This window comes from Salvelinus alpinus, chromosome 1 (genome assembly GCF_045679555.1).
Source record: "Salvelinus alpinus chromosome 1, SLU_Salpinus.1, whole genome shotgun sequence".
NCBI classification, from domain to species: Eukaryota; Metazoa; Chordata; class Actinopteri; order Salmoniformes; family Salmonidae; genus Salvelinus; species Salvelinus alpinus.
This window is the reverse complement of record NC_092086.1, coordinates 27,327,197-27,399,285: the sequence shown is the minus strand read 5'-3', so window position 1 is coordinate 27,399,285 and position 72,089 is coordinate 27,327,197. Positions and strand designations below refer to the sequence as shown.

Sequence of the window (72,089 nt, the reverse complement as noted above, 5' to 3'; positions counted from 1 at the left end):
ACTGAGGTACTTGGCACAGGGAGAATTGCTGCATTGTTCATTAGGTCAGAATCATAACCACTGTGATGTAATGACCCTTGACCTTTGAGTGCCTTTCTGACCACTACAACTACAAGAAGTCTGGAACCAATCCTGCCATCTGACACACACACACACACACACACACACACACACACACACACACACACACACACACACACACACACACACACACACACACACACACACACACACACACACACACACACACACACACACACACACACACACACACACATTGTTACTACTGTGTTTTGACAGGTCTTGGACAGGGCTCCCCTCAAATAGAGGACAGGTCTAATCTAATCTAGGCCATCAGATCAGGTTGGAGCTCAGTCAGCCAGCTCGAAAAAAAAGACCCAGGTAATCAGATCTCAGCGGGTATAGGATGGAGTCACCCTTAGACACAGATCTAAGGTCAATTTATATGTCTCCCCCTAATAGTGGAGGTTATGATTTGGGGAAGATACACTGACCCTAGATCTGTGACTAAAGGCAATCAGATGTTATACATCGGCTTCTCTGGTTGCTACAGCGAGAGAATGCTGACCCACATTCAAATACCAGCACACTGTGACAGCAGGGTACTGTGCAGATAGCAGATAGCAGTATTGGTTTAGCTACCCTTGAGCTAACCTTGAACTCGATCTTACCTGGAACCCACAGGGTGAAAGCAAGAGAGGAAGACCCAAGAACACGTGGAGGGGTGACACAGAACAAGACATGAAGAAAGTGGGGTTGACTTAGCAACACCTTGAAGGAATGGTGCAGGACAGAAGAGTTTGGAAGAGATTGGAAGCGTGTAATTCCATAAGGAATTCAAAGGCCTAAGTAAGTACTGTATGTTCTCTTGAACATCCCCTAACTGTAGCCATAATCCCCGAAATACCATCCCCTGATCCAGGAGCCTTCAGTCCATATCTGATGTGCAGATATGAGTGCAGGATTTTGTTCCAGCCCTGCACTAAGTCAAGAACACAGCCCTACTCCAGTGTAAAAAGCATTTATCTATGTCAGCTGGTGTGTGTTTGTGCATGTGGAAGCTTTTGTTCCAGCGCACCACTAACCCACCACCACAACAGCCCTACAGAGTAAACATCCATTGAGTCTCAACCGAGGGGGTACGCACCTTCTTGGCGGCCCGCGACGGAGACCTTCGCGTGGGCTTGGGTACCTCCCTGGTCAGGGTGGCGGGCAGCTTGGACACGGAGCCGTTCTCTCTCTTGGCCGGGGGCGAGGAGGGGGGCGGTGAGGCTGGGGGTGAGGCAGGGGACACAGAGGTGGGTCCCCCCAGACGGACAGCCATCTCCTCGGTGCAGACGAGGCGCAGGCTGCGGAGGTACTCGTCCGTCTCCCGGTCTACCACCAGCAGCCTGGTCTCATGCTCCACTGCCTTGATCCTCTGCACCACCTGTGGGGAGAGGGAGATCATTATTGCACATCATTATAACACTGTACATAGCCATAATATGACATTTGAAATGTGTATATTCCTTTGAAACTTGTGAGTGTTACTGTTCATTTTTTTTATTGTATATATTACTCTGTTGTTTATTATCTAGTTCACTTGCTTTGGCAATATAAACATATGTTTCCCATGCCAATAAAGCCCTTTGAATGGAACAGAGGATGAAAGCGTAGGATAGGGAGAGAAAGAGAATGAGAGTAATAACATGATAATTGACATGATAAGGGAATAGGGGGTGATGGGAGACAGAAACACAACACTCTCTACAGTATCTGGACCCTACATCATGTCAGCCTCTTTATTGAAGTGTCTAAAGTGGGTCTCCCTTGTCCCAGACATCCCAGTAGACGTCTGTCTCCGCCAGTGATGACTTACTGCTGAGTGGCATGGGGTAAGGGACTAGGGAGGAAGGGTTTGGGATGTAAACACAACGAGGACGTCTGGAACTCTGGTGATTTATAGAACAGTTGGTTATGAGGTCCAGATTGATTGCATACCCATTGGAGTACACGTGACTAACCAGGTTTTGATCCCAGGTCTCCTGCATGGGCGCCACAAGACTGTGTTAGCCCACTGAGCTAAAGTCTATAAGTATTAGGTCTTATAAAGGTCTCAGGCTAGGTTCCTCATCATGCGAGTGTGGCTCACCGAACCAACGTGTTACACATTTACAGTGCAGGGCTTACTATATGTCTCATCCTGGGTCACAATGTCAGAGGTGATACACGCTGACATGCAACTAACATGATGACAGCCATTTCAGACATCCTACATCACTGGAATAGATTGGCTCCACTTCAATCTCATGCACACTATGTCTGCTTTAGGTGTGTTTGTCTCATCTTCAGGCTGCCATTGCCCATCAGAGATACAACACAGCCATTCACTAAGAACTCAGATCACTATCAACACAGCAGTGTGAGTGTGTGTATGTGTGGTGTGTGTGACCAGGCAGTCTCAGCAGCTGATGATAGGGATGTGATGTCTTCCAGTAACTTCTGAAAGGCTGTCTAGACTGTCTGCTTATTCTCACAGACCATAGAACATTCTAGACTAAACAACTTGGTTAGAGTGCCATGTAACCATGCACTGTGTCTTACAGTGCCTAGTCGTAAAAAAAGTGGATATTTTAACCTGGAAAAGTTGTTAGGGGTTTTGGTATGATTTATATTATGCCACTCCATGGGGTAATACTGAGTTTTTTAGGGGAGCTAAAGTAATGGTGTATTTTGGTATTGTCCATTGTTGTATACTATGATTATTTTATACAGGTATAATAAGCTTATAAAACCATATTAATGGTGCAGTGAATAAGTATCAAATCAAATGTCAAGTGCTCCTTCAACGTTTTGAACGCCAATGGATGATACAGTAGCTGACCCCTCCGTGTCCTTCTCTGTCTGTCTGTCACTTTCATGACAATATCATTACTGAAACACTAGGCTTATAACATATTTATTTAACCCTTATTTTACCAGGTAAGTTGACTGAGAACATATTCTCATTTACAGCAACGACCTGGGGAATAGTTACAGGGGAGAGGAGGGGGGATGAATGAGCCAATTGGAAGCTGGGGATGATTAGGTGGCCATGATGGTATGAGGACTAGGAATTGAGGAATTTATCAAGGACACTAGGGTAAACACCCCTACTCTTACAATACGTGTCATGGGATCTTTAGTGACCACAGAGAGTCAGGACACCTGTTTAACGTCCCATCCGAAAGACAGCACCCTACACAGGGCAATGTCCCCAATTACTGCCCTGTGGCATTTTCTTTAGACCAGAGGAAAGGGTGCCTCCTACTGGCCCTCCAACACCACTTCCAGCAGCATCTGGTCTCCCATCCAGGGACTGACCAGGACCAACACTGCTTAGCTTCAGAAGCAAGCCAGCAGTGGTATACTGCTGGCGCATATTAAACATGTCGATGTAGTCCACTGACAGAGAAAATCGGATGGAGTTGGACAGTTCGTGATGTGCTATACTCACTTGATGGTGCGTATCTTTCTCCACATTTCCCCTGTTCACCTCAATGACACGGTCCCCCGGGCGCAGACCCGAAGCTTCGGCTGACGACGCGGGCTCAACTTTGCGAATGTACTGGCCGTTCTTCCCCTTCTCACCGTGCAAGTGAAACCCATACCCGTTCTCACTCTTTGTCATGATACAAAGCCGTGGTTTCAGTTCGCTGGCCATTTCTCCTGCAGTCCAGGACTTTAAACCTGTTTCGTTCTTGAATATGGTTAGCAAAGCAGAAAAATAAAAAAAATGTAATACAATAATGACCCAACAGAGCGCAGAGCGAAACTTTCACTCTACATGTAAAACACCATCCTCTTCATATGCGTAATTTGTTCCAAAGGTTGCTCTGCAGGTTCTTCATACACAAAAACGCTCCAAACACAAGAAAACACTCCGTATTAAAAATTACATTCCAGCATTGAACTTCACGTGTAATAAAGGCAAACTCCTCCTAAAAATAGCGTAAATTATCGACCCAGGCGAACGTATTGCTTGGTGGAGCCAAGATATCTGCTAGCCGTATCGTCTCTCCAAAAACGAGTGAATTATTCTTGTTGGCGGCGCAGCGTCCTCAATCCCTCCAACTGCCCATCCTGAGGACTGATGAAGCGAGAGACCCCCCGTGCAACATGCTGCACCAGGAAAGAGCAACAGGCACTAACTAACCCCTCTCTCGACCTCCATCCATAACAACCGGTTGGGGAATAAGGATTCAATTACAACACAAACCGCATTTCCAGATAATTGGATAGGGCACTCGTTTGGTGCGTAATGGCACCTCCCTCGCTAGAAATCAACGAGTTTTGCCTGGGGCTGTCATTACCAGAGCGCAGCTCTTGAAGAGTGGTCTAAGAAGGGGTCCTTTCTCACTGAGTAGCCCAATCAAGCGAATGCTGTGGAAATGCTGCCGTTTAGCACGGGATGGTGATCCAGGTACGAGGACTCCGCATGTAATCGACCAATCAGTGTGCTCGCTGGGTGTCTCAAGTATCCAAAATGGCGACTTCACCAAAAATAGTTGGGAGGTTGTTTTGTTGTGTCGGAAAGGACTCAATTGTATCATGTTGACAACACAATGATTTATTGTCATTACATTCAGGTAAATAACGATTTATTTGTAACATGACCCCTCTAGCACCATTACGCATGGCATACAATTACGCATACCGTTCATGTTACAATGGTGCCCCTAAGTGGTCAAATTACGAAATACATGTAAAAAGGGTATGAAAAGTGATAGTAGTATCATTTTTTTTGTGTGTGGTGGTTGTGGGGGGGATTTGTGGGAACTAGTGAACAAGTGTACACTTCAGGAGAAGGGAGATGTTATTGGAACGCACCCTATCACACACTCACTACGGAGTAGCACAAGCTGAACTGCAACAGAAGGGGGAGCCCGTCTGGCCTGCATGGTCACAGTCAAACTAGTGAGAGGAGCACTAATACATGAAGACAGAGGGGGGCAGCAGAGGAGTGTCTTTACAGCTCTGGGGTGAAGTTTCCCCTAGACACTGATCTTGGGTCAGTTTTGCATTTTCCCCACTATGGTTAGGATTGGGGTAGGGTCAGCTGATACCCTAAGGCCAAGGAGGTTGTATATACGGATATATTATGCTGTTGCTGTCTATACATAGAAACAGCAGGTGGCAGCAGAGGAATGTATTTGCAGAGGCCATGAAGACTGTACATGTACCTACCTTATGTTACTCTACAATACAGGTATGATACATGATCAAGAGATATAAATAGAATTCCTGATTCTATGTCCAGTCCACCAGTATGTCTCATTGACTTGAATGGGGATGCCGGTTCTAGCAATTCTATTTATATTTAGCCTACTTTTTTTTGTTTGTGTTTGATTTACATTTACATTTAACATTTAAGTCATTTAGCAGACGCTCTTATCCAGAGCGACTTACAAATTGGAAAGTTCATACATATTCATCCTGGTCCCCCCGTGGGGAATGAACCCACAACCCTGGCGTTGCAAGCGCCATGCTCTACCAACTGAGCCACACGGGACCACGTGAGAGCCTGGATGGATGGATTGTGCGTGCAGATGCAGATTTATTTGACAATTCAAAAACACAATACAACCACAAATGTGGATACAATGCATTTAAAAACTGTTGAGAGTAACACAAAAAATAAAATAAAAACATTCTGATACAGTATATTCACATACTGTATTTACAGTATATGGTTACGTTGTTGTCTCTTTGTAACTTGCAAATAAAGAGCGTCGCACACTCCATATATAAACTCCCAGTAATTGATTGGGTAAATCACCAACGTTTCGGCATTAGTGTCATCCCAGGATATTAGTGTCTCTTCTTGGAGGATCTGTACGTCAGTCAGGGAACCAGATCACTTTCTGCAAGACTCTGACAGAAAGAACACAATCCATCCATCCAGGCTCTACAGTCGTGGCCAAACGTTTTGAGAATGACACAAATATTCATTTTCACAAAGTCTGCTGCCTCAGTTTGTATGGTGGCAATTTGCATATACTCCAGAATGTTATGAAGAGTGATCAGATAAATTGCAATTAATTGCAAAGTCCCTCTTTGCCATGCAAATGAACTGAATCCCCCAAAAACATCCCCACTGCATTTCAGCCCTGCCACAAAAGGACCAGCTGACATCATGTCAGTGATTCTCTCGTTAACACAGGTGTGAGTGTTGACGAGGACAAGGGTGGAGATCACTCTGTCATGCTGATTGAGTTCGAACAACAGACTGGAAGCTTCAAAAGGAGGGTGGTGCTTGGAATCATTGTTCTTCCTCTGTCAACCATGGTTGCCTGCAAGGAAACGCGTGCCGTCATCATTGCTTTGAACAAAAAGGGCTTCACAGGCAAGGATATTGCTGCCAGTAAGATTGCACCTAAATCAACCATTTATCAGATCATCAAGAACTTCCAGGAGAGCTGTTCAATTGTTGTGAAGAAGGCTTCAGGGCGCCCAAGAAAGTCCAGCAAGCGCCAGGACCTTCTCCTAAAGTTGATTCAGCTGCGGGATCGGAGCACAACCAGTACAGAGCTTGCTCAGGAATGGCAGCAGGCAGGTGTTAGTGCATCTGCACGCACAGTGAGGTGAAGACATTTGGAGGATGGCCTGTTGTCAAGAAGGGCAGCAAAGAAGCCACTTCTCTCCAGGAAAAACATCAGGGACAGACTGATATTCTGCAAAAGGTACAGGGATTGTACTGCTGAGGACTGGGGTAAAGCCATTTTCTCTGATGAATCCTTTAACGATTGTTTGGGGCATCCGGAAAAAAGCTTGTCCGGAGAAGACAAGGTGAGCGCTACCATCAGTCATGTGTCATGCCAACAGTAAAGCATCCTGAGACCATTCATGTGTGGGGTTGCTTCTCAGCCAAGGGAGTGGGCTCACTCACAATTTTGCCTAAGAACACAGCCATGAATAAAGAATGGTACCAACACATCCTCCAAGAGCAACTTCTCCCAACCATCCAGGAACAGTTTGGTGATGAACAATGCCTTTTCCAGCATGATGGAGCACCTTGCCATAAGGCAAAAGTGATAACTAAGTGGCTCGGGAAACAAAACATCTATATTTTGGGTCCATGGCCAGGAAACTCCCCAGACCTTAATCCCATTGAGAATTTGTGGTCAATCCTCAAGAGGCGGGTGGACAAACAAAACCCCACAAATTCTGACAAACTTCAAGCATTGATTATGCAAGAATGGGCTGCCATCAGTCAGGATGTGGCCCAGAAGTGAATTGACAGCATGCCATGCCGGATTGCAGAGGTCTTGAAAAAGAAGGGTCAACACTGCAAATATTGACTCTTTGCATCAACTTCATGTAATTGTCAATAAAAGCCTTTGACACTAACATCTGACAAACATATCTAAAGACACTGAAGCAGCAAACTTTGTGGAAATTAATATTTGTGTCATTCTCAAAACTTTTGGCCACGACTGTACAGTATGAATGGCTCTATGTCACTCCTCCTCTGCTCTTCTCCTACTCCTCTCTCTCTCTCTGTATCTGTCTGTGTCTATCTCTCTCTGTATCTGTCTGTCTTTCTCTCTCTGTATCTGTCTGTCTTTCTCTCTCTCTGTATCTGTCTGTCTTTCTCTCTCTCTGTATCTGTCTGTCTCTCTCTCTCTCTGTATCTGTCTCTCTCTCTCTCTCTCTATCTGTCTCTCTATCTGTCTCTCTCTCTATCTCTCTCTCTCTCTCTCTCTCTCTCTCTCTCTCTCTCTCTCTCTCTCTCTCTCTCTCTCTCTCTCTCTCTCTCTCTCTCTGTATCTGTCTGTCTCTATCTCTCTTTGTGTCACGGCCGTCAAAAGAAGAGGACCAAGGCGCAGCGTGGTGAGCGTACATTCTCTTTTTATTAGAAAAGACGCCAAACAAAACAATAAACACTACAAAACAAACCGTGAAGCTAAAGGCTATGTGCCATAAACAAAGTCAACTTCCCACAAAGACAGGTGGGAAAAAGGGCTACCTAAGTATGGTTCTCAATCAGAGACAACGATAGACAGCTGTCCCTGATTGAGAACCCTATCCGGCCAAAACATAGAAATACAAATAATAGAACATAGAATACCCACCCCAACTCACACCCTGACCAAACCAAAATAGAGACATAAAAAGGATCTCTAAGGTCAGGGCGTGACACTCTGTATCTGTCTGTCTGTCTCTCTCCCTCTCTCTCTGTATCTGTCTGTCTCTATCTCTGTGTATCTCTCTCTCTCTCTCTCTCTGTATCTGTCTGTCTCTCTCTTTCTCTCTCTGTATCTGTCTGTCTCTCTCTTTCTCTCTCTGTATCTGTCTGTCTCTCTTTCTCTCTGTATATGTCTGTCTCTCTTTCTCTCTCTCTATCTGTCTGTCTGTCTCTCTCTTTCTTTTTCTCTCTCTGTATCTGTCTGTCTCTCTTTCTCTCTCTGTATCTGTCTGTCTCTATCTCTCTCTGTGTCACGGCCGTCAAAAGAAGAGGACCAAGGCGCAGCGTGGTGAGCGTACATTCTCTTTTTATTAGAAAAGACGCCAAACAAAACAATAAACACTACAAAACAAACCGTGAAGCTAAAGGCTATGTGCCATAAACAAAGTCAACTTCCCACAAAGACAGGTGGGAAAAAGGGCTACCTAAGTATGGTTCTCAATCAGAGACAACGATAGACAGCTGTCCCTGATTGAGAACCCTATCCGGCCAAAACATAGAAATACATATAATAGAACATAGAATACCCACCCCAACTCACACCCTGACCAAACCAAAATAGAGACATAAAAAGGATCTCTAAGGTCAGGGCGTGACACTCTGTATCTGTCTGTCTGTCTCTCTCCCTCTCTCTCTGTATCTGTCTGTCTCTATCTCTCTGTGTATCTCTCTGTCTCTCTCTCTCTCTCTCTCTCTCTGTATCTGTCTGTCTCTCTCTTTCTCTCTCTGTATCTGTCTATCTCTCTCTTTCTCTGTCTGTCTCTCTTTCTCTCTGTATATGTCTGTCTCTCTTTCTCTCTCTCTATCTGTCTGTCTGTCTCTCTCTTTCTTTTTCTCTCTCTGTATCTGTCTGTCTCTCTTTCTCTCTCTGTATCTGTCTGTCCCTCTCTGTATCTGTCTGTCTCTCTCTGTCTCTCTCTGTATCTGTCTGTCTCTCTCTTTCTCTCTGTATCTATCTGTCTCCCTCTTTCTCTCTCTGTATCTGTCTGTCTCTCTCTTTCTCTGTATCTGTCTCTCTCTTTCTCTCTCTGTATCTATCTGTCTCCCTCTTTCTCTCTCTGTATCTGTCTGTCTCTCTCTTTCTCTGTATCTGTCTCTCTCTGTATCTGTCTGTCTCTCTCTTTCTCTGTATCTGTCTCTCTCTTTCTCTCTTTCTCTGTATCTAACTGTCTCCCTCTTTCTCTCTCTGTATCTGTCTGTCTCTATTTCTCTCTGTATCTGTCTGTCTCTCTCTCTCTATCTGTCTGTCTGTCTCTCTTTCTTTTTCTCTCTCTGTATCTGTCTGTCTCTCTTTCTCGCTCTGTATCTGTCTGTCTCTCTCTCTCTCTATCTGTCTGTCTCTCTTTCTCTCTCTGTATATGTCTGTCTCTCTCTTTCTCTGTATCTAACTGTCTCCCTCTTTCTCTCTCTGTATCTGTCTGTCTCTCTCTTTCTCTCTGTATCTGTCTGTCTCTCTCTGTATCTGTCTGTCTCTCTCTTTCTCTGTAGCTGTCTGTCTCTCTCATTCTCTCTCTCTCTCTGTATCTGTCTGTTTCTCTCTTTCTCTGTATCTGTCTGTCTCTCTCTCTTTCTCTGTATCTGTCAGTCTTTCTTTCTTTCTCTGTATCTGTCTGTCTCTCTCTTTCTCTCTCTGTATTTGTCTGTCTCTCTCTTTCTCTCTCTGTATTTGTCTGTCTTTCTCTTTCTCTCTCGGTATCTGTCTGTCTCTCTCTTTATCTTTCTGTCTCTCTCTTTCTCTCTCCGTATCTGTCTGTCTTTCTCTCTGTCTCTCCATCAATCATTTAAAATTTTTATCTAAACCCCATTTACTTTCTCAGAATTTTTCAGTTCCTCCAAAAAGATAGAGCGAGCGAGAGAAAAAGGAAGTAAGAAAGAAAGGAAAGAGAGGAGAGAAACAGGCCTTTCGGCGATGCATTGAGTTGTATATCTCTCCGTCTTTCATTTTCTCACTCCTCCTCTCATCTATCATTCCCTGTCGTTAGTTATTCTGCTTTAGTTGCAGTCCTGGAGGTGGATAAGGGAGAGAGAATGGAAGAAAGAGGAGAGGGGGAGTAAGGAGAGGTGAATCAAAGTTTTAAGCTAAGAAAACCTTTAATGAGTGCTGTCAGTGTTAAGTTGTAAGTAGCAGGAAGTTGTGAAGTGAAATGTAATGATGGTTGTTTCTGCCTTCCTTTGGATCTACTGGCTGCACATGAGATAATGATTCTAAAGGCCTGGTCCAAATCAAACCCCTTTCCCTGTGTACTGCACTAGTCCATGTGGACTTGAAGGTATACATAGATACCATATACACTGCGTTTGTAGTTGGTATAAAGTTGATATAAATCAGTTTTAACTAGCTAACTAAGTAACAAACTAAGTATCAAATGAACGAATGAACTAACTAACTGGTTTATCCACCTTTTCCTCAAATGGAATTATTCACTAAACAGGAAATGACCACTTCCTGTCCCAGTTTGCCACCTCATCCCTTTACCTACATGAACCATAATGGATGTCCCAGTTTGCCACCTCATCCCTCTTCCTACATTAACCATAATGGATGTCCCAGTTTGTCACCTCATCCCTCTTCCTACATGAACCATAATGGATGTCCCAATTTGCCACCTCATCCCTCTTCCTACATGAACCATAATGGATGTCCCAGTTTGCCACCTCATCCCTCTTCCTACATGAACCATAATGGATGTCCCAGTTTGCCACCTCATCCCTCTTCCTACATGAACCATAATGGATGTCCCAGTTTGCCACCTCATCCCTCTTCCTACATGAACCATAATGGATGTCCCAGTTTGCCACCTCATCCCTCTTCCTACATGAACCATAATGGATGTCCCAGTTTGCCACCTCATCCCTCTTCCTACATGAACCATAATGGATGTCCCAGTTTGCCACCTCATCCCTCTTCCTACATTAACCATAATGGATGTCCCAGTTTGCCACCTCATCCCTCTTCCTACATGAACCATAATGGATGTCCCAGTTTGTCACCTCATCCCTCTTCCTACATGAACCATAATGGATGTCCCAGTTTGTCACCTCATCCCTCTTCCTACATGAACCATAATGGATGTCCCAGTTTGTCACCTCATCCCTCTTCCTACATGAACCATAATGGATGTCCCAGTTTGCCACCTCATCCCTCTTCCTACATGAACCATAATGGATGTCCCAGTTTGCCACCTCATCCCTCTTCCTACATGAACCATAATGGATGTCCCAGTTTGCCACCTCATCCCTCTTCCTACATTAACCATAATGGATGTCCCAGTTTGCCACCTCATCCCTCTTCCTACATGAACCATAATGGATGTCCCAGTTTGCCACCTCATCCCTCTTCCTACATTAACCATAATGGATGTCCCAGTTTGCCACCTCATCCCTCTTCCTACATTAACCATAATGGATGTCCCAGTCTAAAAAGGGCACACAAATCAAATCCACTTTATTTCAATCTGGCCATCGGAACACAATAAACCATTAAACCCAGAGGATTGTTCCGGCAGACCTTTCAAATAAAATAGCAATTTCCAGGCAATTGCCACTCAGGCCAGCGTCGTGGTGGGGGCGTAAATAGATATGTCTGCAATACCACCATTGTTTTCCTTTCTGTCTTATTCATGATTAAATTACTTTTTTTGTCTTCTCACAATGCAAACACACCTTTGGCGAGAATCCTTCTGTTCTGTTCCGTTTTACATTTTGTACCAGCCATAATCATCATTTCCTCTGAGCTGAGGTCCTGCAAATTGTGTGTAACAGGTAGAGAGTTCTATGCCTAATGCACTAGACAGCTGATGACTAAGACCCTATAGACGAAGTGCAGAGCTCAAGGGCTGCAGACAAGACCAAAACACATTCATGAATTCAGCGGGGAAACACTGAGGATCCGTAGACACTGCAGCTTTAGAGGACTGGAGGGAGGAAGGGAGAGAGAGGAGGGAGGGAGAGAAAGTTGAGGGAGCCAAGGAGGATGAAAATGAGAGAAAGGTGAGAGAGAGAGAGAGGAAAAATGAAAAGGGAGAGTTATGAGTCGGCTTTAATCACCCTTTATTTATCTCTTAACCTTTTATCTGTCCCTTTCTCTTTTACTCTCCTTCTGTCTGTTCCTCTCCTTCTGTCTGTTCCTCTCCTTCTGTCTGTTCCTCTACCTTTCTCTTTTACTCTCCTTCTGTCTGTTCCTCTACCTTTCTCTTTTACTCTCCTTCTGTCTGTTCCTCTCCTTCTGTCTGTTCCTCTACCTTTCTCTTTTACTCTCCTTCTGTCTGTTCCTCTCCTTCTGTCTGTTCCTCTACCTTTCTCTTTTACTCTCCTTCTGTCTGTTCCTCTCCTTCTGTCTGTTCCTCTACCTTTCTCTTTTACTCTCCTTCTGTCTGTTCCTCTCCTTCTGTCTGTTCCTCTACCTTTCTCTTTTACTCTCCTTCTGTCTGTTCCTCTCCTTCTGTCTGTTCCTCTCCCTTTCTCTTTTACTCTCCTTCTGTCTCTTCCTCATACCTCACTTTCTGCTTTCTCTGTCTACATCTCCTCCACTCACCTTCTAATCTCTTGCTCTCTCTGTCTCTGTCTCACTCTCACTCTCCCTCTCTTGCTTTCTGCTTCTGTCTCAATTCAATTCAATATCTCTATATGAGGCGGTGTGATAGGAATACTCCAGCCACCCAATCCATAGGCTGTTCTCTCTGCTTCCTCACGACAAGCGGTGTCGCTGCATCAAGTCTGAAAGCCGTAAACCCTCTAATGAAAAATAAAGATTGAGTGAGCGAGCAACAATAAACCTTACTTTTATTATTAGTGGATATGAAATGGAGCTTTCAGTTTTACCATTGAAAATATGTTTTCCTGAAGACCTCTGTCTTTTTTAGTGACGTTGGTGGACTTTTATAGAGGCAAGCAGGTCGATAGGGATGGTAGAAGAGAAGTGATGGTGGGAGTAAGGCAGTCTGGGAATTGACAGGATAGGGATTACCATGTGGTGTAAATCACTGTCAGTCACTTGGCTAGTGGAGGATATTCGCCCCTCGCCACAATGTAGCAATTCCATTGAGTTAAAACCAATAGCAGCTGATATCCATATACTGTACCATGATTCTGGCCATGACTTTATCTTGACCACAAAAAAAAACAGCTGTGGTTTTCTCTGTAAAATATTCTCTGTGAACACATGGCAATTCCCTCTGGCTATACAGAGCCATCAGAGTATTGCTGCGTCATACACATTCACATTCATGCTGGAAACACTGCCTTCTCACTCTCCAAATGGAAAAGTGTAGGACTGGTATAGCTCTACTGGGGATGGTGAGAACAGCTTGTTGGACACGCACACACACACACACAGACACACAGACACACACACACACACACACACACACACACACACACACACACACACACACACACACACACACACACACACACACACACACACACACACACACACACACACACACACACACACACACACACACACACACACACACACACACACAATCATTTGCTCACACACACATAACATGCACACACATTTATAGTGAATCTACACACGAGCACACACACACTCATATTTACATATCTCCTTCTATCCCTCCAGTATCCCTGCACATTGTAAATATGCTGTTGGAACTGACCCTGTATATAGCGTCTTACTTTCTCGTGTTCTTCTTGTTTTCATTTCTTGTGTGTTTTTGTTCTACCTAATGTTATTTGTAGTGCTAAACTGTTATTGATTACTGCATTGTTGGGTTTGGAGCTTGCAAGACATTTCACTGTATTGTGCACGTGACATTCAAACTGAAAACTAGAAACATATGATAAGCAAAAAGTTTGTGAGTTTCAATCATATCTATCATTTCGTCTCAGTTGTCTTTTACCAACCTACAACCAAGACAGCTTGTCTAAGACAACTCAGAAATGCTTATTAATATTTTTTTTTTTTTTACATAATTCTGAAAGAAATAAACAATTATTCTTTGCAGTGGGGGCGGCAGGAACAGTCTATACACCTCTGCGTGACCAAGAAAAATCAGAGAGGCAGCTTGACATTCTGGAAAGCGACCTGTAATTCTGAAAGCAGGGCATCGGAACAATAAACCATTAAACCCAGAGGATTGTTCCAGCAGACCTTTCAAATAAAATAGCAATTTCCAGGCAATTGCCACTCAGGCCAGCGTCGTGGTGGGGGCGTAAATACACTGCTCAAAAAAATAAAGGGAACACTAAAATAACACATCCTAGATCTGAATGAATGAAATATTCTTATTAAATACTTTTTTCTTTACATAGTTGAATGTGCTGACAACAAAATCACACAAAAATTAAAGTGGAAAACGAAGATACTAAAAACGATTTAGTCCAATCAACGTAAGCTAAATATGATGTGGCTGTCCATGGTTTGGATTTCTGTATATATGTGTGTGTGTGTGTGTGTGTGTGTGTGTGTGTGTGTGTGTGTGTGTGTGTGTGTGTGTGTGTGTGTGTGTGTGTGTGTGTGTGTGTGTGTGTGTGTGTGTGTGTGTGTGTGTGTGTGTGTGTGTGTGTGTGTGTGTGTGTAAGTAGAAACAAAACATGTTAACTCACCCTACTTGTAGAGAAACACCATGCCATCCTCCTATGACTCTGTCATGTTGTCGTCCTAGGCTACCTGGCAAAAATGCTTGCTCACTCGCCTAATTACCTTTCATGGGCAACGAAGCGCCAGGCCAGCTAGTTAACATTAGCATACTACATCTAGCCACACTTCCATCCTCTCAGGCCAGGGGCACAATGTATGCATTTATGGTTGGATCAGAATGAATCATTGGCCAGTACGGAGGATTAAGTAAAACCACAAGTCCAAATCCAATCTGGCTTCCTTGACACTCTCTTCTGGTGCGCAAGAACCATTCACAGCTGAGCTCACTCTATTTAGCTCAACGCTGATTGGCTATGATTTTAAATGTTTTTATCAAGGGAGACCAAATGCTCGCTGGCTTCCCTTACATTCAATGCTACAGGCTGCAACAATGTCATCCACTTTCTGACCAGACAGCATCAGACAGAGGGGCATTTTTGATTTCACTCAGATGCTTTCTGTGGTGAGATACGTTCAGTCTCTTGCAAATTGAAGGAAATGTACGAAACACAAAGAGAAGAAAGATACATTATTTTGTCTATTTTTTCTATGTACATTGTTTGGGGGAAGCCTGGCTTCCCTTGGCATCCATGAATACACGCCACTGGATATGCATTACAGTTTTTTCCAACTGCTTACACACGTTTTCAAAACTCTACACACAATTCCCAAAACTGCACACACAAAATGCAAAATGTCTAACATCTCCTTCAAAATGTAACACTGCATTCAAAATGCCATAAACACATGTCAGAATGAAGCATTTGCAAATGGCAAACACTGCTTTCATAATAGTACATTTTTGGATATATCATGTAAACACTGTTGTTCTAAATCTAAAGCTCTTTGGTCTTTCATAGGCTTATATCTACATTTCAATTGTCACGTTCCTGACCTTATTTCCTTTGGTCTGTATTGTTTAGTTGGTCAGGACGTGAGCTGGGTGGGCATTCTATGTTATGTGTTTCTATGTTGGGTTCATTGTCAACTAGCCTGATATGGTTCTCAATCAGGGGCAGGTGTTTTACGTTTCCTCTGATTGAGAACCATATTAAGGTAGGCTGTTCTCACTGTATGTTTGTGGGTGATTGTTGCTGTGACTGTGTTTGTTTCACCACACGGTACTGTTTCGTTTCGTTTCGTTTCGTTTCGTTCGTTCCTACCTGTTCGTGCGTTCATGTTTTATGTTCTCAAGTTCAGGTCTGTTCACGTCGTTTATTGTTTTGTAGTTTGTTTAAGTGTTTTTCCGTCTTCGTTTAATAAACAATAAGTATGTATTCAAACCACGCTGCATTTTGGTCCGATCCTTGCTCCTCCTCAGACGAGGAGGAAGACGAGCGTTACATCAATACAATGTTCTACTGTGAAAGTAATCTGCTGAGAGGGGTAACAAGTACACTGTAAACACCAATGCAATGTAGAAACAGAAAATATTTATTAGGCCAAACATTACTGTTGTATACAGTAGCATACAACAAAACCATAAACATATGTAAACCAAAAGTATATTCTTTAGAATACAGTAAAGAACACAATTGTGTGTGTGGAGTCCCGGGGGGAGGCAGTCCAGGAATTGGTAGGGGGGGGCAGTCACCAGTGCTAAGCTACGCTTCATCTCTTCTCCGGCCTGGGTCTGGCCACAATACTTCGTCCACATCACAAGATACGTTTTCTCTTGCCAAACATTGAGGGAAGTATCTCCTAGCATGGCGTATCCAACCTTGGACAGAGGCAACCTCTATGTCCCCACATGCGTCCTCCATTGCCTGGAGAAGCGGCATGCGGGCATAGGGTTGGCGATCATACACTTTCCAGCGCCAGGCTGAGAAGAATTCCTCTATGGGATTTAGAAAAGGTGAATATGGGGGTAGGTACAAAACTACAAATTGTGGATGGGTGGCAAACCAGTTTTGGACCAGAACAGCCCGGTGAAAACTAACATTGTCCCATAAAACCACAAATCTAGCAGGCTCCTGATCTGGATCAGGGACAAGCATTGTGTAAATTGCATCCAGAAAAGTGAGCATATGGCCGGTGCTGTAAACACATTCCCAGTGTGGCATTGTGATGGAGGACGCCGTTTTGAGTGATGGCAGCACACATAGTTATATTACCCCCACGCTGTCCAGGGACACTGGTAATTGCCCTCTGTCCTATTACATTTCTTCCGCGGCGCCTGGTTTTGGTGAGGTTGAAGCCAACCTCATCCACATAAATAAATTCATGGCGAATTACATGGGCATCCAGCTCCAATACTCTCTGTAACAGACAAAGGGATATACAGATGAGTAAATATGGCATGTCTGAAGTACTGGAAGTAGTGTTGCATACATACCTCTACAAAGTCATGTCGCATATTCTAGACTCTGTCAGAGTTTCTCTCAAATGGCACCTTGTAAAGTTGTTTCATCGTCACTCGGTGCCGTTGGAGGATGCGTTGTATGGTCGACAGGCTTACAGCATTGATGTTGTTAAATATGGTGTCATTATTCAAGATATGCTCTCTTATCTCTCGAATCCTAATTGCATTGTTGGCCAAAACCATATTTATAATTGCAGTCTCTTGTACATCTGTAAACAAGCATCCTCGTCCTCCATGATGTCTTTGCCTTTCCACTCTGTACAGAATTCAAACACAGTATGTGTTCAGCATAGGAACTGTAAACAATGTACAAAAATTTTTAGTACAGCATGATAACCAACCTCATTCATTCAATGCAGTAAATGGATGGCTTAGAGCTACAAATGTTTATGTAATACTATGCAGTCATACGTATTTTACAGTACATTACTGTAATGCTAAAATAGTCATTAGATAGTTGCATACCTGTTCTCATTTCTGAAGGTTCGAATTATGGACGCCACTGTAAATCGACTCAAGTTGGGCTGGACTCTCAGTCCAGCCTTTCTCATGGTCAAACCGTGGTTGATCACATGATCAACAAGTGTTGCCCTAATCTCATCAGAGATGGCTCTCCTTCCTTCTCTTCTTTGCCCTCGTCCTCTTCTTCCTCTTCCTCTCCCTCCTACTCCTCTTGCTCTCTGTCCATTGTTGGCATCCATTGTTCAAAACAGGTAATCTGACCTTTGACCTATTTATAGGCCTATACTACAGTAAAGCAGTGATTGGTTAGTGATCAGTTAAGCTATTAGTGTTTGCACATGTGAGGAGTGTGTGTGTGACCTGGTGAATAAGTGTAGCATTTTGATTGGTTGTGTTTGGAAAAGGAATGCAAGTCACTTCCTGTTAGATTTTTGTGTTTTAGGTAGAGAATTGTGTGTAGTGTTTTGAAAAAAGTGTTTTATGCAATTGACAACTGAGTCAAAGGCTGAGAAATAGCTTATGGTTTTGGATATTTGGTGTGTAGTTTTGCACTTTGAGTGACAGGTTTCAAAAATCGTGTGACATGAAAAGATTTTGTGTGTAAGCAGTTGTAAAAAACTGTAAACACATTCCCAATTTGCACAATTTGCGTATTAATACATACTTGTACATGTGTGAAATTGGACAAATGTAATTACCCACCAAATTATTATTAGTATTATGCACACACACATGCACACCTACACAGACAGACAGTCTGTAATATGTAATAATATTACTAAATAACCCCTTGATAAATAGTCATTGATAATACAACTGTAAGCTCGACTAGGCCTTCAGAATAGGAGAATAAATGTAGGCCTACATACACAAATGTGCATGAAAATGCACTTTATTGGTGAGGAGGGAAACGCAAATGATTGTCAGCAATTTACTCAAGTGATCACTGTGAGTGACTGGAACCATCATTACTGTAAGGTATGCATGAGAGAGAGATGGGGGAGAGGGGGGAGTGAGAGAAAGGGTGGAGAGAGAGAGGGAGAGAGAGAGAGAGGAGAAAGAGAGTAGGGGGGAAAGGGGGACAGAGAGAGAGAGTAGAGAGAGAGGGGGGAGAGAGAGCACGATAAGAAGAGAGAGAGAGGGGAGGAGGGAGAGAGAGGGGGGAGTGAGAGGGGGAGAGAGAGCAGGAGAAGAAAGAGAGAGAGGGGAGGGGGGAGAGAGACAGGTGGGAGATAGAGGGGGGAGAGAGCGTGAGAAGAAGAGAGAGAGAGGGGAGAGGAGACAGGGGGGAGAGAGACAGGTGGGAGATAGAGGGGGGAGAGAGCGTGAGAAGAAGAGAGAGAGAGGGGAGAGGAGACAGGGGGGAGAGAGGGGGGGAGAGAAGTGTGTGTGCTCTGTTTCCCTGACAGAGAGAAAGAGTGACACATTATCAGGTCACAGTAGACCAGCAGAGTGCTGTTCTATGACTCTCTTCCTCCCTCGTTCCTCCACTCCACCTCCACAGCATCATCCCTCGTTCCCACCATCCACCTCCACGGTGTCATCCCTCATTCCCTCATTTCACCTCCGCAGCATCATCCCATTACAGGAGGAAGAGAAGTGGAGATGTTTTGGCTTCCAGGGGTGGAAAAAAGGAGTTTTGCGAATGGAGATAATTCCTGATAATCCCGATGCTCCTTGGTTCTGGCTGGGTTCTTGTTATTGTGGAGGCAGACTGTAACAGAGGGTGACGTTCTGATGTTATGAATACATGTATGAATATCCAGTATTTATTTGTATTCATTATTTGCTCCTCTATGGGAATGGTGACATTGGTCATTTGTCAACATGACAGCAGGTTTACAGCAGATGTGAATAATTAAAACTCTCCTCGACGTCCCCTTCTCAGCCCTACAATCTTCTGAGCATGTTCTCACATGCTTAACATTACATCTGACATTGATTTATGGAGAGAGAGAGAGAAAGGGGGGAGAGAGAGAGAAGGGGGGGGGGGGAGCGAGAGAGAGACAGTGATGGAGAGAGATGCTGTAACTGATTGATGGATAAATGTAAATATCTAAGCAGCCTAATTGATGGTGATTTTACTTTAAGGTATACATGAGAGGGGGGGAGAGAAGTGTGTGTGCTCTGTTTCCCTGACAGAGAGAAAGAGTGACACATTATCAGGTCACAGTAGACCAGCAGAGTGCTGTTCTATGACTCTCTTCCTCCCTCGTTCCTCCACTCCACCTCCACAGCATCATGCCTCGTTCCCCCACTCCACCTCCACAGCATCCTCCCTCGTTCCCCCACTCCACCTCCACAGCATCATGCCTCGTTCCCCCACTCCACCTCCACAGCATCATCCCTCGTTCCACCACTCCACCTCCACAGCATCATCCCTCGTTCCCACCATCCACCTCCACGGTGTCATCCCTCGTTCCTCCACTCCACCTCCACAGCATCATCCCTCGTTCCCACCATCCACCTCCACAGCATCATCCCTCGTTCTTCCCCTCTACCTCCAGTGTCATCCCTCGTTCCCTCCTTCCACCTCCACAGAGTCCTTTCTTGTTCCCTCCTTCCACCTCCACAGAGTCCTTTCTTGTTCCCTCCCTCCACCTCCACATAGTCCTTCCACGTCCCCTTCCTCCACCTCCACAGAGTCCTTCCTCATTCCATCCCTCCACCTCCACATAGTCCTTCCACGTTCCCTTCCTCCACCTCCACAGAGTCCTTCCTCGTTCCCTCCCTACACCTCTACATAGTCCTTCCACATTCCCTTCCTCCACCTCCACAGAGTCCTTCCTCGTTTCCTCCCTCCACCTCCACAGAGTCCTTCCTCGTTCCCTCCCTCCACCTCTACATAGTCCTTCCACGTTCCCTTCCTCCACCTCCACAGAGTCCTTCCTCGTTTCCTCCCTCCACTTCTACATAGTCCTTCCACGTTTCCTCCCTCCACCTCCACAGAGTCCTTCCTCATTCCCTCCCTCCACCTCCACAGAGTCCTTCCTCGTTCCCTCCCTCCACCTCCACATAGTCCTTCCACGTTCCCTTCCTCCACCTCCACAGAGTCCTTCCTCGTTCCCTTCCTCCACCTCCACAGAGTCCTTCCTCGTTCCCTCCCTCCACCTCTACATAGTCCTTCCACGTTCCCTTCCTCCACCTCCACAGAGTCCTTCCTCGTTCCCTTCCTCCACCTCCACAGAGTCCTTCCACGTTCCCTTCCTCCACCTCCACAGAGTCCTTCCTCGTTTCCTCCCTCCACTTCTACATAGTCCTTCCACGTTCCCTTCCTCCACCTCCACAGAGTCCTTCCTCGTTTTCTCCCTCCACTTCTACATAGTCCTTCCACGTTCCCTTCCTCCACCTCCACAGAGTCCTTCCTCGTTTCCTCCCTCCACTTCTACATAGTCCTTCCACGTTCCCTTCCTCCACCTCCACAGAGTCCTTCCCCGTTTCCTCCCTCCACCTCCACATGGTCCTTCCACGTTCCCTTCCTCCACCTCCACATAGTCCTTCCACGTTCCCTTCCTCCACCTCCACAGAGTCCTTCCTCGTTCCCTTCCTCCACCTCCACAGAGTCCTTCCACGTTCCCTTCCTCCACCTCCACAGAGTCCTTCCTAGTTTCCTCCCTCCACTTCTACATAGTCCTTCCTCGTTCCCTCCTTCCACCTCCACAGAGTCCTTTCTTGTTCCCTCCTTCCACCTCCACAGAGTCCTTTCTTGTTCCCTCCCTCCACCTCCACATAGTCCTTCCACGTCCCCTTCCTCCACCTCCACAGAGTCCTTCCTCATTCCATCCCTCCACCTCCACATAGTCCTTCCACGTTCCCTTCCTCCACCTCCACAGAGTCCTTCCTCGTTCCCTCCCTACACCTCTACATAGTCCTTCCACATTCCCTTCCTCCACCTCCACAGAGTCCTTCCTCGTTTCCTCCCTCCACCTCCACAGAGTCCTTCCTCGTTCCCTCCCTCCACCTCTACATAGTCCTTCCACGTTCCCTTCCTCCACCTCCACAGAGTCCTTCCTCGTTTCCTCCCTCCACTTCTACATAGTCCTTCCACGTTTCCTCCCTCCACCTCCACAGAGTCCTTCCTCGTTCCCTCCCTCCACCTCCACAGAGTCCTTCCTCGTTCCCTCCCTCCACCTCCACATAGTCCTTCCACGTTCCCTTCCTCCACCTCCACAGAGTCCTTCCTCGTTCCCTTCCTCCACCTCCACAGAGTCCTTCCTCGTTCCCTCCCTCCACCTCTACATAGTCCTTCCACGTTCCCTTCCTCCACCTCCACAGAGTCCTTCCTCGTTCCCTTCCTCCACCTCCACAGAGTCCTTCCACGTTCCCTTCCTCCACCTCCACAGAGTCCTTCCTCGTTTCCTCCCTCCACTTCTACATACTCCTTCCACGTTCCCTTCCTCCACCTCCACAGAGTCCTTCCTCGTTTCCTCCCTCCACTTCTACATAGTCCTTCCACGTTCCCTTCCTCCACCTCCACAGAGTCCTTCCTCGTTTCCTCCCTCCACTTCTACATAGTCCTTCCACGTTCCCTTCCTCCACCTCCACAGAGTCCTTCCCCGTTTCCTCCCTCCACCTCCACATGGTCCTTCCACGTTCCCTTCCTCCACCTCCACAGAGTCCTTCCACGTTCCCTTCCTCCACCTCCACAGCGTCATCCCTCACCTTATCCTCCTCACAGTCCGTGGGAGACAAGTTTCCCTCCTCTTCCCTCCTCTCACAGTTGTTATCAAATCTGTCCATTTCTAAAATCTTTGACATCCAAGACCGTCAAGAAGGGAGGAGAAGCACTGTCAAAGTTTACAATGGAGGTGCTATCTTCCAACTGCAGTATGAAAAATATACATTTTAAAAGAAGCTGACAGAGAGAGAGAGGACTGGTAACAAGAAGAATGTGCCTCAATTCTTTCACAAATACAGAGGTGTCTGGAGTCAGAGGGCCAAAATAGAGAAACTGCTATGTTTAATGCAAAACCCCATTCACACAGATAACCCACTAACACATTCTACAACACAGCCAGTATGCCTGTAGAACCCACTAACACATTCTACAACACAGCCAGTATGCCTGTAGAACCCACTAACACATTCTACAACACAGCCAGTATGCCTGTAGAACCCACTAACACATTCTACAAACCCAGCCAGTATGCCTGCAGGACTCTGTAACATAGTCTACAAATCCAGCCAGTATGCCTGCAGGACTCTGTAACATAGTGTACAAACCCAGCCAGTATGCCTGTAGAACTCTGTAACATAATGTAGAAACCCAGCCAGTATGCCTGTAGAACTCTGTAACATAATGTAGAAACCCAGCCAGTATGCCTGTAGAACTCTGTAACATAATGTAGAAACCCAGCCAGTATGCCTGCAGGACTCTGTAACATAGTGTACAAACCCAGCCAGTATGCCTGTAGAACTCTGTAACATAATGGTCAAACCCAGCCAGTATGCCTGCAGGACTCTGTAACATAATGTACAAACCCAGCCAGTATGCCTGTAGAACTCTGTAACATAGTGTACAAACCCAGCCAGTATGACTGCAGGACTCTGTAACATAGTCTACAAACCCAGCCAGTATGCCTGTAGGACTCTGTAACATAGTCTACAAACCCAGCCAGTATGCCTGTAGAACTCTGTAACATAGCGTACAAACCCAGCCAGTATGCCTGCAGGACTCTGTAACATAGCGTACAAACCCAGCCAGTATGCCTGCAGGACTCTGTAACATAGTGTACAAACCCAGCCAGTATGCCTGTAGAACTCTGTAACATAGCGTACAAACCCAGCCAGTATGCCTGTAGAACTCTGTAACATAGCGTACAAACCCAGCCAGTATGCCTGCAGGACTCTGTAACATAGTGTACAAACCCAGCCAGTATGCCTGTAGAACTCTGTAACATAGCGTACAAACCCAGCCAGTATGCCTGCAGGACTCTGTAACATAGCGTACAAACCCAGCCAGTATGCCTGCAGGACTCTGTAACATAGTGTACAAACCCAGCCAGTATGCCTGCAGGACTCTGTAACATAGCGTACAAACCCAGCCAGTATGCCTGCAGGACTCTGTAGAGGTGTGTGGGATGAATGGACGTCACTACAGTCAGTATTGAGGTCAGAACTACAGGAAACAAGCATATAAATAGATGAGAGCTGTCATACACCTGATGAGTGCTGCTGACGCCAGTCCTGACTGCTGTTGTGTGTGTCCTACCTGGACACTGTATGTGGCTGTGTGGGACACAGTGTGTAGGAGTTAGTGTGGGGTAAAGTGGAGAGTACTGTGTCACCTGTGTGTGTGTTGGTGTGGGTGTTTTTGTGTGTCTGTGTGCCTCTGAGACACAGAATACATTTTAATGTGTGTATGTGAATGTTTCAGTGTGTATATTGTGCAGTTTGTGCATCAGTTATGACTGTTTCAGTGTGTATGTTGTGCAGTTTGTGCATTAGTTATGACTGTTTCAGTGTGTATATTGTGCAGTTTGCATCAGTTATGACTGTTTCTGATCCTAGATCTGTAACTTCACACTGAAGTGTTAGAGAACAGAATGCCCGATGTCAACAAACACAGGAATGAGTAATGCCACTAAATGAGAAACAAACTGTGTACTTAGTGTGTCACTCTACTTTCATACTTAGTGTGTCACTCTGGAAGACCTCTGAGATCCGACCAGTTCCAAAGGCGGAGCTGAATTACTATCGTCCTGTGGCGCTAACATCAGTCGTTGTGAGCATTTGATACTCCCACGTCTCAGGTCTCATGTAGACAGAGTCCTTGACCCAATGCAGTTTGCATACAGGAAGAACAGATGGTGGATGAAGTCCTGACGGTGTTGCACAGTGCCGTGACACACCTGGAGAGACCTCACCCTTACATGCACATCCTTTTCCTGGACTTCTCCTTTGCTTTTAACTGCATGCAGCCTCACCTTGTCTGTGACAAACTCTCCCACCAGGCGGGGTCCACCTGGTGGACCAGCCTTACCTTGTGGATGCTGGACTTCCTGCCGAACAGGGGGCTGTCAAGTTGTTATAAAGGGATCGGGAGACAGGCGCAGGAATGCGTAATAGTTTTTTTATTGTACCCAAATTACGGCGTGCCGTGTAAAGGCACAGGGACAAAGACCAAACAAACACTATACAAAAACACAGAGTTGAAACCCAAACAAAGGAGCGAGGAGTACCTTGAATAAATAACACACGTGCACAATGATTAACTCACGGGACGAGACCCGTAATCATCTACGCAATCCACAAGGACACGAAAGCCAAAACACACAGGACTAGTAACAATAATCAACAGCCAAATGGAAACCAAAGGGCACACTTGTACAAGTACTAATCAGTGGGAATAGGGGACAGGTGTGTGTAATGAAAGTTCCGGAGGTATCCGTGACAGGGGCAGTATGTCATGTGCAACAACACAACATCCCTTCTGTGTTCATCTCCTGAAACACAATTGAATGACCTGAGAGGCTCCGACAGGGACTACTTGGAAATTAAATATGCAGATGACACCGCCCTTGTCGACCTCTCAGATGACACACTGCATTTCCAAACAGAAGTAAACATGATTCATGACTGGCACAATAACCTACCAGCTCTCACAGTCTCAAGTTGTTCCAAACATCACATTTCTAAGTATTTAGGGTTAAGGTTAGGCCATTTGTTTAACTCCAAATGGTTAAGGTTTGGGATAAGCTTAAAACAAAAATATCAAAACAACTTTGTATTGCTGGATTTGCACTTGCAACCTTTAGAATGGAGGCAGAACTTACACCATCCCCATCCACAATGTCCTAGCAGAACTTACACCATCCCCATCCACAATGTCCTAGCAGAACTTACACCATCCCCATCTCTATCCACAATGTCCTAGCAGAACTTACACCATCCCCATCCCCATCCACAATGTCCTAGCAGAACTGACACCATCCCCATCTCTATCCCCAATGTCCTAGCAGAACTTACACCATCCCCATCCCCAATGTCCTAGCAGAACTTACACCATCCCCATCCCTATCCACAATGTCCTAGCAGAACTGACACCATCCCCATCTCTATCCCCAATGTCCTAGCAGAACTTACACCATCCCCATCCCCAATGTCCTAGCAGAACTTACACCATCCCCATCCCAATCCACAATGTCCTAGCAGAACGTACACCATCCCCATCCCCAATGTCCTAGCAGAACTTACACCATCCCCATCCCTATCCACAATGTCCTAGCAGAACGTACACCATCCCCATCCCCAAGGTCCTAGCAGAACTTACACCATTCCCATCCCCAATGTCCTAGCAGAACTTACACCATCCCCATCCCTATCCACAATGTCCTAGCAGAACTTACACCATCCCCATCCCCAATGTCCTAGCAGAACGTACACCATCCCCATCCCCATCCACAATGTCCTAGCATAACTTACACCATCCCCATCTCTATCCACAATGTCCTAGCAGAACTTACACCATCCCCATCCCCAATGTCCTAGCAGAACTGACACCATCCCCATCCCCATCCCCAATGTCCTAGCAGAACTTACACCACCCCCATCACTATCCACAATGTCCTAGCAGAACTTACACCATCCCCATCCCTATCCACAATGTCCTAGCAGAACTTACACCATCCCCATCTCTATCCACAATCTCCTAGCAGAACTTACACCATCCCCATCCGTATCCACAATGTCCTAGCAGAACTTACACCATCCCCATCCCTATCCACAATGTCCTAGCAGAACTTACACCATCCCTATCCACAATGTCCTAGCAGAACTTACACCATCCCCATCCCTATCCACAATGTCCTAGCAGAACTTACACCATCCCCATCCCTATCCACAATGTCCTAGCAGAACTTACACCATCCCCATCTCTATCAACAATGTCCTAACAGAACTTACACCATCCCCATCCCCAATGTCCTAGCAGAACTTACACCATCCCCATCCACAATGTCCTAGCAGAACTTACACCATCCCCATCCCTATCCACAATGTCCTAGCATAACTTACACCATCCCTATCGACAATGTCCTAGCAGAACTTACACCATCCCCATCTCTATCCACAATGTCCTAGCAGAACTTACACCATCCCCATCCCCATCCACAATGTCCTAGAAGAACTGACACCATCCCCATCTCTATCCCCAATGTCCTAGCAGAACTTACACCATCCCCATCCCCAATGTCCTAGCAGAACTTACACCATCCCCATCCCTATCCACAATGTCCTAGCAGAACTGACACCATCCCCATCTCTATCCCCAATGTCCTAGCAGAACTTACACCATCCCATCCCCAATGTCCTAGCAGAACTTACACCATCCCCATCCCTATCCACAATGTCCTAGCAGAACGTACACCATCCCCATCCCCAAGGTCCTAGCAGAACTTATACCATTCCCATCCCCAATGTCCTAGCAGAACTTACACCATCCCCATCCCTATCCACAATGTCCTAGCAGAACTTACACCATCCCCATCCCCAATGTCCTAGCAGAACGTACACCATCTCCATCCCCATCCACAATGTCCTAGCATAACTTACACCATCCCCATCTCTATCCACAATGTCCTAGCAGAACTTACACCATCCCCATCCCCAATGTCCTAGCAGAACTGACACCATCCCCATCCCCATCCCCAATGTCCTAGCAGAACTTACACCATCCCCATCACTATCCACAATGTCCTAGCAGAACTTACACCATCCCCATCCCTATCCACAATGTCCTAGCAGAACTTACACCATCCCCATCTCTATCCACAATCTCCTAGCAGAACTTACACCTTCCCCATCCCTATCCACAATGTCCTAGCAGAACTTACACCATCCCCATCCCTATCCACAATGTCCTAGCAGAACTTACACCGTCCCTATCCACAATGTCCTAGCAGAACTTACACCATCCCCATCCCTATCCACAATGTCCTAGCAGAACTTACACCATCCCCATCCCTATCCACAATGTCCTAGCAGAACTTACACCATCCCCATCTCTATCAACAATGTCCTAGCAGAACTTACACCATCCCCATCCCCAATGTCCTAGCAGAACTTACACCATCCCCATCCACAATGTCCTAGCAGAACTTACACCATCCCCATTACTATCCACAATGTCCTAGCAGAACTTACACCATCCCCATCCCTATCCACAATGTCCTAGCAGAACTTACACCATCCCTATCCACAATGTCCTAGCTGAACTTACACCATCCCCATCTCTATCCACAATGTCCTAGCAGAACTTACACCATCCCCATCCCTATCCACAATGTCCTAGCAGAACTTACAACATCCCCATCCCCAATGTCCTAGCAGAACTTACACAATCCCCATCCCTATCCCCAATGTCCTAGCAGAACATACACCATCCCCATCCCTATCCACAATGTCCTAGCAGAACTTACACCATCCCCATCCCTATCCACAATGTCCTAGCAGAACTTACACCATCCCCATCCCCAATGTCCTAGCAGAACTTACACCATCCCCATCCCCAATGTCCTAGCAGAACTTACACCATCCCCATCCCCAATGTCCTAGCAGAACTTACACCATTCTCATCCCCAATGTCCTAGCAGAACTTACACCATCCCCATCCCCAATGTCCTAGCAGAACTTACACCATCCCCATCCCCAATGTCCTAGCAGAACTTACACCATCCCCATCCCCAATGTCCTAGCAGACCTGACACCATCCCCATCCCCAATGTCCTAGCAGAACATACACCATCCCCATCCCCAAAGTCCTAGCAGAACGTACACCATCCCCATCCACAGTGTCCTAGCATAACTTATACTATCCCCATCCCCAATGTCCTAGCAGAACTTACACCATCCCCATCCCTATCCCCAATGTCCTAGCAGAACTTACACCATCCCCATCCCCAATGTCCTAGCAGAACTTACACCATCCCCATCCCTATCCACAATGTTCTAGCAGAACTTACACCATCCCCATCTCTATCCACAATGTTCTAGCAGAACTTACACCATCCCCATCTCTATCCACAATGTCCTAGCAGAACTTACACCATCCCCATCCACAATGTTCTAGCAGAACTTACACCATCCCCATCTCTATCCACAATGTCCTAGCAGAACTTACACCATCCCCATCCCCAATGTCCTAGCATAACTTACACCATCCCCATCCCCAATGTCCTAGCAGAACTTACACCATCCCCATCCCTATCCCCAATGTCCTAGCAGAACTTACACCATCCCCATCCCTATCCACAATGTCCTAGCAGAACTTACACCATCCCCATCCCCAATGTCCTAGCAGAACTTACACCATCCCCATCCCCAATGTCCTAGCAGAACTGACACCATCCCCATCCCCAATGTCCTAGCAGAACTTACACCATCCCCATCCCTATCCATAATTATCTAGCAGAACTTACACCATCCCCATCTCTATCCACAATGTCCTAGCAGAACTTACACCATCCCCATCCCTACCCACAATGTCCTAGCAGAACTTACACCATCCCAATCTCTATCAACAATGTCCAAGCAGAACTTACACCATCCCCATCTCTATCAACAATGTCCTAGCAGAACTTACACCATCCCCATCCCTATCCACAATGTCCTAATAGAACTTACACCATCCCTATCGACAATGTCCTAGCAGAACTTACACCATCCCTATCCACAATGTCCTAGCAGAACTTACACCATCCCCATCCCCAATGTCCTAGCAGAACTTACACCATCCCCATCCCTATCCACAATGTTCCAGCAGAACTTACACCATCCCCATCTCTATCCACAATGTTCTAGCAGAGCTTACACCATCCCCATCCCTATCCACAATGTTCTAGCAGAACTTACACCATCCCCATCTCTATCAACAATGTCCTAGCAGAACTTACACCATCCCCATCTCTATCCACAATGTCCTAGCAGAACTTACACCATCCCCATCCCTATCCACAATGTTCTAGCAGAACTTACACCATCCCCATCTCTATCCACAATGTTCTAGCAGAACTTACACCATCCCCATCTCTATCCACAATGTCCTAGCAGAACTTACACCATCCCCATTCCTATCCACAATGTCCTAGCAGAACTTACACCATCCCCATCTCTATCAACAATGTCCTAGCAGAACTGACACCATCCCCATCTCTATCCACAATGTCCTAGCAGAACTTACACCATCCCCATCCCGATCCACAATGTCCTAGCAGAACTTACACCATCCCATCCCCATACACAATGTCCTAGCAGAACTTACACCATCCCCATCCCTATCCACAATGTCCTAGCAGAACTTACACCATCCCCATCCCCAATGTCCTAGCAGAACTTACACCATCCCCATCCCTATCCACAATGTCCTAGCAGAACGTACACCATCCCCATAAACAGTGTCCTAGCATAACTTACACCATCCCCATCCCCAATGTCCTAGCAGAACTTACACCATCCCCATCCCCAATGTCCTAGCAGAACTTACACCATCCCCATCCCCAATGTCCTAGCAGAACATACACAATCCCCATCCCTATCCACAATGTCCTAGCAGAACTTACATCATCCCCATCCCTATCCACAATGTCCTTAATAGAACTTACACCATCCCCATCCCCAATGTCCTAGCAGAACTTACACCATCCCCATCCCTAATGTCCTAGCAGAACTTACACCATCCCCATCCCTATCCACAATGTCCTAGCAGAACATACACCATCCCCATCCACAGTGTCCTAGCATAACTTACACCATCCCCATCCCCAATGTCCTAGCAGAACTTACACCATCCCCATCTCTATCCACAATGTCCTAGCAGAACTTACACCATTCCCATCCCCATCCACAATGTCCTAGCAGAATTTACACCATCCCCATCTCTATCCACAATGTCCTAGCAGAACTTACACCATCCCCATCTCTATCCCCAATGTCCTAATAGAACTTACACCATCCCTATCCACAATGTCCTAGCAGAACTTACACCATCCCTATCCACAATGTCCTAGCAGAACTTACACCATCCCCATCTCTATCAAAAATGTCCTAGCAGAACTTACACCATCCCCATCTCTATCAACAATGTCCTAGCAGAACTTACACCATCCCCATCCCTATCCACAATGTCCTAATAGAACTTACACCATCCCTATCCACAATGTCCTAGCAGAACTTACACCATCCCTATCCACAATGTCCTAGCAGAACTTACACCATCCCCATCTCTATCAAAAATGTCCTAGCAGAACTTACACCATCCCCATCTCTATCCACAATGTCCTAGCAGAACTGACACCATCCCCATCTCTATCCCCAATGTAATAGCAGAACTTACACCATCCCCATCCCTATCCACAATGTTCTAGCAGAACTTACACCATCCCCATCTCTATCAACAATGTCCTAGCAGAACTTACACCATCCCCATCCCCAATGTCCTAGCAGAACTTACACCATCCCCATCCCTATCCACAATGTTCTAGCAGAACTTACACCATCCCCATCCCTATCCACAATGTTCTAGCAGAACTTACACCATCCCCATCTCTATCAACAATGTCCTAGCAGAACTTACACCATCCCCATCTCTATCCACAATGTCCTAGCAGAACTTACACCATCCCCATCCCTATCCACAATGTTCTAGCAGAACTTACACCATCCCCATCTCTATCCACAATGTTCTAGCAGAACTTACACCATCCCCATCTCTTTCCACAATGTCCTAGTAGAACTTACACCATCCCCATCCCTATCCACAATGTCCTAGCAGAACTTACACCATCCCCATCCCTATCCACAATGTCCTAGTAGAACTTACACCATCCCCATCCCTATCCACAATGTCCTAGTAGAACTTACACCATCCCCATCCCTATCCACAATGTCCTAGTAGAACTTACACCATCCCCATCCCTATCCACAATGTCCTAGTAGAACTTACACCATCCCCATCCCTATCCACAATGTCCTAGTAGAACTTACACCATCCCCATCCCTATCCACAATGTCCTAGTAGAACTTACACCATCCCCATCTCTATCAACAATGTCCTAGCAGAACTTACACCATCCCCATCTCTATCCACAATGTCCTAGCAGAACTTACACCATCCCCATCCCTATCAACAATGTCCTAGCAGAACTTACACCATCCCCATCCCTATCCACAATGTTCTAGCAGAACTTACACCATCCCCATCTCTATCCCTATCCACAATGTCCTAGCAGAACTTACACCATCCCCATCCCCATCCCTATCCACAATGTCCTAGCAGAACTTACACAATCCCCATCCCCAATGTCCAATTTCCTAGCAGAACGTACACCATCCCCATCCCCAATGTCCTAGCAGAACTGACACCATCCCCATCCCCAATGTTCCAGCAGAACTTACACCATCCCCATCCCTATCCACAATGTCCTAGCAGAACTGACACCATCCCCATCCCCAATGTCCTAGCAGAACTTACACCATCCCCATCCCTATCCACAATGTCCTAGCAGAACTTACACCATCCCCATCCCCAATGTCCTAGCAGAACTTACACCATCCCTATCCACAATGTCCTAGCAGAACTTACACCATCCCCATCCCCATCCCCAATGTCCTAGCAGAACTTACACCATCCCCATCTCTATCCACAATGTCCTAGCAGAACTTACACCATCCCCATCCCTATCCACAATGTTCTAGCAGAACTTACACCATCCCCATCTCTATCCACAATGTTCTAGCAGAACTTACACCATCCCCATCTCTTTCCACAATGTCCTAGCAGAACTTACACCATCCCCATCCCTATCCACAATGTCCTAGCAGAACTTACACCATCCCTATCTCTATCAACAATGTCCTAGCAGAACTTACACCATCCCCATCTCTATCCACAATGTCCTAGCAGAACTTACACCATCCCCATCCCTATCAACAATGTCCTAGCAGAACTTACACCATCCCCATCCCTATCCACAATGTTCTAGCAGAACTTACACCATCCCCATCTCTATCCCTATCCACAATGTCCTAGCAGAACTTACACCATCCCCATCCCCATCCCTATCCACAATGTCCTAGCAGAACTTACACAATCCCCATCCCCAATGTCCAATTTCCTAGCAGAACGTACACCATCCCCATCCCCAATGTCCTAGCAGAACTGACACCATCCCCATCCCCAATGTTCCAGCAGAACTTACACCATCCCCATCCCTATCCACAATGTCCTAGCAGAACTGACACCATCCCCATCCCCAATGTCCTAGCAGAACTTACACCATCCCCATCCCTATCCACAATGTCCTAGCAGAACTTACACCATCCCCATCCCCAATGTCCTAGCAGAACTTACACCATCCCTATCCACAATGTCCTAGCAGAACTTACACCATCCCCATCCCCATCCCCAATGTCCTAGCAGAACTTACACCATCCCCATCTCTATCCACAATGTCCTAGCAGAACTTACACCATCCCCATCCCCATCCACAATGTCCTAGCAGAACTTACACCATCCCCATCTCTATCCACAATGTCCTAGCAGAACTTACACAATCCCCATCCCCATCCACAATGTCCTAGCAGAACTTACACCATCGCCATCTCCATCCACAATGTCCTAGCAGAACTTACACCATCCCCATCCCCATCCCCAATGTCCTAGCAGAACGTACACCATCCCCATCCCCATCCACAATGTCCTAGCAGAACTTACACCATCCCCATCTCTATCAACAATGTCCTAGCAGAACTTACACCATCCCCATCCCTATCAACAATGTCCAAGCAGAACTGACACCATCCCCATCTCTGTCAACAATGTCCTAGCAGAACCAAAACCTACTTGTGGCCAGTTTCCACATCATCTTCCGACGTCCTCAGACATGGATGGACGTCAAACACTGACTTGTATCATGGGTGACCTGGGTGGCAATAACAACTATGTCAAACTCACAAGAACTGCTCATTGATTTCTGGTGGAAGGCAGCGGACAGCACACTCTCTTTTAATGCCAACACCCAGAACATCAATAAAAAATACCAACAGCGACTACTACACCTGTCATATAAGAGTGTGTTGACTTTCTGTGTCCTGGCCTGGTATGCTGGACTTTCAGTGGCTAATATGGGTATCCTCAGGAGGACTGTAAACCTGGGGTCCAAGCTCTGTGGATTGCAGTGCAGGGGGCTTCAGGGCCTCTATGATAGACAAGGACAAGCACATCATAAAGGACCCTACACACAATCTTACCCAATGTTCTGAGCTGCTGGCCTCCGGAAGGAGATTAGGGGTCCCACTGTTCAGCAAGAATAGGAACAGGGCAAGTTTCATTCCATCAGCCATCAGGCAGCTGAACAGTGGGACATAGACAGATGTAGGATGCTGAACAGTGGATCATAGGACAGATGTAGGATGCTGAACAGTGGGACATAGGAAAGATGTAGGATGCTGAACAGTGGGACATAGGAAAGATGTAGGATGCTGAACAGTGGGACATAGGACAGATGTAGGATGCTGAACAGTGGGACGTAGGAAAGATGTAGGATGCTGAACAGTGGGGCATAGGACAGATGTAGGATGCTGAACAGTGGGACGTAGGAAAGATGTAGGATGCTGAACAGTGAGACATAGGACAGATGTAGGATGCTGAACAGTGGGACATAGGACAGATGTAGGATGCTGAACAGTGGGACATAGGACAGATGTAGGATGCTGAACAGTGGGACATAGGACAGATGTAGGATGCTGAACAGTGGGACATAGGACAGATGTAGGATGCTGAACAGTGGGACATAGGACAGATGTAGGATGCTGAACAGTGGGACATAGACAGATGTAGGATGCTGAACAGTGGGACATAAGTTTGAGTTTGAGTTTATTTTATTTTTACAGGGACAGTGCACATTAATCAACGTTTCAGTAAAAGTGCCGGTTTTAGCCAGCCGGCTAATTTTCAACCGCAGTCCCTGGGCAGGTTATTAAAAACAATTACAATATAGACAATAGCAACATAGAACAAGACATAGCATACAGACATAGCAACATAGGACAAGCAAGACGTAGCATACAGGCAGAGCAACATAGAACAAAAAGCAGCAAGACAAAATTCATAAAAGCAACAAAGTGTTTCCACACCTCACAAGTTACAGACAACAGACATGGAAAGCGGCAACACACAGCTAGGGACCATGTTCACAAATCTGATTGACCTTTAGCCATGTCTTCAAGCATTTTGTGAAAGTGTGATATGTGGTGCAGTTATGTGTGTCTGATGGCAGTGTATTCCAGACATGGGAAGCTCTCACAGAAAAAGCGGATTTACTAAAGGTGCTTTTCCTTAGGGGAACTACACAGTCACCTCTCATGGCAGACCTTGTGGATCTGCTGCCATATGTTTGGGTTTTATGTTTAACAAAAATACTGAGTGGAGGGGGAGCCAAGCCATTTAGAATCTTGAATACAAGACATGCATCAGTGTACTGCACAAGATTTTCCCAACTCAGGAGCTCATGCTTTCTGAGGATGTGACAGTGATGATGGCTATTGGGCTTCCTATCAAGCACTTTGAGAGCCTGTTTGTAGACAGACTGAATAGGTTTTAATGTTGTACAGCAAGCTTGGGCCCAACTAGTCAAGCAGCATGTTAAGTGGGGGAGTATCATAGATTTGAAGTACAGTTTTGCTACCTCTGTAGTCAAACAATGTCGTATAAATCGGAAATTAGCTAGGTTGAATTTGGTTATTTGAATTACCTTTTTCACATGCTTTTTAAAAGAGAGGTTGGAATCAAGTATGATGCCAAGGTACTTAAAATCAGATACCACCTGGAGCTTCTCCCCTGACACATAGACATCTGGCTCAGTAGTATCTGTTGCCCTCTTTGTGAAGAACATGCAAACAGTTTTTTTCACATTGAGATGCAAACACGAGTCACTGAGCCACTTTGTAACCTGGACCATTACAGTAGTGAGTTCTTGTGCAGCTTGTTGTTTGCTCTTTGCATGCACATATATCACTGTATCATCTGCATACATTTGAACTTCAGACCCAGTACAGACAGAAGGCAGATCATTAATGTACAGGCTGAACAGGAGGGGCCCCAGTATTGACCCTTGGGGCACACCCACATCATAGCTAAGAGTGGGCGACAGCTCATTGCTCACTCTGACACACTGAGTTCTGCCTTCAAGGTATGATTTCATCCATCTCAAGGCATCGGGGGAAAAGTTGAATTTGGACAATTTTGTGATGAGAATCTCATGGTTAACAGTATCAAAAGCCTTCCTTAGGTCCAGAAACACAGCCCCAACAACGCCCCCTTTGTCCATCTTGGACTTCACATTTTCCAGAAGAAAGCAGTTAGCCGTTTCTGTGGAGTGTTTCGCTCTGAAGCCAAACTGCATGGAATGTAATGTGAAGGGGCTGTTGTTGAGGTGGGCAATCAGTTGTTCTGCTACACACTTTTCAACAACCTTTGACACCACAGGTAGTATACTAATGGGCCTGTAGTTACTCACGTCAGCAGGGTCGCCTGATTTAAAGATGGCCGTTATTATGGCCGACTTCCATACCCTTGGAAACACCCCGAGACCAATAGATGTGTTGGTGACCTTAGTAATGGGGCCAATGAGTGACTCTTTGTAGTTTTTAAGAAAGGTAGAGTCCATCCCAAACACATCTTTGGCTTTAGAGTTCTTTAGTGAGCTAATCACCTTGTCCACCTTTGACTCAGAAACCTCCCTTATGATGAAGACAGGTTGAGCATCATTTACTAGGACTGAGCCCAAGAAACCAGTGGAGGGGTTCTGTGTCAGTACCCTGACAGAGTCAATAAAGTAGGAATTGAAGGCTATTGCTATTTCGACTGCATCCTGTGTTAGATTGTTATTCACCATGATTTCTAGTCTTTTTGTAGTGTTACTATGGTCTTTCCCTGTTAACTTTTTTAGATTCTCCCAGATCAGTTTAGAATTTCCCTTTGCTTCACCAATTATGTTAATAAAAAAGTTTGCCTTGGCCTGTCTGATTTCTTTCTTCACCTTATTTCTCAACATGGTAAACCTACGTCTGTCATGCTCTAATTTGGATCTTAGGGCTATTTTTAGATAACAATCTCGTTCTTTCATCAATTTCCAGATTTCTCCATTTAGCCAAGGAAGAGTGCTCTTTTGGCCAGGTTTGGATTTGATTTTCTTTAGGAAACCATTTAATGTAGTCTGGATTGTGGATAGAAAAACTTGACTATCAGCTTCCACGTCTGCATAGGACAAGAGATCATTCCAGTTAATTCCCTTAATTGCGTTTTCAAAATAGCTTAATTCACTCTTAGGTATTCTTAGTTGATCAGGCTTTCTAACTGTAGAGAGGTTAAACCTGCTCTTAGACAGCTTTCTGGCTATAAGTGTCAGATTATGATCAGATAGCCCAGTAACCATATTGAATGATTTAGTCACTCTCTCTGGTTTATTACTGAACACCAAATCAATCTGTGTTTTAGAGCAATAAGTCACCCTGGTTGGCCCTTTAACTAGCTGTGTAAGGTCAAAGGTATTAGTGATCCGTTTGAGGGTTTTCCTACAACACTTGTCTTCATAATTAATGTTAAAATCTCCCATTAAGATGACCTCTTTCCCAAAATCACATTCCCTAAGCATGTTATTAAACTGATCAAAAAACACACTTTTGGTGGAAGGTGGCCTATACAAGACAGATGTAGGATGCTGAACAGTGGGACGTAGGACAGATGTAGGATGCTGAACAGTGGGACGTAGGAAAGATGTAGGATGCTGAACAGTGGGACATAGGACAGATGTGGGATGCTGAACAGTGGGACATAGGACAGATGTAGGATGCTGAACAGTGGACATAGGACAGATGTAGGATGCTGAACAGTGGGACATAGGACAGATGTAGGATGCTGAACAGTGGGACATAGGACAGATGTAGGATGCTGAACAGTGGGACATAGGACAGATGTAGGATGCTGAACAGTGGGACGTAGGAAAGATGTAGGATGCTGAACAGTGGGACATAGGACAGATGTAGGATGCTGAACAGTGGGACGTAGGACAGATGTAGGATGCTGAACAGTGGGACATAGGACAGATGTAGGATGCTGAACAGTGGGACATAGACAGATGTAGGATGCTGAACAGTGGAACATGGGATGCTGAACAGTGGGACATAGGACAGATGTAGGATGCTGAACAGTGGACATAGGACAGATGTAGGATGCTGAACAGTGGGACATAGGACAGATGTAGGATGCTGAACAGTGGGACATAGGACAGATGTAGGATGCTGAACAGTGGGACATAGGACAGATGTAGGATGCTGAACAGTGGGACGTAGGAAAGATGTAGGATGCTGAACAGTGGGACATAGGACAGATGTAGGATGCTGAACAGTGGGACGTAGGACAGATGTAGGATGCTGAACAGTGGGACATAGGACAGATGTAGGATGCTGAACAGTGGGACATAGACAGATGTAGGATGCTGAACAGTGGAACATAGGACAGATGTAGGATGCTGAACAGTGGGACGTAGGAAAGATGTAGGATGCTGAACAGTGGGACATAGGACAGATGTAGGATGCTGAACAGTGGGACATAGACAGATGTAGGATGCTGAACAGTGGGACATAGGAAAGATGTAGGATGCTGAACAGTGGGACATAGGACAGATGTAGGATGCTGAACAGTGGGACATAGGACAGATGTAGGATGCTGAACAGTGGGACATAGGACAGATGTAGGATGCTGAACAGTGGGACATAGGACAGATGTAGGATGCTGAACAGTGGGACATAGGACAGATGTAGGATGCTGAACAGTGGGACATAGACAGATGTAGGATGCTGAACAGTGGAACATAGGACAGATGTGGGATGCTGAACAGTGGGACGTAGGAAAGATGTAGGATGCTGAACAGTGGGACATAGGACAGATGTAGGATGCTGAACAGTGGGACATAGACAGATGTAGGATGCTGAACAGTGGGACATAGGAAAGATGTAGGATGCTGAACAGTGGGACATAGGACAGATGTAGGATGCTGAACAGTGGGACATAGGACAGATGTAGGATGCTGAACAGTGGGACATAGGACAGATGTAGGATGCTGAACAGTGGGACATAGGACAGATGTGGGATGCTGAACAGTGGGACATAGGACAGATGTAGGATGCTGAACAGTGGGACATAGGACAGATGTAGGATGCTGAACAGTGGGACATAGGACAGATGTAGGCACAATACATGGTCGGATAGTAGGCTGCGGAGACTTTGAATATGTGAAAATGTCAATATGTGACTTGTGTTTTTTCCAGTGTTTCTGTACTGCATGTAATATATTGTGTTGTATTTGTGTATTTGTATGCTGACGTCATGAAATGAATGTAACTGGACAATGAAGTATATCGTATCATATACATTATACAGTAGGCTACAGTACATGGTATAATATACAGCAAGATAATCTCAGTATATGTACTACTTAAATAACTGAGGTATTATTCACTTTTACTCATTAGGTTGACCGACTACACCCTATTTCATAATCACACAGCATTGACATCCGGGGCTTGACGCACTCACCCACGCACGCACGCACGCACACGCACACACACACACACAAAGCCTATAATCAAACACTCACCTGAGTACCATTTGAGGAAGGCCTGATAAGGTAGCAGAGGGAGTGGCAGGCAGTCTACACCCTTCACTGCATTCCTACAGTACCGTTGCCCTGTCAGAGCAGTCCAGACTTTACAGGGGATCACATACAGGAGTATCAGATACAGGAGGATCGCATACAGGAAGAGGAGAGGAAGAGAAGAAGACAGAAGCCTGAAGAGACTGACAGAGAGTGTCAGAGAGAGGTGTGACAAGTAGAGAAATAATCGTTTTTGAGTCAAGTCAGTGAGAGGAGGCAGGGAGAGCTCAGAGAGAGAGCTGTCCAAAGAAGTGGAAGAGAGATTAACAGGGAAAAAAACTTGGTGAGAAAACAGAAAACAGCCATCTACAATCAGTTTGAGTAGGTTAAAAGGTACAACTGCCGTACAGTACTGTACTCGACAGCCGGATCTGACCAGAACTAGCATCGCCATGGTGACCCTGGACACGCGGACCCTGACGGTGCCCGTGGGCATCGTGAGAATGCTGGAGGTGGTCCTCACCTGTATCTCCTTCAGCCTGGTGGCCTCGGTGGGTCACTACGACTCATCCTACTGGGCCTGGTGCATGTTCACCTGGGTCTTCTGTTGCTTCGTCACCCTCCTCATCCTCATCATGGAGTTCACCACCCTCCATGCCCGGGTGCCCATCTCCTGGGACGACTTCACCACCGCCTTTGCCATGCTGTCCACGCTCATGGTGGGTAACGTCCACGGCGTCTTTTGTCTGTGGGTTAGACTATAAGGGGTAGAATCCAGATAACATACCTAAATATTAGTGTCAATGTGTGACAGTTACATTTGAGACAATATAAGCATTCAAAACTAGAGTAGAGATGGATGTGTGTAGTTTACTTTTGTGTAATTGTAAATCACTCAAAAGGCGATTTTTGGGAAATTACACATCAATCTTCCCTGCCATAGACTAGACTTCTGTTCGAGGAGGTGTACTTGTACATCACACTGCCTCATGCTTCAGAAACAGGAGTTAGGGTCTAGCACCTATTGGCCGTTCTGAATGAGATAAGGCTACTTACTTTTTTACATATATATATTATGCGCTTATATAGAGTGAGGATCAGCACTGGACCTTGAACAGCCAGGTGTTGTTATCATACGGTACATGAACAAAGTGGTTAAATGAAACATGAAATATTTTAGTACCACTTAGAGTTGTTGGTCGATCCAATAATGGCAGCAATCGCTAGTCGTGTACGTACATTTACTCTCACACTAATTGTGAATGAACTTAAACTGAGACATAGACGCCAGCAGATACTGATGTGGTAATAGTCATTTCTAATTGCTAGTTCCACTGAACTAGAACGAGTTATTGATCAAAGTGATGATCTCATCTTCAGTATGTCACAACAGCAAGGCAACTAATCAATAATTTTCTCTAGTGTAGTCCATATATCACCTCTCTAGTTAGATCAGTGAGGAAATTTGATACATGCAATAAAAGGAAAGGCTTTAACCATTAAGGAGTGCGTTGGAATTCCTGTAGCTTTGCCAACATTTTGGAATGATTTATTGAGTGGGAGCTACATTGGTAGTAGATGAAGTGGAAGTATCAGGTGACACCCATAGCACTTTCACAACTTTAATGAGTCAATTAAGTCCACTGACATTCCATGTTATTGTCTTCAAACTCTGATGCTGTTTATCCTATTCCATTGCTGTTATTCATCCATCATCATTATCTATTGTCTTGGGCTTTAACAGGTGCTGGCTGCCTCCATCATCTACCCCACCTTCTTCACCTGTGCCTCATGCGGGAAGGAGATCGCCGCCACCGTCACTTCCTGTCTGGCCTTCATCTTGTACGCCACGGAGGTGGGCCTGACCCGGGCCAAACCCGGCGAGATCAGCGGGTTCCTCTCCACCGTCCCGGGCCTCCTCAAGGTCCTCGAGGCCTTCGTGGCCTGCATCATCTTCATCTCTCTGGACCATGGCCGCTACTCGCTGTTTCCAGGGCTCCAGTGGTGCGTGGCGGTCTATTCGCTATGTTTCATCTTCGCCCTCATCATCATCCTCTTTACTATCTGCCGCCTGCTGTCGCTCTTCCCGTTCTCATTCGACAAGGTGCTGACGGGCTACAACGTGCTGGCCGTGCTGATGTACATGACGTGCGTGGTGATATGGCCTCTCTATAGCTTCCAGAACATCCACAGCAGACCAAGCTGGTGTGGCCGCAGCTGCTACTGGGATAACCAGGTCGTAGTGGCGTTCATGACCTGTTTCAACCTTGTGGTTTACATTGTGGACACGGTCTACTCTTTCAGGCTGGTGTTCTTCGTCACCCCGGCTTAGGACAAAGGTCAAAGGTCACCCACCTTACCCAACCTGAGAACTGGCCCTGAAACACAGTGCCGGATCTTAAACAATAGACTGGTAGAATGTCTCTGTATGGTGGATAATAACCGTTTTACTTGGCAAGATTACATTTTTCATTATCATTCACATAATGCTTCTTCATGGATAAAATGGGGTTATAATACTGCTAGCAATTCACAAACCATGAGGTGGATAAGAATGTTCTGAATGCTTGGATCCGTACATAGATTCAATGTATATTTTGTCTTCCAGTCCTTAAAATACACAAGAAACTATGCAGTGCGCCTTATGCAGTCCACATGGGCTGTAATCAAAGTGAATAGAGAGATCAAAGAGCTGTTCTTGATATGTTCATTTTATTCTCTTATTCTGTTCTCCATTTCATCTCTGTCTCTCTGGCCTTGATTCAATCAGTTCCTTGTTAACCCGTGATAACCCACAACTGCATAGCAGATCATTGTTTTTACTGATTTGACAGCTCCAACGATGTTACACCTTTGTCATGGCCCAAATAGAAACACATCTGCTATGCAGTTGTCGGTTATCACGGGTTAACGAGGAACTGATTGAATCTAGGCCTCTCTCTCTCTCTGTCTCTCTGTCTCTCTGTCTCTCTGTCTCTCTGTCTCTCTGTCTCTCTGTCTCTCTGTCTCTCTGTCTCTGTCTCTGTCTCTGTCTCTCTGTCTCTGTCTCTGTCTCTGTCTCTGTCTCTGTCTCTGTCTCTCTCTGTCTCTCTCTCTCTCTCTCTCTCTCTCTCTCTCTCTCTCTCTCTCTCTCTCTCTCTCTCTCTCTCTCTCCCTCTCCCTCTCCCTCTCCCTCTCCCTCCCTCACTCTCCTTGTGCGTCTACTGTACCTAATCTAATCCTGACATAGATGCAGTCCAGACAGATATGACAGAATTCAGCTCAAACATGAATCTGAATAAGTAAAACATAACTATTGACATTTAGCTGACGTGACTAAATTGTTTTAATAATGTTATTTAACAATAAAATAAAGAAAACATTTGCTTAAAAGTCCTTAAGAGTCATATTTTTTGGCCTCACTGCATTCATTAGTGTATGTATTTACTGTAACACCTATTCTGTTTCTTTAACACTGGGAAAGCTAGGGTGTGTCTGCTATGAGAGACCCATTGGATCAAATGGCGTGGAATGTCGAGGTCCAGCTCTCGGCTTTGCTTTCATGTCTCTTTCTGTGTTTGCTGCGACGGGGAAGTGCGACGGGGAAGCCGACAGCGAGATAAGTCTCAACCACACTCCGCTCCGTCCCACCTGGATGACATCACTCTCTTACACAGGCAGCATCTGAATCCCTCACGGACCGTGGCTTACCACAGATTCGATTTGATAGGGAACATATTGGGCCATTCTGAGGCTGCTAAACTAATTATAATTTCTAAAAAGACAGCAGAATAATTGTGGTTGGTGATCTGTTTATGGTAATGATGTCAAGGTCTCTCATGTCCACACTTTGTTTTGTGATACATATGGCAGGGGTTATTCCTTTCTTCATGAGAGAAATTAAGTTAAGTGACGAATGAAGAATCATTGTTCCAAAACAGAAGGCAGCAGAATGATGGAGGTTCCTGATCTGATTATGGTAATGAGGTCAAGGTCTTTTATGTCCACATCTTTTCTTCTGTCTCGCAACCTTTGACAGGGATTATTGATTTGTTCAAAAGAGAAATGAAGTTATGTTGCTGCTGTCTCCTTGGCACAGATCAAGAGGGAGGTAAACGTGAAAAATGGATGAGGCAAAGAGAGAGAGAGGGAGAAGTGTGAGTGGGAGAGAAAGAGGGAGAAATAGAGAGAGAAGAGGGAGAGTGAGAGAGATATAAAGAGAAGGAGAAGTATATAGAGAGAGGAGAAGGAAAAAGAATATGAGGGTATATAACAGTAGAGAGGGAGTTAGGCACTGACAATATTTAAAGGGATCATTGTCCTTCAGCTGAGACAGCTGCTACTGTTGACAAAACCATGCTATCTCCATAGACAAACATTGGCAGTAGAGTCAATCAATCAAAACAATTGTACACAATTGAACTCATTTCTCATTATTGTGTTAAACTGCCCTAGTAGTATTAGCTTTATCAACCAGAACACTATTCCATGTCCATTTTCAGTGGAAACAGAATAGTTCTAATACAAATCCTTTGCCTACCACTCCTCCCCCTTCCTTCCATCTCTTTCTCTCCCTTTCTCAAGAACATGGATGAGGATATTAGTCAATAGCTATCAAGTGTCAAAAAAGAGCTTAAGTCAAGTTAGGAACATTGAACTGAACAAACGTGAGGTTACTTTACAAGCATGGGTTTCCCTGGTTGGGGATGTGCACTTGGACCAGAGCTGGGTTGAAATAGTATCTGAAATCTTTCAAATACTGTAGCTTTGCTTGATTGAGCTTACCTGCTTGATTGAGCTCACAATGGATCCAATAGAATAGTCCCAAAGGTGCAAACCCCAACCATCTGGCTTTCCAAGCAGACTCAATCAAATGCTCAAAGTATTTTAACGATTTCAAATCTTACTTGAACCAAGGTCTGATATGGTCCCACTCCCAGGAATTGGGTCAGTATTGAAGTTTACCTTTGACAGAGACCAGAGTCCATCATGTGTGGCGTGGGCGAGCCAGATAAGACTGAGTCTGGGTTGTAAAACATGCAAGAGAGGGCAGGATACACCATAGAAATAGAATGAACAGAACGGGCTTGGAACCTCTTGATGCAATTATTTTCAAGGTAATTATTTCCAAGAATGTTCATTTATTTAACTAGGCAAGTCAGTTAAGAACAAATTCTTATTTGTAATGACAGCCTAGGAACAGTGGGCTAACTGCCTTGTTCAGGGGCAGAACGACAAATTGAAGACCTTGTCACATCGGGGATTTGATCTAGCAACCTTGTGGTTGCTGGCCCAACGCTCTAACCACTAGGCTACCTGCCGCCCCAAATGATGTGGCTCGTGCAATGGAATATTTTTTTTATGTCAGTTGATTTCACAAATCACAGATTGGTGCACTTCCTGATTTGACTTCTTGCTTTGCTTCTATGGGCTAGTTTGAAAAAATACAGGTTAAGACAACATAACAATTCCATGCTGGGTGTTGGACTGATTCTATAGGATTAGCATTGAAAACATGACCAGCGGTCGGGAAATCATGTTATAAAGTGGCTGTAGATAACTTTGAAAACGTTTGAATGAATAAAATGACAGTAAAACAGTTAATCTATTTGTTTGCTGAGTAATAGTCTGAAATTCACCTCCGTTGTGTTTATTTTCCACTTTGATGGTGAACTTTCTGTACTGCTACTATTCTCTCTCAATCATTTTCATTCAGGCGCTGGTGCAATGATTTTGTTTATTTTAGAATGCTTTTGCATTTAATTATTAAGCTATCTTAACCTCTGTTATCTTCAACCTAGCCTATGGGTACACTCGCAATGGCCGCAATCATTGACATGAATGAGGAGGCCCGTTCTATTCACTCTATTTCTATGGGCTACACACCATCATAAACACAGGAGGAGTTTGGCTGGACACAGGCATGCTCTGGTCTCTACAGCATGGGGAAGGAGACTTGGATAAGGCAGGAACGAGCGAAGGTCTTACCTCCCTTGGAATTGTAGTGCTTTACTGGAAGGTCCTTAGTGAAAAGAAAAAGTCGTCAGGGGAATGCACAGAGAGACAAAGATGGTAGGAGAGAGAGGACGAGTGGAGATGTCAAGGTAACGCAGTGGAGAAAAGAGAGTGACACAGCAGAAAATGACTGGGTGAGCTTCCATGAAGAGGAGAATATAAGACTTTAAGAGGCAGCAGTAATTGAACACAATTAATTGAATCAGTGATTCTTTCAAATGTGAAATATGTGCATTTGGTAAAAGCGAGCAGAGAGAGACAGAAAGTAGAACATTAGCCAGAAGAAAAGAAACTAGAAACTTTAGCCAAACAAAAAGTCAAGGAACCCTTGGTGAGTGGACAGTCACTCAGAGTCCCTAGATAGATCCTTCAACAGTATCTCATCATGGTGAACCTGGACCTGAGGTCTCTCACCCTGCCGGTGGGCATCATCCGTATGTTGGAGGTGGTCCTCACCTGTATCTCCTTCAGTCTGGTGGCCTCTGCAGGCCATGTGCTCTCCACACACTGGGACTGGTGCATGTTCACCTGGTGCTTCTGCTGCTTCTTCTCGCTCTTCATCTTCATCATGGAGTTCACCCGCTTCAGCGCCAAGGTGGGGGATGTTTACTGTCTGGATTTGATGGAATAGATTGGTGGGAGGGGAATTTGTGGCTCACGTGTATCGTAGCTTATGTGTATCTGTCTTATATATTTCTAATGTCTATTTCTATTGTAAAGCAGTAGTATATGTAGTTGCACGTTTTTCAGGAAAACATATTTTTCAGGAAAACTCTTGGCCCTAGACATAACCTTTCCTCACATCTCCCCTCCTCATCATCTCAAGGTGCCCATCTCCTGGGATGACTTCACCACAGCCTTCGCCATGCTGGCCGCACTAATGTGTTTCACCTCCTCCATCATCTACCCCACCTTCTTCACCTGCCCCACCTGCTATCGGCAGATTGCCGCCACCGTCATCTCCCTACTCTGTTTCGGAATGTACGTCGGCGAGGTGGTGTTGGCACGTCTCCGGCCCGGTGGTGAGATCAGTGGCTTCCTGTCCACTGTCCCGGGCCTCCTCAAGATCCTCGAGACTCTGGTGGCCTGTATTATCTTCACGTCGCTGGATCCAGCAAGGTTTTCATTTAATCCGGGACTGCAGTGGTGCGTGGCGGTTTATTCCCTCTGCTTCATCTTCGCACTTGTCATCATCTTCCTCACCGTTGGTCAGCTGCTGTCGCTCTTCCCCTTCTCGTTTGACAAACTGCTCACGGTCTATAATGTTCTGGCCACTATGATGTACATGACTGCCATGGTCATCTGGCCGCTGTATGGTTTCGAGAACAACCCCCGGCCCGTTCCGTGTTCCCACTGTCCCTGGGACGATCTGGTTGTGGTGACGTTCATGACCGTGATCAACCTGGTGATCTATATTTTGGATACGATCTACTCGATAAAGGTGGTCTTCTTCACATGGGATGAGGAATAGGCCAGATTCTCAGGAACCTTCACTCCAACTTTTCCAGAACCGGTCAATGACTGGTCAAACTCCAGCACGTTGGTAATCTTGATTCTCCACATATGGTTGAAAAGATTCATTACTTTCTAGAGAATGAAGAGTTTATTTTCAAATCAATGACTGAGAGGAAGAAGAACATTTGCAGAATATTGGCAGAACATTTGCGGATGTCTTTTGCCTCAGACATGTGGAAGATATTTAGTTATTCCTATGACACTGTAAATTAACTCTTATTGCAGATGAGGATTCTACAGGCAAGGACACACTGTTTATCACTTGCAGCTATTAAAGTGTACAGTAGGAAGCTGAGTTAATGATTGATCGTATTGATTTCATACAAATTAAAATGACGGAACTTTGGATCCTGATGCAAATACAATATGAATGTCTAATCTGGCATCATGGTATGTGTAACCTTTCCGTTGGGCCAAAGGCACTAGCAGCAATATAGATTCTGCCAATTGTAATATTAATGTTGATCACTTCTTTCTCAGTTGTTAGATATGTTCTCTTGTTGTACTGCTAGTTGGCTCACTAAGTGCCAGATAGTTGATTAGCTGCTGAAGTGCTATGTGGACTGCACACTAAAAACAAATGCTTCTACAGTATATAGTGCCAAATAAGAGTTATTTGGCTCATAACGATAGTGTATCTTATTTTGGTACTATATAGAACTCTTTTTTGAAGGTGCTATAAAGAACCATGCTCATAAGGTTATAAATGGAACTATTATGGTGCAATAAAGAAACCTTTCCTAAGGTTCTAAAAATAACTTTAAAAAAAGTTCTACATAGTACCAAAAAGGATTACGCTATCATTACAACCCTTTTTGGTGCTATAAAGAGCCCTTTTTAATGGTTATTTATAGAACCTTTATGGTGAATGGTTATATTAAATTAAGAACCTTTCTCAATCTCAAAGGTTCTACCTAGAACCCTTTGAAGAACCAGAGAGAGATATTTATTCTTGTTAACCATATACTGTTAAAATTCCATAGGTGTTGTTGAATCAGGTGTGGCAGCTCTGGAACAGCTGGGGGTCCCTGAGGAGAGAATTGAGAACCGCTGGTTTAGTTATTTTTAAAAGACTGGAGTTGGAAGGGGAATCAACTCAGTAACTGATCTTTCGTTATGATGTTGACCTTTTCTTAGAAGCCCATAGAATAGGGAGAGGTAATCAGAGAAAGTTTGTGCCAGGATAGGAGACATTTACATTTAAGTCATTTAGCAGACGCTCTTATCCAGAGCGACTTACAAATTGGTGCGTTCACCTTATGACATCCAGTGGAAACAGCCACTTTACAATAGTGCATCTAAATCTTTTAAGGGGGGGGGGGGGTCAGAAGGATTACTTTATCCTATCCTAGGTATTCCTTAAAGAGGTGGGGTTTCAGGTGTCTCCGGAAGGTGGTGATTGACTCCGCTGTCCTGGCGTCGTGAGGGAGTTTGTTCCACCATTGGGGTGCCAGAGCAGCGAACAGTTTTGACTGGGCTGAGCGGGAACTGTACTTCCTCAGTGGTAGGGAGGCGAGCAAGCCAGAGGTGGATGAACGCAGTGCCCTTGTTTGGGTGTAGGGCCTGATCAGAGCCTGAAGGTACTGAGGTGCCGTTCCCCTCACAGCTCCGTAGGCAAGCACCTTCTCCATTGAAGTGTACCATCTTTCAGATGCAGACATAGGGTGCATTCAAAATGTCCAGTAGTGCACTATATAGGGAGTAGGGTGCCATTTCGGAGGCATCCATAGACACTTCATTCTGTCAGCTTTTGAATGGGCTTGACGATTATATCCTCAAATTCATGAAAACACAGTCATGTAAGACATATAAAAACTGATATTCGTGTTTGTGGATTAATTTACTTCTGTCAGATGCCTTTCACTCTACGGGATCGGTTTCCCACCCTCGGGACGGTTGAGCTAACGTGCGCTAATGTGATTGGCATGACGTTGTAAGTAACAAGAACATTTCCCAGGATATAGACGTATCAAATATGGTCTGAAAGCTTAAAATATTGTTAATCTAGCTGCACTGTCCAATTTACAGTAGCTATTACAGTGAAATAAAACCATGCTATTGTTTGAGGAGAGTGCACAGTTATGTACTTGAAAATGTATCAATAAACCAGTTAGGCACATTTGGGCAGACTTGATACAACATATTGAACAGTAATGCAATGGTTCATTGGATCAGTCTAAAACTTTGCAGATACACTGCTGCCGTCTAGTGCGTCTGGACTCCTCAGTGATATGATGGCCTTTCTATTGCATTTCAAAGTTGAAGGGACAAAACAAAATAGAAAACGCATGTTTTTCTTTGCATGATCTTTTACCAGATCTAATGTATTATATTCTCATAAATGAAATTCACATTTCCACAAACTTCAAAGTTTTGTTTTTCCAATATGCATGTCCTTGCTTCGGGTCCTGAGCTACAGGCAGTTAGATTTGGGCAAAAAGTGAAAACAATTTGCCTGTTGAAGACCATTCAAAAAGCCTACAAAATACTTGCATAGCGTATAGCAGTGATTGACAACCAAAATCTACGGCAACATGCTAAGAATAGAGATGTGTGAATGATTAATGACACACATTAAACTTTGTTCCCTCTCAGCTCACTGTGTGATTGAACCAGAGAGAGCTGGACAAGGACTGTGCAACTGAAACAAATGTTCAGATATACAGTGGGGAGAACAAGTATTTGATACACTGCCGATTTTGCAGGTTTTCCTACTTACAAAGCATGTAGAGGTCTGTAATTTTTATCATAGGTACACTTCAACTGTGAGAGACGGAATCTAAAACAAAAATCCAGAAAATCACATTGTATGATTTTTAAATAATTAATTTGCATTTTATTGCATGACATAAGTATTTGATCACCTACCAACCAGTAAGAATTCCGGCTCTCACAGACCTGTTAGTTTTTCTTTAAGAAGCCCTCCTGTTCTCCACTCATTACCTGTATTAACTGCACCTGTTTGAACTCGTTACCTGTATAAAAGACACCTGTCCACACACTCAATCAAACAGACTCCAACCTCTCCACAATGGCCAAGACCAGAGAGCTGTGTAAGGACATCAGGGATAAATTGTAGACCTGTACAAGGCTGGGATGGGCTACAGGACAATAGCCAAGCAGCTTGGTGAGAAGGCAACAACTGTTGGCACAATTATTAGAAAATGGAAGAAGTTCAAGATGACGGTCAATCACCCTCGGTCTGGGGCTCCATGCAAGATCTCACCTCGTGGGGCATCAATGATCATGAGGAATGTGAGGGATCAGCCCAGAACTACACGGCAGGACCTGGTCAATGACCTGAAGAGAGCTGGGACCACAGTCTCAAAGAAAACCATTAGTAACACACTACGCCGTCATGGATTAAAATCCTGCAGCGCACGCAAGGTCCCCCTGCTCAAGCCAGCGCATGTCCAGGCCCGTCTGAAGTTTGCCAATGACCATCTGGATGATCCAGAGGAGGAATGGGAGAAGGTCATGTGGTCTGATGAGACAAAAATAGAGCTTTTTGCTCTAAACTCCACTCGCCGTGTTTGGAGGAATAGAAGGATGAGTACAACCCCAAGAACACCATCCCAACCGTGAAGCATGGAGGTGGAAACATCATTCTTTGGGGATGCTTTTCTGCAAAGGGGACAGGACGACTGCACCGTATTGAAGGGAGGATGGATGGGGCCATGTATCGCGAGATCTTGACCAACAACCTCCTTCCCTCAGTAAGAGCATTGAAGATGGGTCGTGGCTGGGTCTTCCAGCATGACAACGACCCGAAACACACAGCCAGGGCAACTAAGGAGTGGCTCCGTAAGAAGCATCTCAAGGTCCTGGAGTGGCCTAGCCAGTCTCCAGACCTGAACCCAATAGAAAATCTTTGGAGGGAGCCGAAAGTCCGTATTGCCCAGCGACAGCCCCGAAACCTGAAGGATCTGGAGAAGGTCTGTATGGAGGAGTGGGCCAAAATCCCTGCTGCAGTGTGTGCAAACCTGGTCAAGAACTACAGGAAACGTATGATCTCTGTAATTGCAAACTAAGGTTTCTGTACCAAATATTCAGTTCTGCTTTTCTGATGTATCAAATACTTATGTCATGCAATAAAATGCAAATTAATTAATTAAAAATCATACAATGTGATTTTCTGGATTTTTGTTTTAGATTCCTTCTCTCACAGTTGAAGTGTACGTATGATAACAATTACAGACCTCTACATGCTTTGTAAGTAGGAAAACCTGCAAAATTGTCAGTGTATCAAATACTTGTTCTCCCCACTGTATATATACAGTTGAAGTAGGAAGTTTACATACACTTAGGTTGGAGTCATTAAAATTTGTTTTTCAACCACTCCACAAATTTCTTGTTAACAAACTATAGTTATGGCAAGTCGGTTAGGACATCTACTTTGTGCATGACACAAGTAATTATTCCAACAATTGTTAACATAGATTACTGTATCACTGTATTATAATTCCAGTGCGTCAGAAGTTTACATACACTAAGTTGACTGTGCCTTTAAACAACTTGAAAAATTCCAGAAAATTATGTCATGCTTTAGAAGATTCTGATAGGCTAATTGACATTATTTGAGTCAATTGGAGGTGTACCTTTGGATGTATTTCAAGGCCTACCTTTAAACTCAGTGCCTCTTTGCTTGACATCATGGGAAAATCAAATGAAATTAGCCAAGACCTCAGAATTCTTTTTTATAGACCTCCACAAGTCTGGTTCATCCTTGGGAGCAATTTCCAAACGCCTGAAGGAACCACGTTCATCTGTACAAATAATAGTACGCAAGAATAAACACTATGGGACCACGCAGCCGTCATACCGCTCAGGAAGGAAAGGCATTCTGTCTCCTAGAGATGCACGTATTTTGGTGCGAAAAGTGCAAATCAATTCCAGAACAACAGCAAAGGACCTTGTGATGATGCTGGAGGACACAGGTACAAAAGTATCTATATCCACAGTAAAACGAGTCCTATATCGACATAACCTGAAAGGCCGCTCAGCAAGGAAGAAGTCACTGCTCCAAAACCGCCAAAGAAAAGCCAGACTACGGTTTCCAGCTGCACATGGGGAAAACGATTTTACTTTTTGGAGAAATAAACCTGTGTTCTGATGAAACAAAAATAGAACTGTTTAGCAATAATGTCCATCGTTATGTTTGGAGGAAAAAGGGGAGGCTTGCAGGCCGAAGAACACCATCCCAACCGTGAAGCACGGGGGTGTTAGCATCATGTTGTGGGGCTGCAGGAGGGACTGGTGTACTTCACACAATAGATAGCTTCATGAGGAAGGAAAATGATGTGGATATATTGAAGCAACATCTCAAGACATCAGTCAGGAAGTTAAAGCTTGGGTCTTTTAAATGGACAATGACCCCAAGCATACTTCCAAAGTTGTGGCAAAATGGCTTAAGGACAACAATATCAAGGTATTGGAGTGGCCATCACAAAGCCCTGACCTCAATCCCATAGAACATTTGTGGGCAGAACTGAAAAAGCGTGTGCGAGCAAGGAGGCCTACAAGCCTGACTCAGTTACACCAGCTCTGTCAGGAGGAATGGGCCAAAATTCACCCAACTTATTGTGGGAAGCTTGTGGAAGGCTACCTAAAATGACTGACCCAAGTTAAACAATTTAAAGGCAATGCTACTAAATACTAATTGAGTGTATGTAAACTTCTGACCCACTTGGAATGTGATGAAAGAAATAAAAGCTTAAATAAATGGTTCTCTCTACTATTATTCTGACATTTCACATTCCTTAAAATAAAGTGGTGATCCTAACTAACCTAAGACTGTAATTTTTAATACAATTAAATGTCAGGAATTGTGAAAAACTGAGTTTAAATGTATTTGGCTAAGTTGTATGTAAACTTCCGACTTCAACTGTAGATTGTGCAAAACGTATCATTAAGAAAAGGGAATCGTGTCAGTTCTTGTCATTGTCTATCTGCAACAGTCCTACTGGTTCACGTCATTCGTTACACCCCCTGGTGTGATCATGTTAATCATTAATGTTAATCAACCCAAAGGTTGTGTTGATGTGGGTTGCTAGGCTGTGTTGCCATTTGTAGTTTATGACTCAATAACAATAGACCTACTGATCAACGTAACCAACATGAAAATAGCAGAAGTGATACTGTATTTTGTTCAATAAAAAGAAGTGACAGATTTCACAGTTGTAACTTCTGTTTGCTGAAGCGTGAGCTAAATAGTGGCTCAATCACATGACTGAGAATAAAAAAATCCTCTCATCAGACTCTCATTGTACTTCTGAAAAGTTTCATTAAGTTAACAAATTTGGTGTAGAAATCAGTCTGGAGCGAAGATAGATTTTGAATATATGAATACTTATCTGCCATTAGAGAGAAAGGGGCTTGTCCTTGCAGCATTGTCTATTGTCAAATAAAAAAATATTTGTCATATGCACAGGATTCAGTGAAATGTACACAGTACAATGAAGTGCTTGCAAGCGCTCCTGTCAACTATTGTTGTTCTTCTGAATCGACAGACTGCGTTTTTTTCTGTTGTTGCTGTGTTTGAGCCGCTACAGTTAGTTTACATGCAACATTTTGGGGAAGTGAGGTTTTGTGGTTTGTGCATAATGTGACTGATCGGACTTTGAATTTTCTACCTTGGATAATTTCTATAGAAGGCTACTCCGAATGAGAAAGTGCAGGTAATAGTCCTAGGAAGTAAAAAGTTAGCAAAACTATGAGGTACTTAAGTTGGGACTGAAGACTTACGATTTATCGATGCACTTAATTTCTCATAACTATGGACACACTTTCAAGGTGCATACTTGGACTTCAGATGTGCAAAAAAAAGTGAAAGTATTTCAAAGAAAATGTTGACAATATCTTGCTGGAAAAAGTAATTTTTTACAAATCAATTTCTTTAGAAATGCGATCAATTTCACAATACCTGGCAGTCAAACAACTGGGCCTGCAGCCAAGAACCATATCATATATAATTAGACCTGCCTGCAGACTATTTCAAGAGAGAAATTGAAACTAAATGTGGTGCCATATTTCCTCTGGCCTCTCTTTCACTCCTCTTTGGTCCGTCCTTTCTCTCCTCTTTGGTCAGTCCTTTCTCTCCTCTTTGGTCCGTCCTTTCACTCCTCTTTGGTCCGTCCTTTCTCTCCTCTTTGGTCTGTCCTTTCTCTCCTCTTTGGTCCGTCCTTTCTCTCCTCTTTGGTCCGTCCTTTCTCTCCTCTTTGGTCCGTCCTTTCTCTCCTCTTTGGTCTGTCCTTTCTCTCCTCTTTGGTCCGTCCTTTCTCTCCTCTTTGGTCCGTCCTTTCACTCCTATTTGGTCCGTCCTTTCTCTCCTCTTTGGTCCGTCCTTTCTCTCCTCTTGTGTCCGTCCTTTCTCTCCACTTTGGTCCGTCCTTTCTCTCCACTTTGGTCCGACCTTTCTCTCCTCTTTGGTCCGTCCTTTCTCTCCACTTTGGTCCGTCCTTTCTTTCCACTTTGGTCTGTCCTTTCTCTCCTCTTTGGTCCGTCCTTTCTCTCCTCTTTGGTCCGTCCTTTCTCTCCTCTTTGGTCCGTCCTTTCTCTCCTCTTTGGTCCGTCCTTTCTCTCCTCTTTGGTCCGGAAGTTTGAGCACACTTGTCAATGGAAACTTTGATTCATGTATACATTACACTGGGGAGAGCAGCTTGAATCTGATACCTCCATGGGACCAGGTTGATGCGAATATATCAGCTTTGTGTCTGGAATTCTCTTTGTCTGTCTGGGACGTTGGGTGTGGGGGAGGCAGGTGTGCAAAGAAAAAACCTAGTATCTCCAAAAAGTATTTTTCTTTGCTCTTGTTTTCAGACCTAATATCATTGAATCTTGGAAGTTGACACAAGGTTTCGTATGTTTTTAACTGATCCCTGAACATATGCAGGGCAATGACTACTTTCAATTTATGTAGAATAATAAAAATTGACAAAAATGTAGATACACGGGTTTTCAGGACAGTCCTTGGTGTGTAGGGATAGACTTATGCTGAGGCATTTTACATGGGTAAGGGAGTTGCCTGAACCTTTGGACACAAAGGAGGTCATAGGTTGAGAGTAAACTTACTGTCCCTTGCTGCCTGTGTGTTCTGAGTGAACATGTCCAGCATAATCAGGGTTGGGGAGTAATGGATTACATGTAATCTGTTACATATGATCCATATGCACGTACAGTGCCGGAATGTATTCAGACCCCTTCACTTTTCCCACATTTTGTTACGTTACAGCCTTATTTTAAAATTGATTAAATTGTTTCCCCCTCATCAATCTACGCACAATACCCCATAATGACAAAGCAAAAACAGGTCAAATATTTTTATTGCAACCTTGTATATGTATAAAAAAACGTAAATATCACTGTTAACTCTTTTGACTCATCACATAGGCTGCTATTATTGTTTATTATCTATCTCGTTGCCTAGTCACTTTATCCCTACTTATATAGACATATCTACCTCAATTACCTCATACCCCTGCACATTGACTCGGTACTAGTACCCTCTGTATATAGCCAAGTTATCATTACTCATTGTGTATTCATTCCTTGTGTTATTATTTGTAAATTTTTCTACTATTTATTTTTTCTTTCTCTCTGCATTGTTGGGAAGGGCCCGTAAGTAAGCATTTCACTGTTAGTCTATACCTGTTGTTTACAAAGCATGTGACAAATAACATGTTATTTTATATGATTCATTTAGCTATATGCACCTTAAAGATTTTGGTTGTTTTATATGGCTGTTCACAAATGTACAGTATGTGTGTATTTTCACCTAATAATGGTTGAACTGAAGAACATTAAACTGCCTATCAATCATTGTTTTTGGCCAGCCAGTGAAAACAGTGCCACAACTTCATAGTGCGGATCCCAGCCTATGGAATACAAGTTTGAGTGAATTCCCTCCCTTCTAAACTCCTCCATGGTATTGTGCTCCACATACTGTCAGAAACAAGTTTCATTTACAAAGACAACGAGTGTGGCTCACATGCAAAAAGCACGTTTTGGTAGTGCTCAAAGCATGCCATTCCATGAGAGTAGAATTTATTTTTAAACTCAAAGCAATTAGCCCAATCAGTCAATCAAGGGGTATTAAATAATTGTAATGACTGTAAATCTGACAGGCTTTATTTTATATTGTAAAGATATAGCCTAATTGTATTAATATTTGTATTGAAGTAGAAAGCAATGGGTTAGAAGAAGCCTACAAAATGCAACATCAATTTAAGGTCAGCTATGTAAACTCTAACATTGATTTATCCTGCAAAATATGTTGTTCAATTGATAATATTCATTTTTCTCTTCTTCGAATGTCTCTTAAGGGGAAGTAATCTAAAAGTAACTGAAAGTAATCAGATTACGTTACTGAGTTTGGGTAATCCAAAAGTTACCTTACTGATTACAATTTTGGACAGTAACTAATAATTGTAACGGATAACATTAAGAAAGTAACCTACCCAACCCTGAGCATAATCAAATAGGTGTTGACTTCACCTCCCTGGAATTATAGTGGAAGAGGCTGTGTTGGTGTCCTCCAATGACTTAAGAGTTTGAGAGCGAGCTATGCAGCAGAGAAGTGGTCTTGCTTTGCAAGAATAATTATTTTAATCCTGTTTACATGGACACATCTGAAATCAGGCTACCTGATGGGACTTAAATAAATGCACAAAATGATTTCCAAGATGCATATTTTCAGTTTTTCTGAACTCAATTCACTCACCCATAAGAGTGAGGCTTGTTCAGCTGGAACACCGCTTAAGCTGTTTACATGTCCTAATAAATGGAAAGACTGCTTAGAAAACTAGAATATTTTAATCGGTGTATGCTTACTATTGCCATACGCTTCCTACTGCAGTAATCAGTTTAAAATCGAATTATTGTTGTTGTCACGACTTCCACCGAAGGTGGCTCCTCTCCCTGTTCGGGCGGCGCTCGGCGGTCGTTGTCGCCGGTCTACTAGCTGCCACCGATCCTTTTTCCTTTTCATTTGGTTATGTCTGTCTTGTGTGTTCTATTTGGGTAATTATGGGGGAGGTTGTCATGTTTTGTCATTGATTATCATGTCTTGTCCCTGTGCTTCCCTTCTATTCGTTTCCCTCTGCTGGTCTTATTAGGTTCTTTCCCTCTTTCTTTCCCTCTCTCGCTCTCTCTCTCTATCGTTCCGTTCCTGCTCCCAGCTGTTCCTCATTCTCCTAACTACCTCATTTACTCTTTCACACCTGTCCCCTATTTTGCCCTCTGATTAGAGTCCCTATTTCCCCCTCTGTTTTCCGCTTCTGTCCTTGTCGGATCCTTGTTTGATGTTTGCTGTTCTGTGTCCTTGTTCCGCCCTGTCGTGTTTTTGCCTTCTTCAGATGCTGCGTATGAGCAGGTGTCTATGTCAGCTACGGCCTGTGCCTTCCCGAAGCGACCTGCAGTCTGTGGTCGCGTCTCCAGTCGTTCCTCTCTACTGACGAGAGGATTTCAGTTTTCCTGTTTTGGATTTACCTAAGATAATATCCAGGAGTATCGTGTTTTGTTTAAGACTGGAATAAAGACTCTGTTTCTATTAAGTCGCTTTTGGGTCCTCATTCACCAGCATAACAGAAGGATCCGACCAAGAATGGACCCAGCGACTACGGATTCTCGCAACACTGCCGTCGAGTTCCAGGGAGCAATGCTCGGCAGACACGAGCAGGAATTGTCTGCTGCTCGTCATGCCGTTGAGACCCTGGCCGCTCAGGTCTCCGACCTCTCAGGACAGTTTCAGAGTCTTCGTCTCGTGCCACCAGCTACTTCCTGGTCTTCCGAGTCTCCGGAACCTAGGGTTAATAACCCACCTTGTTACTCTGGGCAGCCCACTGAGTGTCGCTCCTTTCTCACCCAGTGTGATATTGTGTTCTCTCTCCAGCCCAACACATACTCAAGAGAGAGAGCTCGGATCGCTTACGTCATATCACTCCTTACTGGTCGGGCTCGGGAGTGGGGCACAGCTATCTGGGAGGCAAGGGCTGAGTGTTCTAACGATTATCAGAACTTTAAAGAGGAGATGATACGGGTTTTTGATCGTTCAGTTTTTGGGAAGGAGGCTTCCAGGGCCCTGGCTTCCCTATGTCAAGGTGATCGATCCATAACGGATTACTCTATAGAGTTTCGCACTCTTGCTGCCTCCAGTGACTGGAACGAGCCGGCGTTGCTCGCTCGTTTTCTGGAGGGACTCCACGCTGAGGTTAAGGATGAGATTCTCTCCCGGGAGGTTCCTTCCAGCGTGGACTCTTTGATTGCACTCGCCATTCGCATAGAACGACGGGTAGATCTTCGTCACCGAGCTCGTGGAAGAGAGCTCGCGTTAACGGTGTTCCCCCTCTCCGCATCTCAACCATCTCCTCCCACCGGCTCAGAGACTGAGCCCATGCAGCTGGGAGGTATTCGCATCTCGACTAAGGAGAGGGAACGGAGAATCACCAACCGCCTTTGCCTCTATTGCGGTTCTGCTGGACATTTTGTCATGTCATGTCCAGTAAAAGCCAGAGCTCATCAGTAAGCGGAGGGCTACTGGTGAGCGCTACTACTCAGGTCTCTCCATCAAGATCCTGTACTACCTTGTCGGTCCATCTACGCTGGACCGGTTCGGCTGCTTCCTGCAGTGCCTTGATAGACTCTGGGGCTGAGGGTTGTTTTATGGACGAAGCATGGGCTCGGAAACATGACATTCCTCTCAGACAGTTAGGGAAGCCCACGCCCATGTTCGCCTTAGATGGTAGTCTTCTCCCCAGTATCAGATGTGAGACACTACCTTTAACCCTCACAGTATCTGGTAACCACAGTGAGACCATTTCCTTTTTGATTTTTCGTTCACCTTTTACACCTGTTGTTTTGGGTCATCCCTGGCTAGTATGTCATAATCCTTCTATTAATTGGTCTAGTAATTCTATCCTATCCTGGAACGTTTCTTGTCATGTGAAGTGTTTAATGTCTGCTATCCCTCCTGTTTCTTCTGTCCCCTCTTCTCAGGAGGAACCTGGTGATTTGACAGGAGTGCCGGAGGAATATCATGATCTGCGCACGGTCTTCAGTCGGTCCAGAGCCAACTCTCTTCCTCCTCACCGGTCGTATGATTGTTGTATTGATCTCCTTCCGGGGACCACTCCCCCTCGGGGTAGACTATACTCTCTGTCGGCTCCCGAACGTAAGGCTCTCGAGGATTATCTGTCTGTTTCTCTCGACGCCGGTACCGTGGTGCCTTCTTCCTCTCCCGCCGGAGCGGGGTTTTTTTTTGTTAAGAAGAAGGACGGTACTCTGCGCCCCTGCGTGGATTATCGAGGGCTGAATGACATAACGGTTAAGAATCGTTATCCGCTTCCCCTTATGTCGTCAGCCTTCGAGATTCTGCAGGGAGCCAGGTTCTTTACTAAGTTGGACCTTCGTAACGCTTACCATCTCGTGCGCATCAGAGAGGGGGACGAGTGGAAAACGGCGTTTAACACTCCGTTAGGGCATTTTGAATACCGGGTTCTGCCGTTCGGTCTCGCTAATGCTCCAGCTGTCTTTCAGGCATTAGTTAATGATGTACTGAGAGACATGCTGAACATCTTTGTTTTCGTTTACCTTGACGATATCCTGATTTTTTCACCGTCACTCGAGATTCATGTTCAGCACGTTCGACGTGTACTCCAGCGCCTTTTAGAGAATTGTCTCTACGTGAAGGCTGAGAAGTGCGCCTTTCATGTCTCCTCTGTCACATTTCTCGGTTCTGTTATTTCCGCTGAAGGCATTCAGATGGACCCCGCTAAGGTCCAGGCTGTCAGCGATTGGCCCGTTCCTAAGTCACGTGTCGAGTTGCAGCGCTTTCTCGGTTTCGCTAATTTCTATCGGCGTTTCATTCGTAATTTCGGTCAAGTGGCTGCCCCTCTCACAGCTCTGACTTCTGTCAAGACGTGCTTTAAGTGGTCCGGTTCCGCCCAGGGAGCTTTTGATCTCCTCAAGAAGCGTTTTACATCCGCTCCTATCCTTGTTACTCCTGACGTCACTAAACAATTCATTGTCGAGGTTGACGCTTCAGAGGTGGGCGTGGGAGCCATTCTGTCCCAGCGCTTCCATTCTGACGATAAGGTCCATCCTTGCGCTTATTTTTCTCATCGCCTGTCGCCATCGGAACGCAACTATGATGTGGGTAACCGCGAACTGCTCGCCATCCGCTTAGCCATAGGCGAATGGCGACAGTGGTTGGAGGGGGCGACCGTCCCTTTTGTCGTTTGGACTGACCATAAGAACCTTGAGTACATCCGTTCTGCCAAACGACTTAATGCACGTCAAGCTCGTTGGGCGTTGTTTTTCGCTCGTTTCGAGTTCGTGATTTCTTATCGCCCGGGAAATAAGAACACCAAGCCTGATGCCTTATCCCGTCTCTTTAGTTCTTCTGTGGCTTCTACCGACCCCGAGGGGATTCTCCCTGAAGGGCGTGTTGTCGGGTTGACTGTCTGGGGAATTGAGAGACAGGTAAAGCAAGCACTCACTCACACTGCGTCGCCGCGCGCTTGTCCTAGTAACCTTCTGTTCGTTCCTGTCTCTACTCGTCTGGCTGTTCTTCAGTGGGCTCACTCTGCCAAGTTAGCTGGCCACCCCGGCGTTCGGGGTACGCTTGCTTCTATTCGCCAGCGGTTTTGGTGGCCTACTCAGGAGCGTGACACGCGCCGTTTCGTGGCTGCTTGTTCGGACTGCGCGCAGACTAAGTCAGGTAACTCTCCTCCTGCCGGTCGTCTCAGACCGCTTCCCATTCCTTCTCGACCATGGTCTCACATCGCCTTAGACTTTATTACCGGTCTGCCTTCGTCTGCGGGGAAGACTGTGATTCTTACGGTTGTCGATAGGTTCTCTAAGGCGGCACATTTCATTCCCCTCGCTAAGCTTCCTTCCGCTAAGGAGACGGCACAAATCATCATTGAGAATGTGTTCAGAATTCATGGCCTCCCGTTAGACTCCGTTTCAGACAGAGGCCCGCAATTCACGTCACAGTTTTGGAGGGAGTTCTGTCGTTTGATTGGTGCTTCCGTCAGTCTCTCTTCCGGGTTTCATCCCCAGTCTAACGGTCAAGCAGAAAGGGCCAATCAGTCGATTGGTCGCATATTACGCAGCCTTTCTTTTCGAAACCCTGCGTCTTGGGCAGAACAGCTCCCCTGGGCAGAATACGCTCACAACTCGCTTCCTTCGTCTGCTACCGGGCTATCTCCGTTTCAGAGTAGTCTTGGGTACCAGCCTCCTCTGTTCTCGTCCCAGCTCGCCGAGTCCAGCGTTCCCTCCGCTCAGGCTTTTGTCCAACGTTGTGAGCGCACCTGGAGGAGGGTCAGGTCTGCACTTTGCCGTTACAGGGCGCAGACTGTGAGAGCCGCCAATAAACGTAGGATTAAGAGTCCTAGGTATTGTCGCGGTCAGAGAGTGTGGCTTTCCACTCGTAACCTTCCCCTTACGACAGCTTCTCGCAAGTTGACTCCGCGGTTCATTGGTCCGTTCCGTGTCTCTCAGGTCGTCAATCCTGTCGCTGTGCGACTGCTTCTTCCGCGACATCTTCGTCGCGTCCACCCTGTCTTCCATGTCTCCTGTGTCAAGCCTTTTCTTCGCGCCCCCGTTCGTCTTCCCTCCCCCCCCCCGTCCTTGTCGAGGGCGCACCTATTTACAAGGTACGGAAGATCATGGACATGCGTTCTCGGGGACGTGGTCACCAGTACTTAGTGGATTGGGAGGGTTACGGTCCTGAGGAGAGGAGTTGGGTTCCATCTCGGGACGTGCTGGACCGTTCGTTGATTGATGATTTCCTCCGTTGCCGCCAGGGTTCCTCCTCGAGTGCGCCAGGAGGCGCTCGGTGAGTGGGGGGTACTGTCATGTTTTGTCATTGATTATCATGTCTTGTCCCTGTGCTTCCCTTCTATTCGTTTCCCTCTGCTGGTCTTATTAGGTTCTTTCCCTCTTTCTTTCCCTCTCTCGCTCTCTCTCTCTATCGTTCCGTTCCTGCTCCCAGCTGTTCCTCATTCTCCTAACTACCTCATTTACTCTTTCACACCTGTCCCCTATTTTGCCCTCTGATTAGAGTCCCTATTTCCCCCTCTGTTTTCCGCTTCTGTCCTTGTCGGATCCTTGTTTGATGTTTGCTGTTCTGTGTCCTTGTTCCGCCCTGTCGTGTTTTTGCCTTCTTAAGATGCTGCGTATGAGCAGGTGTCTATGTCAGCTACGGCCTGTGCCTTCCCGAAGCGACCTGCAGTCTGTGGTCGCGTCTCCAGTCGTTCCTCTCTACTGACGAGAGGATTTCAGTTTTCCTGTTTTGGATTTACCTAAGATAATATCCAGGAGTATCGTGTTTTGTTTAAGACTGGAATAAAGACTCTGTTTCTATTAAGTCGCTTTTGGGTCCTCATTCACCAGCATAACAGAGGTATTTAAATCTCGCCATTTCCTCTGGGTTTTGTGCGGGATTGTTTCATGTGCTGTCATTTAGTTTTGGGTTGCGTTTTCTTGGGTTCTGTTTAACAGGTGTTTTTTCCCCCGGACGGTGTCTGGGTGGTTTGAGGCTATTGTTGTAGTCCTGTTTTTCCTGTTCTTTGGACCTGTTAATTAAACGCCCTTTTTGAAACTTGCTTTCTCCTACGCCTGACTCCACACCCACATCTCCTTTGGGAGTTACTGACAATTGTGCCTGTAAACATGCTCATTGCTACATTATTAATGTCTCAGAGCACCTTAGAATTATAATTAGTCATTACATGTTTTTAAACAATTGGCACATCAAATCACTTGCCCTCTGGTGGATGAATGACCACTTCTGCTCTGTACTTGTAACTACCTAGGACAAACGTCCAATAATGCAGTCAACAGCTTGCTACAAGACTGGTTGTGAGTGTTCACTCAGCCTTACCCATTCTGTGGTGATTCACCCACCAAGCCAAGGACAGTGTTTTATTCCAGCCCTGCCTGCAGGGACAGGAGGAGGATCTATCATGGCTCCTGAGATCCTAAATTCACCACTAATGAGAGAAAGTATTTTTATAGAACTAATGACCAACAGTGGAACGAGGAGTGACTCACACTGTGCTGTATTGAGACAGACTTGTTACTGAGTTATTATTTGGTTGTGCTTTCATGATTGCATGGTTGGGTTTTGGTCAGGACTTAATAACCGTCCTGGGATTGGTTTTGATGTGATGAGTGATGGCTGGTCATGTTGTCCTTTGTGATTTGCGAGAGAGGCAATTATTTTCTCCATCCCACCTCCATCTGTCTGGTAGTTATAAGAGGTGATGACAGTGCGGTCTCTCACACTGTGTGTGTTCACCCATGTTTATCTGTGACTGTGTTTTTCCTGCGCACGTGCGTGCGTGTGTGTGTGTGTGTGTGAGTGTGTGCACAACAGTGTGTGTGTGTGCGCTTTTATTTGATAGAGGTCATTTATTATTGTTTTTATATATATATATATATATATTGTATAAATATATATTAAAATGTTACCCATTCCATGAATTGTATTACAATTTCAGATGACTTCACACAGTTATGATAGAGGTCAGTTATACACAGAGGTTTGCTGTACAGACGTGCTTTGTTCTAGAGGTCTGAGTGGGACTTATTTCTTCAGCCAGCAGGTCCTGCGGTCTTCCCTTAACTCTGTCCTTCTGCAGGTAGTTGATGGGCTCCAGACATATTATTGCCAGCTGTCTGCTTCCCCAGGACCTACCAACCCAGGGCAAGACCTGCAGACTAGGGGACTGACACTGGGTCTGGGGGGAGACGGGGAGAGCTGGAGGTATGGAGCTACTGCAGATGTAGGGCTGGTATTAGTGTGTATACGTACATGTATATAGAAATATATATATAGAATATAACCTTTATTTAACTAGGCAAGTCATTTAAGAACAAATTCGTATTTACAATGACGGCCTACCCGGCCAAACCCGATATATATACACTGCTCAAAAAAATAAAGGGAACACTTAAACAACACAATGTAACTCCAAGTCAATCACACTTCTGTGAAATCAAACTGTCCACTTAGGAAGCAACACTGATTGACAATACATTTCACATGCTGTTGTGCAAATGGAATAGACAAAAGGTGGAAATTATAGGCAATTAGCAAGACACCCCCAATAAAGGAGTGATTCTGCAGGTGGTGACCACAGACCACTTCTCAGTTCCTATGCTTCCTGGCTGATGTTTTGGTCACTTTTGAATGCTGGCGGTGCTCTCACTCTAGTGGTAGCATGAGACGGAGTCTACAACCCACACAAGTGGCTCAGGTAGTGCAGCTCATCCAGGATGGCACATCAATGCGAGCTGTGGCAAGAAGGTTTGCTGTGTCTGTCAGCGTAATGTCCAGAGCATGGAGGCGCTACCAGGAGACAGGCCAGTACATCAGGAGACGTGGAGGAGGCCGTAGGAGGGCAACAACCCAGCAGCAGGACCGCTACCTCCGCCTTTGTGCAAGGCGGAGCACTGCCAGAGCCCTGCAAAATGACCTCCAGCAGGCCACAAATGTGCATGTGTCTGCTCAAACGGTCAGAAACAGACTCCATGAGGGTGGTATGAGGGCCCGACGTCCACAGGTGGGGGTTGTGCTTACAGCCCAACACCGTGCAGGACGTTTGGCATTTGCCCGAGAACACCAAGATTGGCAAATTCGCCACTGGCGCCCTGTGCTCTTCACAGATGAAAGCAGGTTCACACTGAGCACATGAGCACATGTGACAGACGTGACAGAGTCTGGAGACGCCGTGGAGAACGTTCTGCTGCCTGCAACATCCTCCAGCATGACTGGTTTTGCGGTGGGTCAGTCATGGTGTGGGGTGGCATTTCTTTGTGGGGCCGCACAGCCCTCCATGTGCTCGCCTGAGGTAGCCTGACTGCCATTAGGTACCGAGATGAGATCCTCAGACCCCTTGTGAGACCATATGCTGACACATGCACATTTGTGGCCTGCTGGAGGTCATTTTGCAGGGCTCTGGCAGTGCTCCGCCTTGCACAAACACGCACACACACACACACATACACATACGCACACAGAGCAGTAGTTCCCAGAAAATGCATTTCCTTAGTGGCGAAGGTGAACCACAAACGCTAACATCTGTTAACATTCATCCCGGACGAGCCCCCATATGTTACGACACCAGTAACTAGCCCAATGATTTTATTTTGCTGCACTCGTCTAGGGGTCTTAGGCCTAGCTACATGGTCTGTAACCTGATGTGATGTGTGCATAAATGTGAGCGTATGCGACCAGGTGTTGAATGCATGTACCCAGGAGACAACAATCTTGCCTCAGGTCCAGAGCCAGCTCCTTCTTGACCTCTAGGTTGGCCAGTCCAAGTGGATTATTATTTGTTCAGATGGTGACAAAAATAAAGATACACAAAGGAAAAATACAAACATGCATTCCCCGAACTAAAGTCTCAAAGCCAACGAAAGGCCTTATGGCCACCAAACAAACCAGCAGCCTCATGGCCACCAAACCAACCAGCATCCTCATGGCCACCAAACAAACCAGCAGCCTCATGGCCACCAAACAAACCAGCAGCCTCATGGCCACCAAACAAACCAGCATCCTCATGGCCACCAAACAAACCAGCATCCTCATGGCCACCAAACAAACCCGCAGCCTCATGGCCACCAAACAAACCAGCAGCCTCATGGCCACCAAACAAACCAGCAGCCTCATGGCCACCAAACAAACCAGCAGCCTCATGGCCACCAAACAAACCAGCAGCCTCATGGCCACCAAGCAAACCAGCAGCCTCATGGCCACCAAGCAAACCAGCAGCATCATGGCCACCAAACAAACCAGCAGCATCATGGCCACCAAACAAACCAGCAGCATCATGGCCACCAAACAAACCCGCAGCATCATGGCCACCAAACAAACCAGAAGCCTCATGGCCACCAAACAAACCAGCAGCATCATGGCCACCAAACAAACCAGCATCCTCATGGCCACCAAACCAACCAGCAGCCTCATGGCCACCAAACAAACCAGCAGCCTCATGGCCACCAAACAAACCAGCATCCTCATGGCCACCAAACCAACCAGCAGCCTCATGGCCACCAAACGAACCAGCAGCCTCATGGCCACCAAACGAACCAGCAGCCTCATGGCCACCAAACCAACCAGCAGCCTCATGACCACCAAACAAACCAGCAGCCTCATGGCCACCAAGCAAACCAGCAGCCTCATGGCCACCAAGCAAACCAGCAGCCTCATGGCCATCAAACAAACCAGCAGCCTCATGGCCACCAAACAAACCAGCAGCATCATGGCCACCAAACAAACCAGCAGCCTCATGGCCACCAAACAAACCAGCATCCTCATGGCCACCAAACAAACCAGCATCCTCATGGCCACCAAACAAACCAGCATCATCATGGCCACCAAGCAAACCAGCATCCTCATGGCCACCAAACAAACCAGCAGCATCATGGCCACCAAACAAACCAGCAGCCTCATGCCCACCAAACAAACCAGCAGCCTCATAGCCACCAAGCAAACCAGCAGCCTCATGGCCACCAAACAAACCAGCAGCCTCATGGCCACCAAGCAAACCTGCAGCCTCATGGGCACCAAACAAACCAGCAGCATCATGACCACCAAACAAACCTGCAGCCTGGGGATGTAGTGTGGAAGTGGTAGTCATGGATCTCCTAACACTAACCTTAGTTAGTATCATAACAATAAGGGACAACCAGGACTACGGGTGAGTCTCCCTCCTCTCTTATAAGATCTTATTTCTCTAGGATCCCCAGGATAGGAGAGCCATTCATCCATGAAGCACCTGAGCCGCGGAGGGCTTATTAATCGATGCCCTCGACAGACTGATATATCACTCAGTGTCACATGACGTCATCTTCATTTGGACAGATCCACTGTGTGAGACAGACAGCATTGTGACATTTAGGATGTGAGTAACCTGTCAATCAACAACCTGTCAATCAAGATGTTGTCGAACCTACGTTTATTGACAGATGAGGTGTCTTTAACAAATTATTATTTGCTACCCACACACACACGCATTCAGAACCAATTGTACTTGCATGCATGCGCACGCAGGCACGCACACACATACACACATACACACACGAATACACACACACTTGCCTCATGGAAGGTTATTTGTGGCACCTTCCCCTGGCAGCCTGTCTCTATGCAGGCCACATTATGCCGGAAGACAAGGGGAGGCAAGGGACCTAAATCCAAGCTGGCGCTGCTACTTCTGAAGTGTCAACTAATAATGAGAGGTCTTTTTTTGGGTAACCCCTGTCACACTAATCTTGGCACCACAAACCAAATCTCATGTGTCCAGCTAGACCCTGTCATACCCACCCAATATCAACATAAACCACGGACACATTTCAAAATGTAACTGATAATCACATTGAAGTGATGGAGATAAATGGGGCTGCCTTGAACAAATTAAATCATTATTCTAAAACAATAGATTATTATTTCCTAGATAGTTTTCCTTGAAGGCTGAAGAACCAACCTGTTATTTTCGATGGACACATAGTTCAAGTGATTATCCTAATTACGGTTAAATGACAAAGCTGTCACTCAAATGTCTGAGGATGAAGGGACAGAACATTCTAATAGAGAATATAGGCAATTTTAATATTGTAATTATTTGTATATTCTAACTATAATTGGGTTTTGAACAAGTTCATAGCTAATAGTGCTTAACTGACAGCTAATATAATTTACATGACAGATGAGGACTGATTGATTATAATGACCAATTAATGATTAATTCATGAATTAATTTGGCTCTCCAAGAAAGGAGGAAAACACTTTGTAAAGCAGCTAATAAAATCAAAGTAATTATCTCATTAAATAATTGTTAAGGGCTTGTCTGTGCTCTCTGATTGAATCTCCACTCTGTGAATAGTCCATCTTTTAAATTGGAAACTTGTGAGAAGTACCACTCCACATAATGAAAACAATGAAATATGGCCTGAAGGACTACAGTAGTACCATTACTTATAAGTGATGAAAAAGGAGATCTTCAGTACCCAAGATCTACCATGGAAGAGTAAGGAAAATGAGCCTCAAACGAGTGTAGCTGAAAGTCCGAATATATTGGATTCTGTATGTCTGCATGAGCCACTAGACACATCTATACACTGCAGAGACAACAGAGCCTACCACGACCAGCTACATAAAGACTATATATGAGGGAAGCGTTCCATTTTCAAAACAGCCACTTCCTCACCAGTTGCTTCCTTCATGTTTAATCAGTCAGCTCTTTGTCTTTGGGTATAGAGCTTAGAGGTTGGTGCAGCACTATGGAAGCCTGCAAGGTTAGAGAAAAACAATCCTCATCTACATACACCCTTAGAAAAAAGGGTTCCAAAAGGGTTCTTCGGTTATCTTCACAGGAGAACCCTTTTTGGTTCCAGGTAGAACCCTTCTGGGTTCCATGTAGAACCCTTTTCACAGAGGGTTCTACCTGGAACCAATAAGGGTTCTTCAAAGGGTTCTGCAATGGGGACAGCCAAAGAACTCTTTTAGGTTCTACAGTCGTGGCCAAAAGTTTTGAGAATGACACAAATATACATTTTCTGCCTCCTCAGTTTGTATGATGGCAATTTGCATATACTCCAGAATGTTATGAAGAGTGATCAGATGAATTGCAATTAATTGCAAAGTCCCTCTTTGCCATGCAAATTAACTGAATCCCCCAAAAAACTTTCCACTGCATTTCAGCACTGCCACAAAAGGACCAGCTGACATCATGTCAGTGATTCTCTTGTTAACACAGGTGTGAGTGTTGACGAGGACAAGGCTGGAGATCCCTCTGTCATGCTGATTGAGTTCGAACAACAGACTGGAAGCTTCAAAAGGAGGGTGGTGCTTGGAATCATTGTTCTTCCTCTGTCAACCATGGTTGCCTGTAAGGAAACACGTGCCGTCATCATTGCTTTGAACAAAAAGGGCTTCACAGGCAAGGATATTGCTGCCAGTAAGATTGCACCTAAATCAACCATTTATCAGATCATCAAGAACTTCAAGGAGAGCGGTTCAATTGTTGTGAAGAAGGCTTCAGGGCGACCAAGAAAGTTCAGCAAGCGTCAGGACCGTCTCCTAAAGTTGATTCAGCTGCGGGATCGGGGCACAACCAGTACTGAGCTTGCTCAGGAATGGCAGCAGGCAGGTGTGAGTGCATCTGCACGAACAGTGAGGCGAAGACTTTTGGAGGATGGCCTGTTGTCAAGAAGGGCAGCAAAGAAGCCACTTCTCTCCAGGAAAAACATCAGGGACAGACTGATATTCTGCAAAAGGTACAGGGATTGGAATGCTGAGGACTGGTGTAAAGTCATTTTCTCTGATGCGGCATCCGGAAAAAAGCTTATCCGGAGAAGACAAGGTGAGCGCTACCATCAGTCCTGTGTCATGCCAACAGTAAAGCATCCTGAGACCATTCATGTGTGTGGTTGTTTCCCAGCCAAGGGAGTGGGCTCACTCACAATTTTGCCTAAGAACACAGCCATGAATAAAGAATGGTACCAACACATCCTCCGAGAGCAACTTCTCCCAACCATCCAGGAACAGTTTGGTGATGAACAATGCCTTTTCCAGCATGATGGAGCACCTTGCCATAAGGCAAAAGTGATAACTAAGTGGCTCGGGAAACAAAACATCGATATTTTGGGTCCATGGCCAAGAAACTCCCCAGATCTTAATCCCATTGAGAACTTGTGGTCAATCCTCAAGAGGCGGGTGGACAAACAAAACCCCACAAATTCTGACAAACTCCAAGCATTGATTATGCAAGAATGGGCTGCCATCAGTCAGGATGTGGCCCAGAAGTTAATTGACAGCATGCCAGGGCGGATTGCAGAGGTCTTGAAAAAGAATGGTCAACACTGCAAATATTGACTCTTTGCATTGACTCTTTGCATTTCATGCAATTGTCAATAAAAGCCGTTGACACTTATGAAATGCTTGTAATTATACTTCAGTATTCCATAGCAACATCTGACAAAAATATATAAAGACACTGAAGCAGCAAACTTTGTGGAAATTAATATTTGTGTCATTCTCAAACTTTTGGGCATGACTGTAGATAGCACCTTTGTATATTCTCTCTGGCAGTTCAATTTATCCAATGAGTTTTTCACAGCTAATCTCCAACAACCGCTACCTCTACCCAGCCCAGCTTCATCTCCATCCATAGGCCCTGGCATTGGACATGTATTCCTAATATAGACACCATATCAGTGGATGTTTAGGAGGGCTATGTCACTCAGAAAGAATGCAACTCATTTCGGGTCTTTATTTACTCCCTTCCCAGAGGAGTAGAGAGCAAGGACAGCACTGACCCTGCCCAAACCCTCTTCTTGTCCTTCTATCCTCGTCTCCTCTCCTAGTGGGTCCATTGTCGTCACTGGTCTGCTCCGTGCTCCAACCAATTGGCTGCTGTTTCTGCGAATAACATGCACAGAGATGTATTCTTTTTGTATCTTTCTTTCTTGCGTTCCATCGTGCAGACTGTCTGAAATTGAATAGGACACCAAATAGGCGTCTTCCTTTTCCATATCAAATCCACCAACAGCAGCAAAGGAGAATACTATTATTTCTGTATCTGTATTCTTCAGACAGAGTTATGACTAGTAGTGGAGGGCTACACTGAACATCCCTAAGCCAACAAAGATAGAAGACATGGGTTAAAATACTATTCGAAATCCTTTCAGATACTATAGCTGTGCTTGATTGAACTTGCCTGGAGCATTAGAATAGTCTCACAATTGCAAACCTCCCCTCTGCCCATCTGGCAGTCCAGGCACAACCTCGCCCCTCTGGCAGTCCAGGCACAACCTCGCCCCTCTGGCAGTCCAGGCACAACCTCGCCCCTCTGGCAGTCCAGGCACAACCTCGCCCCTCTGGCAGTCCAGGCACAACCTCGCCCCTCTGGCAGTCCAGGCACAACCTCGCCCCTCTGGCAGTCCAGGCACAACCTCGCCCATCTGGCAGTCCAGGCACAATAGAGCAAACACACAAATTATTTGAAAGATTTCAAGTAGTATTTGAACCCAGGTCTGGAAGATCGTATCTGTTCTGAGTTTCTGCTGTCTATTTATTGGTCACAGAGGGATTAGACTAGCCTTGTAATTACCAGACTGATTACCGCTGCGTAGCGAAAAGCCATGTAAGTTCGCGAGACCAGGCGGCTTGAGAGGCTGGGATTAGACAACATGGCTGAGAGAAGACAGTGGATCAGGGGGAACCAGGAAGGACAAAGCTCAGAGGAGAGACTGCAGGAACAGAATGTTGTGATGAAGAGAGGAAGGCTAGGGGAGAGCAGCTGATAGTGATGTAGCACATTTGGAACAAAGACGATAAACTATTATTTTACAGCATCTGGTGGATGGAGAGGAAAATGGGTGTTGTGGAAGCAACATTACACAGAGATAGAGAGAGATAGAGAGATAGAGAGAGAGAGATAGAGAGATAGAATGAGAGAGAGAGAGAATGACAGAGAGAGAGAATGACAGAGAGAGAATGACAGAGAGAGAGAGATAGAGAGAGAGAATGACAGAGAGAGAATGAGAGAGAGAGAGAGATAGAGAGAGAGAATGACAGAGAGAGAGAATGACAGAGAGAGAGAGATAGAGAGAGAGAATGACAGAGAGAGAGAATGACAGAGAGAGAGAGATAGAGAGAGAGAATGACAGAGAGAGAGAATGACAGAGAGAGAGAGAGATAGAGAGAGAGAATGACAGAGAGAGAATGACAGAAAGAGAATGACAGAGAGAGAGAATGACAGAGAGAGAATGACAGAGAGAGAGAATGACAGAGAGAGAGAATGACAGAGAGAGAGAATGACAGAGAGAGAGAATGAGAGAGAGAGAGAATGACAGAGAGAGAATGACAGAGAGAGAGAATGACAGACAGAGAAGGGCAAAGAAAAAGAAACCCAGAGAGAGGAAGATAACCGTTATAGAGAGAAAGAGAAAAATGGAAGACAGAGAAAAAAATGGGAGAGAGAGGGAGAGAGCGAGAGAGAAAGAGCAAAAGAAAGAGATATAGATAGGATTAAAGGTACTACGTGTAACAATGTAACACACAAACTGTCTCTATTGTCAAATTGACTGGGGCCAGCAAATCTCTTGATGTCAAATGGACTGGTCCGTTGTTGAATTGAACGTATAGCTTCTTTAAGTTCGGACAGGTCACCATACTCTCATCTCTTTGAGTGACGCATGTTCAGAGAGTGGACATAGACAATGTTGTCACACTAAGTCAAGCAAGGGTGCCATGCATCA

The 72,089-nt window shown here is 45.3% G+C and overlaps 3 protein-coding genes across 4 annotated transcripts in view; 2 read left to right on the top strand and 1 right to left on the bottom strand.

Annotated features, from left to right (window-relative positions):
• Window positions 1-4,491, bottom strand: part of LOC139572393 (Na(+)/H(+) exchange regulatory cofactor NHE-RF2) — a 67,263-nt gene extending 62,772 nt beyond the window's left edge. The window contains exons 1-3 of one of the 2 annotated variants that reach the window (XM_071395146.1): window positions 3,500-4,491; window positions 1,169-1,450; window positions 693-737 (exon numbers count right to left, since the gene is read on the bottom strand). In XM_071395146.1, coding sequence (XP_071251247.1) covers window positions 693-737; window positions 1,169-1,450; window positions 3,500-3,706 — 534 coding nt within the window. In that variant the 5' untranslated portion in view covers window positions 3,707-4,491. The remainder of the gene's footprint in view (window positions 1-692; window positions 738-1,168; window positions 1,451-3,499) is intronic. The other variant, XM_071395153.1, reaches the window with a different exon arrangement.
• A 34,875-nt stretch (window positions 4,492-39,366) lies between these two features.
• On the top strand, window positions 39,367-42,677 carry LOC139572385 (myeloid-associated differentiation marker-like). The gene is made up of 2 exons (XM_071395135.1): window positions 39,367-40,030; window positions 41,056-42,677. Exons 1-2 carry the CDS (start codon window positions 39,764-39,766, stop codon window positions 41,641-41,643), a joined length of 855 nt encoding a protein of 284 aa, XP_071251236.1. The 5' UTR covers window positions 39,367-39,763; the 3' UTR covers window positions 41,644-42,677.
• Window positions 42,678-45,182: 2,505 nt separating this feature from the next.
• LOC139572380 (myeloid-associated differentiation marker homolog) lies at window positions 45,183-48,884 on the top strand. The gene is made up of 2 exons (XM_071395121.1): window positions 45,183-45,900; window positions 46,132-48,884. The coding sequence occupies exons 1-2, from the start codon at window positions 45,691-45,693 to the stop codon at window positions 46,774-46,776; spliced, it is 855 nt and encodes a 284-aa protein (XP_071251222.1). The 5' UTR covers window positions 45,183-45,690; the 3' UTR covers window positions 46,777-48,884.
• The last annotated feature ends 23,205 nt before the right edge of the window (window positions 48,885-72,089 follow it).

What these genes read in the sequence shown, in the direction of transcription:
- LOC139572385 (XM_071395135.1), top strand. Translation starts at nt 39,764, where the DNA reads ATGGTGACCCTGGACACGCGGACCCTGACGGTGCCCGTGGGCATCGTG. An exon ending in CCATGCTGTCCACGCTCATG is followed by an intron (nt 40,031 to 41,055) that starts GTGGGTAACGTC and finishes GGGCTTTAACAG; the next exon opens with GTGCTGGCTGCCTCCATCAT.
- LOC139572380 (XM_071395121.1), top strand. Translation starts at nt 45,691, where the DNA reads ATGGTGAACCTGGACCTGAGGTCTCTCACCCTGCCGGTGGGCATCATC. An exon ending in TCACCCGCTTCAGCGCCAAG is followed by an intron (nt 45,901 to 46,131) that starts GTGGGGGATGTT and finishes CATCATCTCAAG; the next exon opens with GTGCCCATCTCCTGGGATGA.